The sequence below is a fragment of the Gossypium hirsutum genome, chromosome D05 (assembly GCF_007990345.1).
Source record: "Gossypium hirsutum isolate 1008001.06 chromosome D05, Gossypium_hirsutum_v2.1, whole genome shotgun sequence".
NCBI classification, from domain to species: domain Eukaryota; kingdom Viridiplantae; phylum Streptophyta; class Magnoliopsida; order Malvales; family Malvaceae; genus Gossypium; species Gossypium hirsutum.
The window spans coordinates 17,042,573-17,114,661 of record NC_053441.1 but is presented as its reverse complement, the minus strand read 5'-3'; the positions used below and the strand labels follow the sequence as shown (position 1 = coordinate 17,114,661).

Genomic DNA, 72,089 nt, shown 5'->3' with positions numbered 1-72,089 from the left:
CTAATTTAACACAGTCATAAATGGTTCAAAACTCAACTTACTCAACAATCATATTGTAACACCCCTAACCTGTATCCGTCGCCAAGTTAGGGTTAGGAGGCATTACTAAGCATAACACAGAGCAAACATTCATTAAAGTTCAATAATTTTAACAGTTACATATGATAATTAGAGCCTAAAATTAAATATGCAAATTTTAAATTTTCCCTTCTAACCATTTAAAGTAAACAAAGACATTACAAACTAGCAAATTCATAAGTAAATAAGCCATATTAGTATGGCTATTATATTCATATACACTATTACAAAATACGACCTTCAAGACATTTATCTAGTTTGTACATGCCATAGCTAGAATTTAAACATTTTAAATACTGAGACTGCAGATAGGGTGATGAACTTGCTGACGATCCTCGAGCTTGAGGCTTGATCTTTAAAACTATAAAACAGAAAGACATAAACAAATGAAGTAAGCTTTTATAGCTTAGTAAGTCTATAGTAAACCAAAAATTTAATATTAAAACATTACATAAATACCAAATAATTTCCTGATTCCATAAATATACAGTGTAACCTTCACATATCCTATTATGTAATACTTAGAATTAAATATACATACACATGAAGTGTGTATAACCGAATACTTATTTATATACATATATATTCAATAACTATCAATACCGAATATACATATGTGTTTATACAAATACATGTAAATGTCAATCTAATATAATAGAACACTTCTTTACCTGTCAAATTACATATCACTAAACTCATAGAAACTTAATAATAATTATATATACGAAATGCATATATATATATATATGCTTAACAAATATAAAGACTGAGTGGGTACATGTATTTATTATAAACATATAACTAAAGGTATATGTGAACTTACCCTGTACATATACTTGAATATAAATATGGATACATTAATCACATTAATCACATTTCATAACCCATCACACGTATTTGTATATTAATCATAATTTTTTTTTTACCTAACTCATACTTAAACATGATAAGCCGAATGCTTTCTTAATCAACAATTACTTGCAAACAATAACTATACATATTTAAGTTCCCATATACGCAATAGTATATTTCCTCAATTTCTTATGCCAAATACACATACATTAACATGTATATATATAACTTCCAATTACATTAACAAATGCATAGATATATACATAAATTTGTCAACTACTTATGCCAAATAAAAACATAAACTCCTTCAAATACTTAAGTCTGCACAACTCACACATTTTTAAACAAGTTCACCGGCAACTAGCCTGTTAGGTTTTAAAAAAAATCTGATTCAATTCACCAGCAATTAGCCTACTAGACTTAAAGTCCGAATTATTTCACCGGCCTTAAACCTGCTAGACTTTAAGTCTGAATTATATCACCGGCCTTAAGCCTGCTAGACTTTAAGTCTGAATTATATCACCGGCATTAAACCTGCTAGACTTTAAGTCTGAAAATTTCAATTTCACATATACAAAATATTTCCTCAAATAATTCTTTATAACAAACACATGTTCATTGTAGTTCATGTCCAATCAAATAAAAGTTTATAAATCATGTCTTCATTCAATTCAAACACTTATAAATTTATAAACACACATATATATTTATATATTATTACTTAACTAAATTCAATACAAGAACTTAACATATATTTATATATACATATACACCTATTCGAAAATAACTTTTACATGTATATTCGTACATATGCAGTACTACCCATATATATATATATATATATTTAACATTCACACCTCGAAATATGTTCAAGACTTATTCAAACATATATACATATATGTTTCAACTCATATATATATACTTATTCGAAATTATCTATGCAAATGCAATATACATACATTTAATCAAACTCAAAGATTATACATGAATGTACATATATATTCGAATTTTGTGTTTACATTTATAATCCTCATACATCAAATATTTTCAATAACATAAACATATAGAGATATATTTAATATTCAAACAATGTATATATATTTATTTATATACCATTCGTACTTACATTTAATTTAAAGACTTTATAGGCATATATTCATATATTCGAATATGGTATAAACATATATATCATTTATATTTCAAACTTATTCAATCAAATTATTTTTAATTATAGCTCAACGAAAATACAATAGATATACATAAATATATACTGATTTAAATACGTTAAATAACTAGTAGACTTACCTCGGATAGTGAAAAATCGAAACCGGGTGATTAGTCGACGACTTTAATTTTTTCCCAATCCAACTCTGATTTCTTTGGTTCTTGATCTAAATATATTCAAAATGAGCTATTTTAAATATTATTATATTCAATTTAATCCAAAAACATATAAATGGAAAAATTATCATTTTTCCCCTGACATTTACACTTTTGCAATTTAGTCCATATTGCATAAAACACAAAATACACAAAATTTGTCTACAATATACAAGGGCCGAATATCCCTAGTGTTCATACAAGTCCACATAATTCATTTATTTCACATTTTGGTCCCTCAAAAATTTAACTTCACAAATTAGTCCTAATTACTCAATTTCACCAAAAATTCAAAGACAATACATGTTAATCTTTCACTTATCTTTCATATTTCATCATCAACTATCACAAAGCTCAAGAACTCATCAATGGCACATCACAAAATTAACACCAATTCCAAAAATTAAAACATGGGTCTTGTAGTACACAAAACAACGATCTCAAAAAATGTAAAAGTTATCAAAAACCGAACAAAGAACTAACCTTAATTTGAGCTCATCAATGGCCGAATATAGCTAGGTTTTACTCTTTTTCTCTTGTTTCAAATTTGGCAATAGAAGGAAGATGATGATGAATTTATTTTTCTTTTGTTTTAATTAACCTATATTAACATGTATTTTAATTTACTATTTTAACCTTATTTGAATAAATTATAAAACACATAATACAAGGGCAATGTTGACCATTGCCACCCACTATCTAATTTATGGGCTAATTGTTTCTTAACTCCTCCCATTTAAAAAGACAACAATAATTGGGTACTTTTAAATTTAACCCCTAAATTTTATTTTACGCGATTAAGCTCTTTTTATCAAATTGAACCCTCGAACAATTAAATTTTTATACAAAATTTTCACACATAGTAATTCACTCATTATAAATGCTAAAAATAATTTTAAAATATTTTTCTAACTCGAATTTATGGTCCCAAAACCACTTTATCCAATTAAAGTAAAAATCAGGCTATTACACATATCTTTCAATATTTCTCTCAATCTCCCATAATCACTTACCATATTTATCCCTTACAACGGCTGTCGGTAGTACTGTGTTTTCCAGTACCGCGTAAAGGGAAAGCGAAACGCCCTCTCCCCTTTGACTTTGGATAAGAGCACGACACACCGACACCCAACATGTTGCACGACGGTAAAAAACCAAATTGCCTCGGTGCTAGCACCCACGTGCTTGTTTTGGTTTCACAGTGAATAGTTTTATACGTGGAAACTCATCTTGCTTTGCTGAAGCTCAAGCCCAAGCCTTGTTGAAGGCCTATTGTATATGGATTGAAGTTTATCTTTACAAGCCCAATTTGTGAATTTTTGTTTACAATATCCATTTTCTTTGTATTGGGTTAAATTCACTAATAAATAATTAAAAAATATAAATATTTTGTATAAATGAGGTAACCAGGAGATAAGACTAGAGGTGCTCGTGGACTAGGTTCGCGCAGGGATTAAATATGATATTAACATATTTTATATTTGTCCAAGCCCAGCCCGACCCAAAATATAGGTTTAAAATTTTATATAAATTTGTCTATATTTGTAAAAGACTAACCCAATGTAATGGCCTAAATTCAAGGTTATCAGAATAGTGGTTTCGTAACCACAAATCCGAATTAAAGAGAAATTTATTGTAATATTTTTGCATGAATATTGATATGATAGGAAAATCATATGAAAATATCGATAGAAAAAAAATTACCGATTTAGTGGTTAGTTAGAAAAAGAAATTATTAAAGAAATTGGGTAAAAAAAGGTATCGAGACCTCGATCTCGTACAACTGAGTCAAAAATATTTTTATAAATATTTATGAAATGTTAGTAATGTGGTATTAAAATCTCGTTAGAAAATTTTAATGTTTTGGTAGTCGATTAAATGAAAAGGACTAAATTGGAAAATGTGTAAAAGTGGTTGGGATGATTAAATAACTTAAGTGTCTAATGAGAAAGGATTTAAAAGGCACTTAGACTCAAAATTTATTTGGGCTGGACGGCAAGGGCATGAAATCAGCAAGAAAATGGATGATTTAAGGGAAAATTTGGAATATTGCATAATTAACTAAATAAATTAGGACTAATGTAGAAATATCTAGATTTCTTGTGATTTCTCTTCATACTCATCAGCCAAAACGCCATAGGAGGGGTTATTCAAGCTGGTATTTCATAATTTTTGCAACAAGTGAGTGCTGTAATTTTATGATTAAATAGCATGAAATTGAAGCTTTAATTTGTTTATGAGATGATTTTATTAGGTAATTTTAATAGAAATTGATTTTTAGGACCTAATTGTGAAAAAGTTAGAATTAAAGTCTAGTGCTGAAATTTTGATTCCCAAAGGTTATCAAGTAGTTTAAAGTGGTAGAATAAAGTGTTAATTGAGAAAATTTAGCTCAATTGAGAGGTTAATTGAGCAGGGATGAAATTATCATTTATTAAAAGCTTAGGGGAAAAATGGTAATAACAATCTTACACTAAAGCAGTTTTAGACAGCAGCAGTAGGCTAACATTAAAAAAATCACCATAAATTGTGGAAATTGAATTAGAGGATAAAAAAAATATGAAATTAAAGCTTATTGAGTCTAGTTTCTCATAGAAAAACGGTGTAAGTAATGGAATTGTAAATCATGAGATATAATAAATTTTGTGAGAAAAGGTTAAAATGAATTCGGGTTCCCCTTTTCTGACTTTGGAAAATCATTAAAAATTAGAGAAAAATAATTAGGGGTTAAAATTTATATTTTTAAATTATTAATGAGTCCATTTTCAATAGAAACAAACGGAAACATTATCCAAATTTTTTACTAAGAGATAATTGATTTTTAGCAAAGAAAGGTCGAAGCTATCAGACAGCAGACAGGGGTAAGTTTGAAGATTTTAATGTACTTATTGGCTGAACCAAAAATTCTAAAAATTTTATGGTAGAAAGGTATTTGAGTCTAGTTTTAGAAACACCAAGCGGTTTTTAATTTTAAATTTTGTAGCTTGAGATATAAATAATTTAGTGACTACGACTCATGTAGATAACTTTGAATGAACTATAAATAGTAGTGGAATTATAGAGAATGTTACATATGAACATGAAATGAATTAAATTGATGATTAAATTTATTTATTTATATCCAAAAAATTCAAATACGAAGCTAGATCGAGAAAAGGAAAAAGTTCGGGATTAGTAGATTTTTTTATATGAACAAGTATCAAGGTAAGTTCGTGTAACCTTAATTATATTCTTAAATGCTTGAAATGTATGTTATTGATGTGAATATGATTTAAATGTTCATTGTATGAAAATTTATGAAACATTGATATGTTTGATGAAAAAGGGGAAGAAATCCCGGTTGAATGAAAGAAAAATTCGATGGATCTTTAAAAAGCAATTAACGGTAAAAAAAAATCTACTCCGGATAGGTGATCCTATCCTAATATAGCCCTTCCGAATAATGTGTAAAATGGATTTAGCTTGGACGAGTAATCCGAATTAGGGTCTAAATTTAGCCTGGACTGGTAATTTAGATCCAAGCTCATTAGAGTAAATTGTCGTTGGAGGGGATTTAGCCTGGACTGGTAATCCCGTTGTAAGGATGAGGTTCGCGGGAATGTACTCTCTGAAATGGAAATGTGCGCACATGAATATGAATTGACGGACCCAGAATAGTACGCTAAAAGTGTACCTCTAAAAATCCATCGAAATTCCGAGAAAATTCAACGGGATAAATATGAGAAATAATAAGGGTAATAGAAAACATGGAATTGATGAGCTCATCAATAATTAATCTTTGTATTGAACTCATATGATGCTATTTGATTAATGTTTTAGTTGAGTTTGTGTGTGATAGGTAAATGGTAAACTGAATGGATGTATAAATATTTATTGTATTGTATTGAAAATATTAGGTAAGTATAATTCTTGTTACATGTGCTTACCCTGTTAATTTTTTTCCCTGATTCGTAGTATTAAGAGCTCGGAGGATGGATTTGGTCGGAGAATCATCTCACTATCAACTTCAACATTTTGGTATATCAAGAAACTTTATTTTGGAATCAATAGAGTGTATAAGTTGATAAAGTAAATGTTAGTGTGAAATGAATGTAAAGTTAGCCATTGGTATGGCTATCAAATCCTGGTTTTAGTATGTGATGAGGTTATCTTATAGATATGCTTAAATCTATCTTGAAAATATGTTGAATTGGATTGGTTGATTTGGTTTGATATCGGTGTATGTTTTGGGCTTCAGAGGCCCATCTAAGGGACGTCATAATATGTTTCAATAAAAGAATAGTATTTAACTTATAATAACGAAAAAAATAATTCGAAAAACTCTGGTAATGCCTCGTACCCTATTCCGGCGACGCATATAGGTAGGGGTGTTACATTTGTTGGTATCAGAGCTACGATTTAGCCGGTTCTTGGACCGACGTAGCAAATACGAGATTAGCTATATATGTCATTTAAATTATTATTGATAATGTGATATCTCATAACCATTTAAATGTATTTTTTTAGTAAATGCCTACCGACCGAGCTCAATCCGAGGAAGCCGAGAGTTATGCTTCAGCCCTGGAAAGGGAACAAAGAGAAGTTGAAGCTACTAGTAGTAGGAGCTCTGAAACAGGGGACCAAAGTGAAGAGGCTAAAATGGCTTTCTTTCAAATGATGAATGAATGTTTTAACCAATATGTGAGAACTAACCATGTAATGCAGTAAGCTCAAGCTCCTCCTTCTCCACCGATTTCCAAAATTCTACAGGGTACAGGTACCAGATCTATCAGAAAAGAAAAAGCTCCGATTGATAAAATCAGAAAATATGGGGCAGAAGAATTCGCAGCTGCAGTTGATGATAATCCCGAATGGGCTGAGTTTTGGTTAGAAAATACTACTTGGGTCCTAGAGGAATTATCATGCACACCAGAAGAATGTCTGAAATGTGTCGTCTCACTGCTAAAAGACACAGCTTATCATTGGTGGAACACTAAAGCTTCGGTATTTCCGAAAGAATAGATTACCTGGGAGTTATTTCAGAACGAATTTAAAAAGAAATATATCAACCAGAGGTTCCTTGATCAGAAAAGAAAAGAATTTCTTGAGCTGAAACAGGGCAACAGACCGGTATCTGAGTATAAAAGAGAATTTATTTGGTTGAGTAAATATGCTCGGGAATGGGTACAATCAGAAGCCGAGAAGTGCAAGCGGTTTGAAGAGGAATTGAATGAAGATATCAAGTTAATGGTTGGAATACTTGAAATCCGGGAGTTTGCTACACTAGCTGAGCGAGCTTATAAAATAGAGGAATTGAGTAAAGAGAAGAAACAAGCTGAAAGGGAAGCTCGAGTTTTCAGCAAAAGACCGATGGGAAAATTTCAATCATCTTTTGTTACAAAAAAAATTAAAGTACTCTGATCGATCTACTTCTATGACGGAATATTTTGGAAAAGAACGAGGCTTCTAACGCACTAACCCGAGATATCTCATTTCATTTGTGACTAGTATGGGTAGTGTCGACAATCCTAAGTCGAGAAGCCAGTACTGTAATAAAACTCATTTTGGAGAATGTCGATTGAAAAGTAGGGTTTGTTACCGATGCGGTTCATTTGATCATTTCCTCAGAGATTGTCCAGAAAGGGGTGAAAAAGAAGCTGAACAGACATCGAAGCCGAGTAATCCAATTTCGAGGGGTAGACCACCTCGACTATCCGGTAATGTCAGTGGTAGCCGAGGAGCTACGAAAGATACTGTAGGCAGGCCTGAGGCAGGAGCACCTGCTATGACATATGCCATTCGTGCCAGAGAAGATGCCTCAGCACCCGATGTTATTACTGGTACATTTTCTTTACTTGACACTGATATTACTACATTAATTGATCCCGGTTCTACGCATTCATATATATGTATAAAGCTTGCATGTGTTAAAGATTTATCTACTGAACCTATTGAATTTGTGGTTAAAGTCTTGAACCCCTTGGGTCAATCTGTTTTGGTGGAAAAAATTTGTAAAAATTGTCCACTAATGGTAAGAGGTTATTGTTTCCTAGCTGATTTGATGTTACTGCCATTTGACAAATTTGATGTGATATTGGGCATGACTCAATAAGCTTTAATTCCATATTTTGTTCATCCTCTAATTCGATTTCCAAAATTTATGGTGATTTTTCAAAATTAGCTTACTGCTGCTGTCCAAAACTGTTTTAGTGTAAGATGTTTATTATCATTTTTCCCCTAAGCTTTTAATAAATGATAAATCATGCTAGGTTAGCCAGTCCATGCCCAATATCACATCAAATTCATCAAATGGTAGCAACATCAAATCAGCCAGAAAACAATAACCTCTTACTATCAGTGGACTATTTTTACAAATTTTATCCACCAAAACAGATTGACCCAGGGGATTCGAGACTTTAACCCCAAATTCAATAGGTTCAATAGATAAATCTTTAACGCATGCAAGCTTTATACATGTATATGAATGTGCAGAACCGGGATCAATTAATGCAGTAATATCAGTGTCAAGTAAAGAAAATGTACCAGTAATAACATCGAGTGCTAAGACATCTTCTCTGGCACGAATGACATATATCCTAGCAGATGCTCGTGCCTTAGGCCTGCCTGCAGTATCTTTCGTAGCTTCTCGACTACCACTGACATTATCGGATGGTCGAGGTGGTCTACCCCTCGAAATTGGATTACTCGGCTTTGATGTCTGTTCAGCTTCTTTTTCACCCCTTTCTAAACAATCTCTGAGGAAATGATCAAATGAATCGCATCGGTACCAAACCCCACTTTTCAGCCGGCATTCTCCAAAATGAGCTTTATTACAGTACTGACATCTCGGCTTAGGACTGCCGACACTACCTGTAACAGCCCGATTTTAGGTCTAGATGGAACAGTGGTTTTTGGACGACAAATCTGACGAGGAAAAAAAATGTAATGGCCTGAATTTTCAGAGGTGTCGGAACAGTGGTTCGAGATCACTAAATTCGACAAATGAGTAGAAAATATTATTAATTTAGTGAGTATAAGTTAAATGTGAAGTTAGGAAAATTTTTGAAATAGTGAATAGTGCACTAGAAATAAATATTAAAATAATTAGAATAAAAAACAGGGTATCGAGACCTCAGAGATTTTAAATCGAGCCATAAATATTTTTATAAATATTTATGGAGTATTAAAAAGTTAGTATTAAAGTTTCGTTAAGAAATTTTAAAGTTCCGATAATTAATTGAACAAAAAGGACTAAATTGTAACAAATGAAAAATTATGGAAAATGATTAAATAGCTTAAATGATAAAAGAAAGAGGGCTTCAAAGGCAAATAGACCCAAGGTCTATTTGGGCTGGACGGCAAAGGCATGAAATCAGCAACAAAGTAAGGAGAATTAAGGGCAAAATTGGAATATTGCAAAATTTACTTAATAAAGTTAGGACCAAAGTGGAATTATCTAGATTTCTCTTTATTTTTCTGCATTCTCATCAGCAAAAACACCATAGAAGGGTTTCCTTAAGCTGGTTCTTCCTATTTTTACTGCAGGTAAGTTCAATTATTGAATATTTCTTGAAATTTTGGTGTTTTTGTGACTTTTACAACTAGGCCCACTTGTTGAATTCATTAGTTTTTGATTCTATGAAAGAATTTGAAAGTTGCTATGAATATGTGCTACATGTAACACCCTTTACCCGTATCCGTCGCCGGAATAGGGTGCGAGGCATTACCAGAACACATACACTTGTAAACGTATTTAATCGTATTATAAAATTTCAACTAAATTAAAGCTTTCAAATTTTTTATTTAACATGCTTTTATAATTTTTAACAATATATCCTCTAAATATTATATTCATAATAAATAGGGCCTACGAGACCCAATTTATATTCATGCAATTCACAAAGTCTTAACAATTCAATGCTTCATTTCATTTTCATCCAATTCATAATTTCTCATGTTCACAATTCAAATCAATTTCTCAGTCCAATATACATTTCAATATCACCATAATTCTTTTAATTCAAGTCATATCACTAGCAATAGAAATTTCCATTTACTTCTCATACAATTCAATATCATTAAGTTCAATACTAACACGTATTTACTATTTAACTCAACGTTTATCAATTATGATTGAATATATGGCCGATTTATACACAAGTCATTCATATATTTTCCAATTTTCCTCCTCCTCCTCTCCATTCCACATTCGTAATGTATATAACACGCTAAAATAACATTAACTATATTTTCACTATTTACTTGTAAGTAAATTCAAATCTGTCTATCCGAGTCAGAGTCGCTAAATTATTTATATCTTGAGTTACAAAACTCAAAATTAAGATCCGTAAATTTTATCTGAAGCTAGACTCACATATATTCTTACCATAAATTTTTCAGAATTTTTGGTTCAGCCAATAAGTACAGTTTATTCTTTAAAGTTCCCCCGTTTCACTGTTTGACAGTTCCGACCCTTCTTCATTAAAAATTAATTATCTCATTGCACAAAATTTGGATGATGTTTCCGTTTGTTTATTATGAAAATAGAATCATTAAGAATTCTAAGCTTATAAATTATAATTCATAATTATTTTTTTACAAATTTTAATGATTTTCCAAAGTCAGAACAGGGGAACCCGAATTCATTCTGACCTTGTCTCACAAAACCTATTATATCTCATGAATTAAAATTCTATTTCTTACACCGTTTCTTTTATGAAAAACTAGACTCAATAAGCTTTAATTTCATATTTTATTCATCCTCTAATTCAATTTCTACAATTTATGGTGATTTTTCAAAGTTAACCTACTGCAGCTGTCCAAACTTTTTTAGTGCATAATGTTAATTACCATTTTTCCCTAAGCTTTCAATAAATGATAATTTCATCCCTGCTCAATTAACCTCTCAATTGAGCTGATTTTTCTCAATTAACACTAGAATTAGAATTTTAGCACTAGACTTTAATTCCAAACTTTTTCACAATTAGGTCCTACAAATCAATTTCTATCGAAATTACCTAATAAAATCATCTCACAAACAAATTAAAGCTTCCATTTCATGCTATTTCATCATAAACTTACAACACATATTCATAGCAACTTTCAATTTCGTTCATAAAATCAAAAACTAATGAACTCAACAAGTGGACCTAGTTGTAAAAGTCACAAAAACACAAAAATTTCAAGAAATAATCAAGAATTGAACTTACATGATCCAAATATATGAAAAAACCAGCTTGGAGGGACCCTTCAATGGCGTTTTTTGCTGAGAAATATGAATAATTGCCTAGAAACTCTTTTAGTTAAGATTTTTATTTGTTAACTTTTACAAAATTTCCAATTTTGCCCTTATTACATCACTTTTCCAGATTTTTCTTCTCTTATGCCGTCTCAACTATTCCATATTGGCACATTTATTCCTCAAGTCCCTCCTTATTTACCACTTAAGCTATTTAATCACTTTTAACAAATTTTACATTATTTTCAGTTTAGTCCTTTTTAATTAATTGACCACTCAAACGTTAGAATTTTCTAACGAAAATTTAATACCAACTCAATGACACGCTATAAATATTTCTAAAAATATTTATGGAAATATTTATGGCTCGATTTATGAGTTTGAAGTTTCAATACCTCATTTTCGATTCTAATTATTTTAATATTTATTCCTAGTACACTATTCACTATTTGAAAAATTTTCCTATCTTCACATTTAATTTAACTTATACTCACTAAATTAATAATATTTTCTACTCATTTGTCAGATTTAGTGATCTCGAATCACCATTCCGACACCACTGAAAATTCAGGCCATTACAATTTCATTTTTCCTCGTTGGATTTGTGGTCTCAAAATCACTGTTCAGACTAGACCCAAAATCGGGCTGCTACACTAGAAGTATATGATGATTTAGCATGGAATTAGAGCTTTAAATTGTTCATGTGCTGATTTTATTGAAAGAATTGAATAGAAAGTGAATGTTTGGGACCTAATAGTAAAAGAGTTTGAAGATAGAGTTATATGTGAAAATTCTGAATTTCAATAGTTGTGAAACAACTTATAATGTCTAGGTAAAGTATTAATTGAGAAATTTAGATTAATTGAGGGGTTAATTGAGAAAGGACCGAATTGTATAAACTGTGAAATTTGGGGCAAAATGGAAATCAACATTTTGCACTAAAGCAGTTTTGGACAGCAGCAGTAGTATAACTTTGAAAAATCACCAAAAATTGTGGAAATTGAATTAGACAGTGAATAAAACATTAAATTAAAGCTTATTGAGTCTAGTTTCTCATAAAAGAAACGGTGTAAGCAATTGAATTATAAATCATGAGATATAATAAATTTTGTGAGACAATGTCAGAATGATTTAGGGTTCCCTGTTCTAACTTTGGAAAATCATAAAAAATTGAATAAAAATAATTATGAGTTATAATTTATATGCTTAGAATCCTTATTAAGTCTATTTTCAAAGGAAATAAACAGAAACATCATCCAAATTCTGTACAATTAGATAATTCATTTTTAGTGAAGAGTGGTTAGAACTGTCAGACAGCAAAATAGGGGAAACTTTAAAGAATAAACTGTACTATTTGACTGAACAAAAAATTCTGAAAATTTTATGGTAAGAAGGTATGTGAGTCTAGTTTCAAGGAAAATTAACGGATCTTAATTTGGAGCTCTGTAGCTCCAGATAAAAATAATTTAGTGACTCTGACTCGGATAAACAGCTTTGAATATACATGTGAGTGAATAGTGAAATTATAGCTAATGTTGTTTAAGTGTGTTATACACATTAAGGATGTGGAATGGAGAGGAGGAGGAGGAAAATTGGGAAATATATGAATGATTTATGTATAATTGGTCATATGCTTGATTATAATTGATAAACGATGAAATAGAAATGATGCTTATATTTGTGCATTATTGGTCATGGTTTAAGCTCATGTGTGAAAATAAAGTTTCATAGTATGTGTGTATGGTATATTCGGTATATGATTTGGCATGAAATAATGTCATGAATGGTTTATGCTATATGTGTATTTGGCTAACATATTTGGTGTATATGCTTAGGCTTTGGCCAAGTAGTGGCTAGATTATGTCACGTTAAGTTTATAAGTTATGCATTGAAATGGTTTATCGTGTGGTTAGTTCCAAAAAGAGTTATGTTTAAATACACTAGCTTGCAACTATGGTTGAATGATATGCTTATATCTTGTGTGATGTGCATAGAAACAAGTGTGGAAAGATAATGAAATAGTAAGTTCATATGGCTGAAATTTAATGGTTAAATGTTAATTTCATGAATTATATAATGTATGATGAAATGTATTTAGTGTTGAAATGAGAGTAAAATAAAAATGCGAAAATCGAACAAATGATCAAATTAAGTGGAACGCCGGATTTGAGTACTTCTGATCAAGAGATAAAGTGATAAGTGGTAGCTTTAGCTACACTTATCTGATCAAGTGACAAAGTGATAAGTGCTACACTTATCTGATCAAGAGACAAAGTGATAAGTGGTAGCTTTAGCTACACTTATCTGATCAAGTGACAAAGTGATAAGTGTTAGCCTTAGCTACACTTATCTGATCAAGTGACAAAGTGATAAGTGTTAGCCTTAGCTACACTTATCTGATCAAGTGACAAAATGATAAGTGGTAGCCTTAGCTACACTTATCTGATCAAGTGACAAAGTGATCAGTGGTAGCCTTATCTACACTTATCTGATCAGGGACAAGTGATAAGTGATCATACGTAAGACCATAGTTATACTATGACAAAGTCAAAGTGAAGTACTCAATTTTCCTTAACCGTTCCCTAATTTGATTAAGGATGGTAAGTGACAAATGGGCCCAAATGAATTAAAGTAAATGGATAAGTGGTAGTGTATTTATACCAGGATGATGTTGTTATTTAAGCTAAAGTGATATTTTCATTGCAAAATTGAGAATTTCATAAATGTGTTATTGAATGGTATAATCGATAAACGTTGAGTTAAATGGTAAATACGTATTAGTGTTGAACTTAATGTCATTGAATTGTACGTGAATTAAATGGAAATTGCTAGTGAATTGATTTAAATTGTGAGCATGAGAAGTTGCGAATTGAATGAAATGGAAATGAAACATTGAATTGTATGAGTATGTATCGGGTCTCGTAGGCCCTAATTATTATGATTATAATATTTTGAGGATATATTGTGAAAAGTTATAGAAGCATGTTAATTATTTTGAAAGTTTTAATTTAGATGAAATTTTATAACTTGGTTAAATACGTTTACAAGTGTATGTGTTTTGGTAATGCCTCGTACCCTATTCTGGTGTTGGATACGGGTAAGGGGTGTTACAGTACCCATATAGTCACAAACGGAATGAGAGATCTCGGGTTAGTGCGTTGAAAGTCCCGTTCTTTTCTAAAATAGCTTGTCATAGAAATAGATCGATCAGAGTACTTCTTTAATTTCTTTGTAACAAAAGATGACTGAAATTTTCCCATCGGTCTTTTGCTGAAAACCCGAGCTTCCCTTTCACCTTATTTCTTCGCTTTACTCAATTCCTCTATTTTATAAGCTCGCTCAGCCAGTGTAGCAAACTCCCAGATTTCAAGTATTCCAATCAGTAACTTGATATCTTTATTCAGTCCCTCTTTAAACCGCTTGCACATTTCAGCTTTTGATTATACCCATTCCCGAGCATATTTACTCAACCGAACAAATTCTCTTTCGTACTCAGATATCGATCTATTTCCCTATTTCAACTTAAAAAATTCTTTTCTTTTCTAATCAAGAAACCTCTGGCTGATATATTTCTTTTTAAATTCGTTCTGAAAGAACTCCCAAGTAATCTCTTCTTTCAGAACTACCAAAGCTTTAGTGTTCCACCAATGATAAGCTATGTCTTTTAGCAGTGAAATGACACATTTCAAACATTCTTCTGGTGTGCATGATAATTCCTCCAAAATCCGAGTAGTATTTTCTAAACAAAACTCAGCCCGTTCGGGATCATCATCAATTGCAGCTCTGAATTCTTTTGCCCCATATTTTCTGATTTTATCAACCGGAGCTTTCCCTTTTCTGATAGATTCTGTACCTGTACCCTGTGGAATCTCGAAAACCGGTGGAAAAAGAGGAGCTTGAGCTTGCTGCATTACAGGATTAGTTCTCACATATTGATTAAACTATTCATTCATCATTTGAAAGAAAGCCATTTTAGCCTCTTCACTTTGGTCCCCTGTCTCGGACCTTCTACTACTAGTAGCTTCAACTTCTCTTTGTTCCCTTTCTAGGGCTGGAGCATGACTCCCGGCTTCCTCAGATTGAGCTCGATTAGTAGACATTTACTAAAAAAAACACATTTAAATGGTCAGGAGATATCATACTATCAATAATAATTTAAATGACGTATATAGCTAATCCCGTATTTGCTACATCAGCCCAAGAACCGGCTAAACCGTAGCTCGGATACCAACAAATGTAACACCCCCTACCTATATTCGTCACTGGAATAGGGTATGAGGCATTACCAGAGTTTTTCGAATTAATTTTTCTGTTATTACGAGTTAAATACTATTCTTTTATTGAAACATATTATGACGTCCCTTAGATGGGCCTCCGAAGCCCAAAACATACACTGATATCAAACCAAATCAACCAATCCAATTCAACATATTTTCAAGATAGATTTAGGCATATCCATAAGATAACCTCATCACATACCAAAACCAGGATTTGATAGCCATACCAATGGCTAACTTTACATTCATTTAACATTAACATTAACATTTACTTTATCAACTTATACACGTCATTGATTCCAAAATAAAGTTTCTTAACATACCAAAATGTTGAAGCTGGTAGTGTGATGTGTCTCCGACCGAATCCGACCTCCGAGCTCTTAATACTACAAATCAGGGAAAAAGGAAGCAAGGTAAGCACGTTATGCTTAGTAAGCTCATGTAACAAGAATTATACTTACCTAATATTTTAAATACAATACAATAAATTTTCATACATCCATTCAATTTACCATTTACTTATCACACACAAACTTAACCAAAACATTAATCAAATAGCATCATATGAATTCAATACAAAGATTAATGATTGATGAGCTCATCAATTCCATGTTTTCTATTACCCTTATTATTTCTCATATTTATCCCGTTAAATTTCTCGAAATTTCGATGGATTTTCAAAGGTACAATTTTAGCATACTATTCTGGGTCCGTCAATTCATATTCATGTGCGCACATTTCCATTTCAGAGAGCACACTCCCGCGAACCTCATCCTTACAACAGGATTACCAGTCCAGGCCAAATCCTCTGCAACGACAATTTACTCTAATGAGTTTGGATATGAATTACCAGTCCAGACTAAATTCAGACCCTAATTCAGATTACCCGTCCAGGCTAGATCTTTTTTTTACTGTCAATTTCTTTTTTAAAGATCAATCGAATTTTCCTTTCATTCAATCAGGATTTCTTCCCCTTTTTATCAAATATATCAATGTTTCATAAATTTTCATACAATTAACATTTAAATTATATTCACATCAATAACATACATTTCAAGCATTTAAGAATATAATTCAGGTTACACGAACTTACCTTAATACTTGTTCGTATATAAAAATCTACTAATCCCGAACTTTTTCCTTTCCTAGATCTAGCTTCATATTTGAATTTTCTGGATCTAAATAAATAAACTTAATCATCAATTTAATACATTTCATGTTCATATGTAACATTCTCTATAATTTCAATATTATTTATAGTTCATTCAAAGTTGTCTACTTGAGTCGTAGTCACTAAATTATTTATATCTCAAGCTACAGAATTACAAATTAAAAAAGGTTTGGTGTTTCTGAAACTAGACTCAAATACCTTTCTACCATAAAATTTTCAGAATTTTTGGTTTAGCCAATAAGTACAGTAAAATTTTAAAACTTACCCCTGTTCTGCTGTCTGACAGCTTCGACCTTTCTTTGCCAAAAATTAATTATCTCTTACTAAAAAATTTGGATGATGTTTCCATTTGTTTATATTGAAAATAGACTCATTAATAATTTAAACATGTAAATTTTAACCCCTAATTATTTTTCTCCAATTTTTAATGATTTTCCAAAGTCAGAACAGGGGAACCCGAATTCATTCTGACCTTATCTCACAAAATTTATTATATCTTATGATTTACTATTTCATTACTTACACTGCTTCTTTTATGAAAAACTAGACTCAATAATCTTTAATTTCATATTTTATTCATCCTCTAATTCGATTTCTATAATTTATGGTGATTTTTTAAAGCTAGTCTACTGCTGCTGTCCAAAACTATTTTAGTGTAAGATGCTTATTACCATTTTTCCCCTAAGCTTTTAATGAATGATAATTTCGTCCCTACTTAATTAATCTCTCAATTCAGCTGATTTTTCTCAATTAACACTTTATTCTATCACTTTAAACTACTTTATAACCTTTGGGACTCAGAATTTTAGCACTAGACTTTAATTCCAACTTTTTCACAATTAGGTCCTAAAAATAAATTTATATTGAAATTACCTAATAAAATCATCTCATAAACAAATTAAAGCTTCAATCTCATGCTATTTCATCATAAACTTACAGTACTCAACCATGGTGACTTTCAATTTCATCCATGAAATCAAAAACTAATGAATTTAATAGTAGAACCTAGTTGTAAAAGTATTAAAAAACAAAAATTACAAGAAAAAGGCAAGGATTAACTCACTTGGTGCAAAAATTATGAAATACCAGCTTAAAGAACCCCTCCTATGGCGTTTTGGCTGATGAGAATGAAGAGAAATCACAAGAAATCTAGATATTTCTACATTAGTCTTAATTTACTTAGTTAATTATGCAATATTCCAATTTTACCCTTAAATCATCCATTTTCTTGCTGATTTCATGCCCTTGCCGTCCATCCCAAATAAATTTTGGGTCTAATTGCCTTTTAAATCCTTTCTCATTAGACACTTAAGCTATTTAATCATCCCAGTCACTTTTACACTTTTCCAATTTAGTCATTTTCATTTAATTGACTACCCAAACATTAAAATTTTCTAACAAAATTTTAAACCACATTACTATCATTTCATAAATATTTATAAAAATATTTCTGACTCAGTTTTACGATATCGAGGTCTCGATACCTTGTTTTTACCCAATTTCTTCAATAATTTCTTTTTCTAACTAACCACTAAATCGATAATTTTTTTCTATCGATATTTTCATACGATTTTCCTATCATATCAATATTCATGCAAAAATATTAAAATAAATTTATCTTTAATTCAGATTTGTGGTTACGAAACCACTGTTCCGATAATCTTGAATTTAGGCCATTACAGGTATATCAAGAAACTTTATTTTGGAATCAATGGCGTGTATAAGTTGATAAAGTAAATGTTAATGTGGAATGAATGTAAAGTTAGCCATTGGTAGGGCTATCAAATCCTAGTTTTGGTATGTGACGAGGTTATGTTATGGATATGCGTAAATCTATCTTGAAAATATGTTGAATTTGATTGATTGATTTGGTTTGATATCGGTGTATGTTTTGGGCTTCGAAGGCCCATCTAAGGGACGTCATAATATGTTTCAATAAAAGAATAATATTTAACTCGTAATAACGGAAAAATTAATTCGAAAAACTCCGGTAATGCCTCATACCCTATTCCGGCAACGAATATAGGTAGGGGTGTTACACCCAAGCCCATTTTAAATCCGCTCATATTATTTTTTTAAAAATATTTATTTTATTTTTATATTTAATATTTTTTATTTATTGAAAATTTTTATAGTCATTTTAAAATTATTTTAATGTTTATGTTAGAGCAGTATTATATATTTAGTATATGTTTAATTTTTTTAATGTGTTTTAAATTACATAATATATAAAAATAACATAATATAAAATATTATAAACTTAAAAATGGATCGAGTTGGGTCGGGTCAAGCTTGCCAGGCTTTGGCCTTGAATGTTCAAGCCCGACTCATATTTTAAACAGTCTTAATTTTTTTGTTATTTTTTGGGCCTAATATTTTTATCCAAATCCTTCTAAATTTTAAACACGCCTTAAAATTTGAACGGATAGCCCGACCCATGAACAAGTCTAGATAAAACCCAACCAAATTATCTAACAGCCATCAGCAGCGGCACCTTCCCTGTCTTGCTCAATCAATGCTGCCACCACAGTAGGTGGGTTTTGGAAGAAGCGCAGCGCAACTTGTCTGTCCCTCGCTAGCTTTTTCATAACATCTTCGGCCATATTTGCTTTACGAGGAACGTGCCATTGTATACAATGATATATTATTAGATTATAATAAATTCATATTGTGGGTATAACTTGAAAGTAATTATTAAACAGATTTATAAGGTTGAAATAATTATTTAACACAATGCTAAAAGGGTAAGGTTGAATGATGAAAGGTCATGTAATTTTGGGCTTCAACTCTTTTTCTTTAATTCCTGTAGCTTTTAGATTTTATATATATAATATAAAAAAGTAAAAATCTGTTGACATTAATAAATTTTCATTAGTTTCAGGAAATTTGGAAACAAATAAAATCACGACACATGTCGTCAAAAACAGTTAAAATTCTTAGTCATTATCCCAAATTTTGTATCAATGATAAATCCAAGTCTTGAGAAAGATATTATTTTCCCCTTGCATTTGTGATGAAATGATGAAGCAGTAGGCAGCAGCACCACAATTGTCCAATGCAAAAATTTACGTCCAAAAGTTGAAGAAATGGGCCACAAAAATCCAGATAACTAAACTCCCACGTGGGATTCTCCAATCCACATTTTCAGCCCCGAATTCCCTCTACCCCACAATTTTATCCACTCCTTCATGGCACATATACCACTGGTTTTTTTCTTCCCTAGCTTAAGCTTTTCCAGAATACATTTCAACATATCAAATGCCTTCTAAAAACAAATATCGGAGCTACTTGTAAGCAAGTATTTTCCTTCTCTTCAACAATGGGGAACTCAAACTAGTACTCTCAGTTTTAGTTTCTTCTTATTCTTTTCGTTTACGCAAAACTTCAAACAGCTTCTGGTCTTACCTCAATGGCTCTCCCTCAGCTAATCCCTTCTCACTCTTCTTCTTCACTCACTCACCAGCCTTCCATAAACCCTAACGCAGCCAATCCATACCCCATGTTGAAGTCCTTTTTGAAGCCATCTTCTCTCTCTCAATCTCGCAGGTTTCACAGGCTCAGCTCTCTTCGAGCTTCGGCCTCTTCCTTCCCCGATAATCACCAAACCGATCCTTCTAAACCAGACGACGTCGTAGAGCTCCCTATATTTCCTCTCCCCTTGGTTCTCTTCCCCGGCGCTATCCTCCCTCTCCAGATTTTCGAGTTCCGTTACCGCATTATGATGCACACGCTCCTCCACACCGACCTCCGCTTTGGCGTCATTTACTCCGACTCCGTCACTGGCACCACCGATGTCGGCTGCGTCGGTGAGATCGTCAAACATGAGCGTCTCGTCGACGACCGCTTCTTCCTCATATGTAAAGGCCAGGAACGGTTCCGTATCACCAACGTCGTCCGTACGAAGCCTTATCTTGTCGCAGAAGTCAATTGGCTCGAAGACCGACCCTCCGGGGACGAAGATTTGGAAGGATTGGCCAGCGAAGTGGAGACTTACATGAAAGACGTGATTCGGTTATCGAATCGTCTTAACGGGAAACCGGAAAAGGAAACGCTGGATTTGAGGAGGAATCTGTTTCCGACCCCGTTTTCCTTCTTCGTGGGGAGCACATTCGAAGGGGCGCCGAGAGAGCAACAGGCTTTACTGGAGTTGGAAGACACTGCCACCAGGTTAAAAAGAGAGAAGGAAACTTTAAGGAACACCCTTAATTACTTGTCGGCCGCCTCGGCCGTGAAAGACGTGTTTCCCTCTTCGTGATGAGGACTTTAATCAAGCGAAAAATTTCAGTGAATATATAGATATTTTGATGCGTAATTCGTTATACACGAACTGTAAATTACGGATATGGAATCTCTGCTTGTTTTTTCAATTAGCTATTGCTCCTTGTTAGCCACTTGAATGAATTATTGATATTAACATGGTTGAAGCATGCAGTTAGACTTTATCGCTGCAATTTCAGTCTTATTTCAATGAAACGTATAAACCAACACCAATTGAACCGTGCAGTTGCAGCAACACCAACTAGTTAAGCAAGGTAGCCGGCATTGCCAGACCAATTATCTTCAATGTATTGATTCCTTTTAAAATAAAAATAAAAAGCTCCCCTTCTTTTTCACGTAAAATTGCGCCTTTACATCCATAGAATAAACAGACTATTATATCTACCGTCGGCGCCTACATCCATCGGTTAAAAGTGGATATTCTACTTAGAAATTTCCAGCGTTATGAAAAGGAAAATCCAATGAAAAATGTGTTACTAATACAACTCCGAATATATTCTATAGAATCCAATTGTCAACAAAGGATCACCACCTGCTGATCTTCCTAAAAGCGAGATTCGTATCAGATGATTCCATTATTGTGGCATTTCCAACACGCTGCAAGCATAAAAATGCCCGTTAGTATGGAATAATCAAACACGCGCACACACACACACACACAAAAAAAAAAACACCCCTCTGCAACCATAAAAGAGCCCTTCAAGTATCATTTTGACATTACAAATCAAATGACTTTTTTTCAAACCATGCTTCAATTACTTGAGATAGAAATGAAAAACTTGTTACCAACCTTGAGACATTGATTGTTCTTTGTATCACAGATTGGATAATTATGAGGGCAGCAATGGCGATTGTCTTTGCAACACACGGCTGAATCCAACCCGCAACACTTCCACAAAAAGCATATTCCGAATATGCGATGCGTACAACAACAGGTTTCCCCAGCCGAACAGTAAGTGAAGAAATCACACTTAGTTGGCCCCGGAGGAGGTGAAGGAGGTGGATTTGGGCTAGTCTTTATCGGATAGGAAGCCAACATGTTAATGCCACAAATCCCTTCAGATTTGCCAGTGTTACGTATCATATGAATATAGCCATTCATTCCCCACCTCGTACCCCATGAGTTCTTCACAATCCAATAATCCACTCCATTTTCTGAACCATAACCTACTATCAGCACCGCATGATCCAAGGAAGTTGAGCATGGACCAGTGAATATCCCCTGTCACATAAATAATCACTAATCATAACTATAACAGATCAACAAAAGTATATTTTGAAAACTATCAGAAGTTAAAAACTTAAAACCAACCTTGGAGTACAATTGAAATGCTCTCTCGCTCCCACATATACCTACACTCACAGGTTGAGTTGCCACCGCTTGCAACAGTTTCTTCTCATTATTCATAGGCACATCAGTGTAATCATCAATTGTTACCACATGTCGTTTCAGCTGTAACAAATTACCACATATATCAAAACTGAGGTTATTGAACAAACACGAAACTTTTTGACAAGAGTAAAAGATTTAAGGAATTGAAAAACCATTACTTTTTCTTTGTTGCAAGTATGTTCCCGACCTTGATAAGGATAGTCTTCTTCAGTGTCTATTCCGTGGTTATTGATGACAAACTGAAATGCATAATCCATCAACCCACCCTCACAGCCAGTATTGTAAGTTTTGTCACAATCAACCAATTCTTGTTCAGAGAGGCTGATAAGAGATCCAGTGACAATTTTATTTACACCTTCTATAGCTCCGGTTGCCGAGAATGACCAACAAGCACCTAAACAAGAACAATAATAAGATTTGTTTCCATCTAAATTACATTAAAAACAAGTTTAAGCCACAACTTGTGACTTAAAAGATTGCTCTGTAACATTGCCATGTATGACTTATGATGTTGGAATAAACCTATTCATAATCATAATACATATCTGAACCAAACTCTAAGAACCATAAAACAGAAGAGTGAAAACAGGAAACAAAAGGAAGAGAAATCAAATGAGTGGTTTCTTTTCAATTGCACATAACATAATCAATTCAAATTAAGCAGGAAGAGTAAATGAGATATATTTACATAAACTTGAGAGAATTTTTCGCATTACAATGGATGTATTAAAATTAATCCAATAAAATCTAAGTATTTAAAAGGGAAACTGCAAAAGTCTAGAAAGAACTAAGAATCATTCAAAACCAGAGGGATCATCGCTTATCTAAGTTCCCAAATAATCATACAGCAGTCTATTAAGACAAATGGAATGTTCAATTTTCTGGTAATTATAACATAGGCCAAATAAGCTATGTGATCTAGATGAAGCTTAAATCAGTGCTTGTTAATCACCCAAAAAAGGAAAATAAAAAATTGAGCATACCACAACTCCCTTGATCTTTGACCTGAGTCACGGCGCCTTTCTCCCTCCAATCCAATGAAGCCGGGATGTCCCGAACAAGGCGCGGCTCTCGAAGGGTGGAGCGCCTAAACTGAATGGCAGCACCGGAGAGACCCAAGCGGGAGGCCTTGAACTCGTGGTGAGTGAGATCAGCAAAGGCATTGAGAGCCAAAGAATAAGAAGAATTGGTCATAGCATTGTGTTGAGTAACAAAGGCATAGTTGTCTTCAAAGACTTTAAGCCTGTAAGATTTTTCTTCCTCGGATGAGTAACTTTTTCCATGTTGATGGCACCAAGTTTCAAATATCTTGGAGATATGGGAGGGAGAAGCAGCAGCAGAAGAAAGGTCAAAGAAAAGAAGAAAAGATAGCAGAAAGGAAGCCAAAAGAGGTTCCATTATTTTTTTGTTTGAGAAAAAGAAGGGGGGTGATCTGGGTCTTTTAAATGGTCTATATCCTTTTAGCTGACTGAAGTTGCCTAGAAATATGGGCAACCAAAGAGAAATTGAAAACATGGCTTTCTTACAATGGGTAAGTAAATTGTCCGAAACGATCACACCCTCCTTTATCATCTTCGCCTTGTCGGAAAAAAAAAAGTAAAATCGGATGACTAGGTTAAAAATGAATTCCCAAAGCTTCGGGCTTGTGTTTTGTCGGTTTCTTCTTGGTTTTTTCCTTTAATTTCAACTACGTCGTGTATTTATTGGTCCAAATTGAAACAAGTGACGGGCTATAGAGTAAGCTGCGTAAGACCAATCTTTGCCTGAAATCTGAATCAGGTATTAAGCTCCTTAAAGCCCGTTCCTAAGTTTTGATGGTACCAAATTGAAAAATGATATATTAAAAATTAACAGCAAATTCTCATTTTGCTTTTGAGAAAAATAAGGATTTACACTTTGAACTTTTTTTGGATGTAGCCTTCATTTTGGGTGCATCTGGATGTTCATGCCCTTATTGAAGTGTGCATCTTCTCGTGAAGCAGCGTTTAAATCAATTATATTTAGTAGTAATGTTTTCTTAGTACTTAGCATAACTAATATATTTTTCGGGGATGATTGGGTTGGGTGTTATAAAATTCCTAATCATTCTTCGATTTAGCCCAGTTGCTTGTTTGCTAAAACTCATGGCCCTGCAAACCAGTAAGCTTTGAACAAAAGCTGAAAAATAAGAAAAAATTTATGTTGAGAGTGGGATTTGAACCCACGCCCTTTCGGACCAGAACCTTAATCTGGCGCCTTAGACCAACTCGGCCATCTCAACATATTGAACAATTGCTTCCATTTTTATTTAATATAATTACTAATTTTGTTCTTTGGCTTCAAATGGAAGTCCGCCCGCGAAGTTGGTCTTGGTGGGCTGCTTTTGCATGCAATAACTCTATGAAAAAATGGATAGAAAGTGCAATTCTTCATTAATCGCGTCAAGGAAGATGCTAGACTTCTTAGTTCTTACCATATGTGACTGGAATGCTCCACTTTTAGCTTGCTTTACTTGGAAAGATTGTATTGATAGCAACGCTGGCTTTTGCATTTTTCTCATTTCCCATATTTTGAAAAATACTTTCCTTTTTTCTGAAAAAGAAAATTGGTTTTTGAAAGCGTAAATTATTATCTAATAAAATATTTACTTAAATTTATAAAAAAAATGTTTTTAATATTGAATATATATTCTAAATAGTACAATAGAGTTTTAGATAAGTTAAACCAATTTAGAAGTATTTTCATAATAAGAGTGAAACGTAAATTGAGTTTGAACGACGACTAAAAAAGTGAAAGAGAGATAGTAACCCGGGAATTTCTGACAAAAGAGTAACAAGACACGAGAAAGGAGCAGGGCTTTCTAGTCTAGATACAAGATGAAATAGGATGAAGACAACCGAGTTGTAACCCTGAGTTCATATTCATATTCCGACTCGGGAATGATTCAGTGTACGAAGGGATCTTTGTGGGAAAAAGTTATGGTAGCATGGGCCCCACTTGATTGATGCATGAATGCATTGCAAAGCCATTGTTGAACCTGGTTTCACAGTTCACACTGACTGCCAAAGCCCCCACCACTTCAATGTACCTGGGAGCCCCCACGTATCAAATCCCCCTTTCTAGTTTGTCATTTGTCATGTGTTCCTCTTCGGAACCCTCCCCCATGTTCTTATCTTCAACCGATCACCCAAACACGCCGTTCTCCATTTCCCTACATTGACCATTATCCATCCCCCCTTTTTTTGTTTTTTTTATTCTCCTTCCTCTTTGCCACCTGAGCTTGTGTACAGACAAGAGTCTAGGCCAAGTGTGTCTAGGAGAAATGACAGTGAGCTTTGCTGTCGACACGAGCAAACAGGGTCTCCATGCCAAGTTTCATCCCAAATCCATCTTAAGACACGTTTCGGTCAAGCTTAATTACACCCGTTGGAGCTCTTATCTCCCTTTACTGTCATATAAATACCATCATTCACCCTCCCTTTCAGACAATGTGCTTATCAAATCACTTTCCTCATTTTTATTTTGCTTCCCCTTTGGTTCTCTCTTGGAATAATGTCAACATCAGTGATGGGTGGGTTTGGAGAGCGAAAACAAATAAGGAGGCCTGCTCAAGCTAGCTCGAGAAAAGGGTGCATGAGAGGCAAGGGAGGTCCAGAGAATGCTATCTGCACTTACAAAGGTGTCAGGCAGAGAACTTGGGGCAAATGGGTGGCTGAAATTCGTGAACCCAACCGTGGTGCTCGTCTTTGGCTTGGAACTTTTGACACCTCTCATGAAGCTGCAATGGCTTATGATGCTGCCGCTCGCAAACTCTACGGCTCTGAAGCCAAGCTCAACTTACCAGAGTTATGTGTCGGCCCTCGGTATCCACCACCTTCAACCAATACTCAGGCTGCTGCAATGGGGAACCAACCTCAAAACCTGAATAATTCAGGTACGTGTTCATCAAATAGCCCAATAATTATCAGGACCAATGATGTACAACCTGTGTACAACAATGACTCGGTCATATCTTTCGATTCTTTCCCCAACGAGAACATTGATTCTCAAGGGAACCCGGCGGAGAACAATGCAAAATTTGGACAAAATGAAGATGGAATTGATGGGTTTTGGGAAAATATGTGTGTGAACTTGCCCGTCTTAGATGAATCGATTTGGGCTGAAGCTGCTATCTCATTAGATTTTCCAGTGATGGATGATCCTGGCAGTTTCGCAAGCAGCCTTGTGGATGTAACTGGCTGGGACGCCTTGCAAACCCCCTGGTGCATGTAAACCAAAGCTAGATGTTACCTTACGTGGAAATCTGAAACTATACATACTTAGGGATAGGGTGCATATATAAGTGTGTATATAGATATTATAAATGTTGTGTCCTTACCGTCTACACTCTACAGTCTATACTCATACAGTAATAGCCATGAATACATCATGGGTTTTTCTGGGTTTGTCCTGGCTTAAGGGGTTTGTTTTGTTTTTTGTTTTTTTTTACGTTTTTGTTCTGTAAGTGTATATATATATATATAAGTCACGTGCTGTTCTAGCCGGCTTCTGTGTCGAAGCGTATAACGTTTGTATAAAATCAACATGTGCAATATATGTCTTGTCATAGAATAATTTCTAAGACTACTTAGTGGAAAATATATAGAAAAAAAATGTCACATTATTATTGTCCACCATTAGTAGTAAGTACTTCTTCTATATCATTGCTTGATTTCGGTCATCAATGGAAGGGCCAAACTTAATCAACTCAAGTTTGTATAAATCAGCGTTCGTCATCCTTAAGTACTATTTGCAGATGTTGAAGAATTCACTACGTTTTCAATAAAAATTAAGGTGAAAAAGAAAAAACCAAGAATCCATGGTTGGTAAGAAACGTCTGCGACTGCGCACTTTAATATTGATGAAACCTTTGTTGTCTTCCATTTTCTCTTGTCAGCAAGCGCAGTTTTTTTCATGCACATAACATCCGTTTTTATTTTTCCTGGTATACGTGCAAAGAAAAGATATTTCTTAATTTGGTTTTTTATGTTTTTCCAACAAAATGACAAATTTAAATTGTGTTCACACACTTGTTTTCTGCTGACAATTTATGTTCACACTGATCTTAAAATCCAAGATATATTTTTCTTTCATGACGGACAGAGGCACGTTACAGTTTAACTACTACTATATTGTAAGAACTAGTTTGGATGAATGATTTATTAGTATTGAGCTACAAAGGATTTCCCTAAGGGATTCCAGTAACTGTTGTGAAACCAGAAAGAATCAGCTTCGACAGCATATCCATCTTGATTTCGGTGCCAACTGAAATAGGCATGTGTCCTGTTCTTGATATCGAATATACCATGACCAAAACTAGCCTCCCTATAGGCTGAGAAGCTGGGCTGTGGTTCCACCATGCTGCTTAATCCAGACACAGAATGCTCAGTCAATATCATAGTAGGATCATATAATAAAAGCATTAATATCTACAAATTAATAAGCATTAATATTTACCCTATAGCGGGTCCATCATGATTTCCTCCATCTCCAATGGTAATGTAGACTGGTGCAGACTGGTGCAGACTGGTCATCAACAGGAGTACACATTCCATTCACAATATTATATGCAATATTTGATATACGCTTCTGCAACCCGAAACAATGGGAGTCAAATGGAAGCATTGAGGTACTAAGCTAAGCACAAAACAGAGCTTGGAAGGGGAAAAAACCGCCTTGGATTAAAAAATGGATGGTACTAACGGATCGCTCATAGGCATGAACATGGCCTGAAAATACAACATCCACTTTGTACTTGACAAACCATGACTCACACCACTCTCATGGTTTCTCCTTCCATGAAATGATGCCAGTTACTAGTATAAATTGGGCAGTGCATAAGAACAATCAACCATGGGGTCGTGCTTCTATCCACTTTAGGTAGCTCATCTCTTAGCCATTTGTATTGAGGAGTGGATTTTCCTGTCGATATCAAAATTGGAAATCAGCTGTACAAGAAACAAAAATGTCTGTAACCATTGTTGTCTTCCATATATACTTACCGTATGCTGAATAAGACGATAAAACAATTAGGTAAGCTGAGCCTCTCTTGATCGAATACCATAATGGAGATGTACTATGCGATGATGCATATGGGACATAATAACGGTGCATATATGGCTTAAAGGGTGTAGTTTCTTCCTGCAACATAACGACGTTTTAGGACATTCTGCTCGTGTGCATAGGCAACAGAACAGGGAAGCAGATTACAGTCAAATGGTTGTGGAATCGGTAAAAGGTAATAGATGGAAGAAGAATAATATGCAGTTCCAGTAAGTGCAAGAAGAGTTAAACGACATACAAGTTGAGGAGCAAAATCAAGTTCATGATTCCCTGCAGTCCAAATCCAAGGCTGATAAGCAGCATTCCTCTCTAGGAATCTTCCCCATGTATCCCACCGAGTATTATCATGGAACGGATAGTCATTTGAGTATGAGAGGTCCCCTAAAAACAAGACTGTTTTCCCTTTCTTTGGATTTGATTCATAATGTGTGAGTGTAACATTTGAATCATGTGTTTGACCAAGATCCCCTGTTCCAAAGTGCTCAATTAGGATTCAGATCAAAATAATCCATGCAATACTCTGTAATCAATTTATGAGAGTATAATCAGACAAATCAGAGGCGACAAAGACCAAAAGTTAATAAGACGGTGACATAGATGTTACCTATCAGACCAAAAGTGTAAGGAACAGCAGGGCCAGTTCTTGGAGGAGTCTTAAACCAGAATCGTCTGATAGTATATCCTATTCCTATCTCATACATGTATTTGGTGTTATACTGCAGAATGTGAAATGAAGCTCTAATTATACCCAGATATTTCTCTTAAACTTGGCTTATGGTCATATTAACTAATAAATAAACTAAATTAAGCTTCTTAAGATGAAAAACCTGACTAAAAAGAGAAAAAGAATACCTCCAGGTTCTTGATGGCGCAGTGATGGATGTACCCTGAAGTGTAATTGAAGAACTTATAGCTGACAAAAATCCCCTCGGCACGATTCTTATGCTTACTATTTTCAGACCAGTAGAGAACTGTGTCAGAGCCAGGTTCATCAGGAGTTATCCAAGAGATGATCACTCCCCTCCCATCAGTATCCCTTGTGTTATATGGACCTATCATGATTCAGAAAACCAGCTATCTAAGGTTTAAAACAACCCATTAAAATATTGGAAGAAGTTTAGTAAGAGAAATAAGCGTTACCTGTTGAGGTGCGTTATAACCAGGAGGAACTTGGAAAACATCACTGTCAAGGGGCATATCTGGAGAATACTCTTTCCTTAGAAAGTTACCAGTTATTCCTCCATTGCACAACTCAGATGCACTCAATACCAAACAGAGGAGACAAATGGCACAAGGGTCAAAGACTTTCAGCAAGGCCATCTTTGTAGAATCTCTTCAACACACCTACTGAAACTGACTCTTGGTTTCTAGTTCATGTATATTTTGACTGTTTGGTAAAATTCCCTTCACTAGTGTCTATTTTTAGAATATGCTTTCAATAGAATGAATAACTTCTATAAGAATACAATACATAAAACTGAGGAAATTGTAAAATGGATCTGCCACACCTCAAAAAAGTAAGAATTAAATAATATTCTTATCTTCTTTATTATTCTCGGAGGTTTGGGTTATGAGATAAAAATTTAACCATGATTAAAGAGTTGTCTAAGTGGTTTCATGATATGAACCACAGTCGACTGCCGCTAATTAGAGGAAGGTCTGCTCATTAAACCTTATGCCCACCCATTTTTATATTCAGACATGAGTGAGTTTATTAATTTAATACCAAAATATGATCTGATTATTCTTTAAAAAATGATAAAATGGTAGTGATAAGCCGAAAGTAACCAATGGAATAACTGATGGAGGGTTGAACTACAACCTCCTGCAGTTATGTGCAGACAATCATTGAACACATATGTCTGCAATATTTCAATCTAGTTGCTTTCTGTATTTGTCCCCTCGCTTTTTTCCTTTTAAATCTTTAATTTCATTTAAATATGTTAAACTTTAGCTTTGATCTACATAACTTTATGGTCAAATTCTGCTATTAAACCCTATACTTTGTGTAAATTGTAAATTTAGTACCTCTCCTTTAATTTGATCAATTTTAGTCCTTGTACTTTTTGATTTTTAAAATTTTAGTCCTAACCAATAGTAACAGTAAACTTTGTTTGGTTAAATTATGTTATTAGTCTTGTATTATGTGTAAAGTTATAGATTTAGTTCATGTTTACTAATTGGATCATTCTTAGTAGCTTTACTTTTTTTAATTTCAAAATTTTAATCTTGATACAAACGATAATGGTTAAATCTATTAACTACTTTTTTTTATAAGTAATATGTGAAATAACAAACAGACATAACATTATGCATGTAATATATGTTTGACACATTAAATTTTAAAAATAAACCGAACAGAGAAACAAAAAGGACAAAAATAGATGAACGGATAGTTTCTGTTCTATTTTGACAGGAACAAAGCATCAATTATGACAAGATTAAGTACCATAATCTAACTAACATATAAAAGCACCAATGTCAAATCTATAAATAGTGAATTATAAATAATTGTTTTTTTTATTTTATTATTCAAACTGTCGTTAATCAATAACAAATTATTAATATGATACATTAACTAATTAAACGACAAGTGACATTTTTTTTTTACTTTTAACTAAAAGTTGGAGATTAAAAAAACTCGGCTAACATATAATTTCCCTAATGAGTCTAAAGAAAAGCAATCATGGGACCCTCCCTCACTTCATTAATAGAGATCTCCCTCACATTTCCAAACCCACATGCATTATCTTTATAATAAAACTTTACCCCCCGCCCCCAATAGTATAGAGATTCTACAATGTTTTGGCTGTTTCCAGAGTTTTTACAAAGATCGAGTCTAGTATAGAATTCCTGGGGCTCCATTTTCCATGTCGCAAGGCAACCACCACGTGCTTGGTTAATGGTTATTCCAGTTTTAGCCATTTATTCCCAATACCTTACATTTACTGGAAGTAAAACTTGTAAGTTTTGCAATGAATAAAAACACCTTGACAGATATAATTGGGCTGTCTAGCTAAAGTGACACAATGTAAAATCATATGGTGGCAGTGGCTACAGATAATTCTTCTGAATCTGAAACGCTCCAATATCTATTGTTCAACCATAGGGAATCCGCTTCCACAGCATAACCGTCTTGATTTCGATGCCAACCAAAGTAAGCATGAGTCCTGTTCTTAATTTCCAGTATTCCATGACCAAAACTGGCTTCACGATACGCCGAGTAGTTCGGCTGTGGCTCTGTCATCCTGTTCAATAACACCAACACTGATAAATGATCACAACAGAGAGAATTTTGATTCAAGGAGAGATGGATCTTAAAACGAGATTGCTTACTCTGTCACCAATCCTTCCAGATTTCCTCCATCTCCAATGGTCAAGTACACCGGAGCAGATGGATCCTTTATGGGAGTGCACAATCCATTAACAATGTTATACGCAATATTCGATATGCGTTCCTGCAGTCAGTGTTACACAAATTATCATATCAAAGCGATGTGAGTATCAAATTAGGGAGAAACATACTGCATTGTAAGGCCAAAGGACCATTATGTAACTGCAATAACTCGCAAAGTTATTTTTCCAAGAAAAATTCTAGAACAGAGGATGTGAACTTACGGATCTCTCATATGCATGGACGTGTCCAGCGAATACAACATCAACCTTGTACTCCACAAACCATGGCTCAAACATTACTCTCATGGACTCCCCTTCCATATAATGATGTACATAACTGTTGTAAAAAGGAGAATGCATAAGAACAATGAGCCATGGTGTTTCTGTCCGGTTCACTTTTGGAAGCTCCCTTTCAAGCCATTTGTACTGAGGTGTGGATGTCCCTGCAATAGGCATTTTCAGTAGATAATTGATATATTTCCAGATATCTTCATCAGCTACATGCATACAAACAGTTCAAACTTAAAAGGCAGCTAACTACAACTTCTTGGTTCTTTTACATGAGGCAGAAAACAATGAACCAAGTTTTCCTCATGAAGCTTTTTTTTCCACTAATGTAATAAGATGAATCACCCTAAGTTCTAGTGAAAAGTCCACTAAAATGGAATCCCATATGCTCATCATTTAATTATGTGTTATAGACTGCTATTGCCTGTTTGACAACACACAAATAAGTTAAATAGTAAAATTAATACCATAAGCTGAGTAGGAAGACAAGACAATGATATATGTTGAAGCTCTCTTGATGGAGTACCAAAGAGGAGATGTACTCCCTGATGCTGTATAGGGTACATGATAACGGTGTGTGTAGGGCTTGAAAGGTATAGCTTCCCTCTGAAACAAAACCGCAATTGCTTAATTAATACGCTTATGCTAATTACGGTTCTGATATAAGGCAAGCATTAATTGAAAGTTAAAAGGAAAAAAAATTTAGTTAACTAGTTTAATGCATCGACTCATAAGAAAATGACAAGGGAGAAAGCAGGAAGTTGCCTACTATTGCGGGAACAACATCAATTTCGTGATTTCCAGCAGTCCATATCCAAGGTTGATATGCCGCATTTCGCTCAATAAACCGTCCCCATGTATCCCATCTTGCGTTGTCATGAAATGGATAGGCATCCGCATAGGAGAGGTCTCCCAGGAACAATAGTGTCTGTCCTTTTGCAGGGTTTAACTCATAGTGGGTGAGCGTGCTGTTTGAATCATGAGTTTGCCCGAGATCACCTACTCAAATGCTCAACGTTGTAAGACCAGGATACACATGGAGCATCCCACATGATAAATTTTGAAATGTAAAAATCACATCAACAAGTTACTTTATGGCTTAAATCCTCCGTACAAAGTCATTAACAATACCTATGAGACCAAAAGTGTATGGTACGTCAGGGCCAATTGCAGGGGGAGTTACAAACCAGAATCGTCTCGATGAATTCCCGATCCCAACCTCATAGTAATACTTGGTATCAAACTACAAACCTAACTGAAATTAGGCCGACCAGAAGCAGAATCTATTATATTTTCATGTCATAGATTTCAAACAAAGCAGAGGAAGTACAAACCTCCAAATCCCTGATGGTGCAATGGTGAATGAAACCAGAAGTGTAATTGAAGTACTTGTAAGTAAGAACAATGCCTTGTGCACTGTTTTTGAGTTCACTGTTTTCAGCCCAGTAAAAGACTGAATTTGAACCAGGTTCATCCGGAGTTACCCAAGAGACGATCACAGCATTCCCCAGATGGTCCCCTTGTGTTATATGAACCTTCAGTTGTATCATCAAACAATATTAACCCAACTAAATCAATTGGAAGAAAGGCTTCACAGTTTTGAAATAGATTCCTAAAACTGATTATTTAGAAACGGAAAAAGGTTCTTCAAGAAACTTCAGCTGCCTATCACAAATTAACCATTTAACAAGCAGAAAATTTATATGAACAGGAAATAGATAAAAAAAGAAAAAAGAGAAAACATACCTGTTGGGGAGCATTGTAGCCGGGAGGCACCCGGAACACATCGCTGTCCAGTGGCATATCACGAGACAAGTCACTATTCCTTACGAAACTGCTGGTTCTTCCTCCATTGCAAACCTCAGCTATACTAGAAATAAAGCTAATCGCAAAAACCAACTGAAAACTAAAACAGTTCCACCTCGCAGCAACCATCTTTAAATCCCAAACCAGTGTGTCACCAGCAACTCCAAAAGCACTCGCGGTGGAAACTAGAAGGATCTCCCACAATTATATTAAGAAGAAAATGGCGAAGGGAATATTCAGAGGTTGATGCCTTTTAAATAGTACTTGTCATTTATTTTCCCATGGACCGCCTTTCAAGCGTATAACAATTGCACAGCTTTTGTTTTTTATAACTCGAAAGACTGACCGACAGTTGATATGTTTTTTCTTTGTTTCTAAGACCGGTAGTTGATTTGTGAATAGTTTCTTACAAGATATAAATGGTTACAACGCTTGCAGAGATGACACAGCTTGTTTTGCCTCCACTTCTTCGGTCAGTTTTGTAATTAAAAAAAAGGTTTGGTTTGGTAGGCGGAGCCATCCAATTAAAATCCTTCAAAAAGGAATATCCATTCCTTGGGTCCGAATATATTGATCATTGCGTTAGAATTTGAAACGAACATACCACAAAATCTATCACAATGAACCCATATAGAGCCCAATTTCAGTTGGGAGCATATGCAAGACGCTCGAGCCTAGTCAGGATGGTGGCCTGATTCCCATGGTTAAGAACCCAGATTAGGCCTAGAGCCTAAATTAGTTGGCCCGTATTGGATCTGCTAGTGTTGGCCATGTAATCTCAAAGATGTCCTGTTGTCTCAGGGAATTAGCTTGCTGACGTTATCAACCTCAGACGACACAGCCTAGGTCCGCTGCCATGCATAAAATAAAAGTCGAAGATAAGAGTGAATTTTAATTTATTCTTTCATTCGTATCTCTAACCTCTACTTGCAGAACAAAAAGAAGAGAAATTTTACGTGTTATATTTTTATGGAAAGGACTTTCGAAGAGTAAATCCTAAGAACAAGGAAGAAAGTAGCTGTAAGTTTAAAATCTTGTGTTTTGCATAAAATTAGTGTAGTTTGAACCATTTCAATAGCTTAGAAAATTTCAACTACTAAACAAAAGGTTTACTCTCTCTATAATGGTATGGTATGTCTGACATTCATTTTGATTATGTAAATTAAATTTTAAAGTTTATAGTTTTAAGTAGTCAAATTTTTAAGGCACTGGAAACTTATCTTTTGATTTTTTTTTTTTTGGATTCTCAGTTTTTGTTGACCGTATCAACATATATTTGCATTTAAATTCATTTTTATTTATTCAATCGATGGATAAAGATGGGCAACTATAAATTATTTTCAATATATTCCATAATTATTGCCACTAATTTTGTAATCTATCAAAAAGAAAGAGATGAAATATATATACATAGGAACTAAAAATTAAATTTTGCATGATCGTGATGGATTATACACCGCAAAGCATGACTTAAATAAAACAATTACTTTTGTGCTTTCTTTTAATTTTTTGATTTTTAAATTTTAGTATGCAAATATTCTAAACATTTTAATTTCTTAGATTTTCGAACTTCGTAGTTATATACATTATCCAAAATTTTGAAAACTCTTCGTTTATTTTTTTATCTAAAACCTTGTTTTCAAATTACTTCTCATTTAATTCCGTAATTTTAATCTATGCATCCATAAAGTTTTATCTTATGCCTCTATTTCGCTTTACAAGTACATAATTTAAAAGCGTTGAGTAAACTAGATTTTCTTTTATGATAATTTGGTTCGGTTTATTTTTAATTTTTTATTATAATTTTGAGTTTTAAATTTATGGATTTTATTTCAATAAAATGATATCTATTTTACTGCGTCTGGCTATTATTTTGTTAAGTTTCATATTATTTTTCATAAATATTTTTTAAAAAGTTAAATTTTAAAATAATTAGAAATTAATTAATTTTTTTGATAATTTTTATGTTTGATTTACAGTTCACACTTAAGGTTTATGGTCGCCCCTCTCAATAATATTATCCCTAAATGAACTTACGTTTCTTTTTAGACTGTATTAATGTGAGTTTAAGGTTTAAGATTTAGGACAAATATATAAAAATTATTAATAACTCTTATGTAGTTTTTTTTTCAAAAATATTCTTTTACATAATATTTTAAATTATTTTTACTATTTTAAATAAAAAATATCTATGATAAAAAATAAAATTATTTTTAAATTTTATAAAAATAAAATCAGAGGTGAAGCCAAAATATATTTTTAGGGGTCGAAATTAAATTGTAATTTTACGATATTAAAAATGTAATTTCACTATTTTAATATTTTATATCTTTACAAATTTTTAAAAATAAATTAAATTAAATTTTTATCAGTTTTAAAGGGCTAAAGTATAATTTTAGCTTTACTAATTTAAATTTTTAAAAGTTTCAAATATGAAAAAAATTTCATTGAGCCCTACCAACCCGGCTGAACAAAATTCGACACTAATTTTAAACTTATGAAGCAAAACCTTTTAAATAACATCTTTTTGATGGATTTTTTAATTTTCAGATTTTTTTTTCTCATCTGTAAGGGATGAAAAAGATTATCAAAAAAAAAAAAACAAGGGGAAATTTTAATTTTGAAATAAGGGTTTTATAAGAAAAAAAACCAGTACACCGAAAAGAAGAGTGACAATTATGGCATTAAAAAAAATAAGATTATCAAAAATTACAAAAAATATATATACAAATGTGTACCTAATTATGTCTACGTTTCTATTTTGGTCATTCAACTTTTAAAAAAAATCAATTTTAAGCACTAACATTTGAATTCATTACTATTTTGGTCACCAATTGCTAAATTGATAACTAAAAACTTTTTTTTAACTGGTATAATAACACATTTGGTCATTAATACTTACATTTTTTATCAATTTGATCCTAGTTCTAAATAATTTAATAAATTTAACTCTTCATATTTTGATACTTAAACTTTCTAACCAAAGCTTTCAACTTTTAAAATACAGGCATTCAATATCTATTAATTGTTTTACTTTTCTCAAATAATTAAAAATAAATAGAACAAATAATATTCTCTTAATCAGTTTATAAAGATATATATATTATCAATGTAACAAAAGAAAACTGAATTAATTTTTTTCATATTTTTTCTTATGAAAAATGAAATGTTCATAATTTTTTCCAATTTCAATGACCAACTTCAAAGACTATTTCTATGTACCTTAAAGGAAATATCATATTTATCAAGAAAACAATACAAATAAGAAGGCTAAACAGTGCAAAATCAAGCAATTTTCACTGAACAAAAATGCAAAATTTGAACATTTTACTTCAAAAATATGCAAACCAAGATAGAAAACACAAAGTTGAAAAAATTAGTCCACTTTATGGGTAGACTTGATCATGGATTGGGTCACCTAGCCTTACCTAATGTTTCGCCTGAAAAGTGAGAGGGTTTGGGCAAACATATAGGCTAGGAAAATGAGTTTGGGCAAAAAATTAAGGCTCGTTTTCTAAACAAGTTAGGCTTCGAGTAAGCTTTTTTTTGCCCGGCCTATTGCTTTTTGTTGCTTTTTTACTATTTTTGTTACTGTTTTGGTGTTGTTTCACTATTATATTGCTACTATTTTGTTGTTATTATTAGGATAATGTATAACTATTGTTTTATTGTTAATTTTGTTATCAGTTTAGAGGTATTTGCTTGCTAAGTTGCACATATCTTAGTATTTTAAATATAAATAATTTTTTAAATTTATTTTCAATTTGTTGAGAAATATTTAGTTTAATGTTTTTAGTGTATTTGATTTATTATATTTTTTAAAATTTGTTTTTAAATAATAATATAAAAAAATTAATACGGGCGGGTCGGGCTCGAGTTTTAGCATTTTTATCCAAGTTGGACTTGGGTAAAATTTTAGGCTCATTTTTTCGAGCTAACCTGAGCCCGTGCCTATAAAACAAACCTAAAATTCTATTGAGACCCGACCCGGCCCGGCCCGGCCCGGCCTATAAATACATCTATTTATGAGTCGTTTTATCATAAGCTTCAAAACTTTATACTATTTTCACATCATAAACAAATAAACAAACAAATAAGCAAAAAAAATTCAATATTATCAAGCTTTTAAAATTTAATTTCTAGGTTCAACAAATAAACTCATGATTAAAGCTAGTTACCAACTATATTTATTAGTCATATGAAATAGCAAAATACTTTTTGATTGGAAAATAATATATCATAATTACATGCCTAAAAGTTCAAACTCAAGCATATAAAATAAATATCATGAAATTCTTGCACCAAAAAAAATGATGATGAAAAAATAAGCTTAAGTGATTGTAGTCTGGTTCCTAGCAATTAAGTATCTATTTGTCAAAATCCTCCCAAAAATGAGAATTTAAGGATATGAAAACAAAAAAATATAATACTTTTAGCAAAGAGAAAAAAAGAACGCACATTGACATAGAAAGTTTATTGATAAAGATGACATTTAATTTAAAAAATAATTATGTACTAAATTGGATTATTTCGATCATAAATAAAACAATTAATAGATGTTACATGCCGCTGCTTTAAAAGTTGAGAGCTTTGGTTAGAAAATTTGAGTACTAAATTGATAGAATTTGTAAATATGAATGATTAAATTTATTGAATTATTTAGAATTAGGATCAATTGATAGAATATATAAATATTAAGGATTAAATGTGTTATTATACAATTTAGAATAAGGTTTTCAATTATCAATTTAATATTAATAAGTATCGATAAGCATGGATGCAATCTTAGGGTCCCATCACACCGTATATAGATAATGATTTTTAGCTGATAATTATCTGAAATAAAACCATATAATTATACCATAGAGAAAGCATATGAGAGTTTCAGGCTCCCATAAGCCACACAAGTTTCACAGTGCTCTTCATCATCACCCCTTCAAAAACGCTTCTCATTTAACCCTCTCAGCTACTTGGAGAAAAAGCCATTTGACTAATTAAAAATGAGGGAAAGAAGAAAGAAATTAAAGAAAATCATACACACAAACTTTCGGATATAGCTAGTGGCGTAGTGCTTCCCATTCGTTTATCCTTCCTTTGCTGCTATAATTGTTCTTTTTGTCTCCAGGTAGCCAGCATTGTGGTTAAAAGTCTTGGGGGGGGGGTCTTCTAGTTAAACATTTTCAGTTGAAGGAGGGAGAAGTGGCTTCGTGAGGGAGGCCTTGATATGGCTTGAGGTTCTGATGTTGCTGTGCTCCGGAGTGGACTGAATTGCACCCTTTTCTTGAGCTGCAAACTTTCTCTCTTGACTTTTTCCCCATAGCACTAGGTACAATCCTACTATGATCAACACTGCACCGATTATCCTGTGTTTAACGAAATTGCCAAGTTAATCACAAGATTAATGTAATGCTAGATATTTTGATCCTAGCGAGGAACATACGGGGACCAACTTTATTGGATAGATAGTTGATGAGTTTTCAACCAAGGAGCAGAGAGATAATGTAGGGATGAAAAGGACTCACTTACCCTCCCAAATAGAATTCTTCCCCTAAAGCAATGGAAGCCATAATGGCGACAACAAGAGTCTGAACTGGTTGATAAACAGCAACGAAGACTGGGCCCCCTCTGTCAATGCACCAAATCTGTACAGCGAATGCGATCCCGGATGCCACCACTCCCTGCATTTTTTCCACACAAAATGTTTTGGTCTTATTTCATTTTCAATAACCCACCACGCAGATCCACCCCCCGCATTATTGTGTAAACCACTTTTTCTAATTGCTACGGCTTTATCAACTACAATGAGAAGAAATCTAATCGAATAAAATTAAGGGTTGTATCCCATGAACTTGGACTCAAATATTGCACTATAAGCAATTATTTGTGCAGGTTCAAATGGTACGAATTTAGGCTCTTATTTTCTGATGTTAGACATTCCCCACGATTAGTGCATAGCCTACCCCTTTGGGTCTTAACATAAGTAGGCGTTTTCATGAAGAAAAAGACAGTATATCAACTTTCTAGAAAATTAATAAACACTAAATCTACTGAAATAATATATAAAAATATAGTTATAAAAACTTTAAGTAAGAAATAAATGAGAATTTGTTTGAAATTACAAAATTGAGTTATTTATTTTGGATTTAAATTATTTTATAGAATTTATATACATATTTAAATAAATTTCTTTTAATTATTTTCTTATAGATTTATCAAAAACCTTTTTACATTTGCTTTTATAAAATCCACAACACATTACAAAAGAAGATGCAGAAGGATTCACGTTTTTGCTTTTAGTAAAAAAGCAAATGTGTGGCAAGAATATCAATAAAGAATTCCTGCCAAATATCTTTTCTCTCACCGGCCATTTAAAATGTTTTTGACATGCTTAATGAATTAATAAGAAGAAAGTTTTGGATTGTTCAGATATTTATTTGCTAGACAATCAAGTTTGATGTTCAATTAAGAAAATATTGGTTTGGTTTGTGGATTTCTACCCACCAGTGTTATTGAATGAATGATTTCATATACACTGCAATTAATTAATTTACTTGAGCCTATATAAAGTTGTGCTCAAAGGATACTTTCCCTTTAGAAAAAAGAAGAAAAATATGTCAATGGTTTTTGACTGATGAAATACTGACCGCGTAGAGAATAGTGAAGAGTTCTCCGCCAGAGTGGAACATCCAAGCTTGAGGATCTCTCTCAGCAAAGGCCGCAATGACGAGGAATTGAATGAGACCAAAGAAACATGTGTAGGACGTCACGGAGAGTCTAGCTGGGTACTTCTTCAGGACCGGTGCCTGCAACACCAGCCAACCAGACCAGGATAGGCAATGACCAATCAGATAGAGACAACCAAGGGTCCAGTTCTTTCCCTCTGCATCTCCCAATGAAACGAACGTCGGGGTGGGTCTATTCAGAGGTGGAGTTGGGCTGTATATCGTTGGACCTTTGTATAGAGTTATCACTGATGCTCCAGCCACACACAAGATTGTTCCTGCAACCTTCGATATCCCATCTTTTCGATTTAGCCGAACTTTCTCTATCCTGGAAATACAATAGCATGCAAATGAAGACACTCAGACTCACATTTCATACGTAAATTAATGTATACAGTAAAAGAGGAAATGTGTGCTAATTACCGTAGTATGGCTGCCATTAGGAAGGTAATGGCTGGGACGGAGTTTTGGATTGCTGATGCAAAGGTTGGTGATGTGTTATCTAAGCCCAGCAAGTAGAAACCTTGATTTGCTGTTATTCTGTCTCGTTAACAAGATTGAAACAGGAACCAGTTAGTTTTTTTATTTCAACTTTATATTTTAGAGTCTTAGAGGGACCAATATCATGCGTACCCAACAAGAGCGAGGAGGAAGAACTGTAAAAGAAAATTTAGAGTAATGGGAGGTCTCTCCTTCCTGTATAAAGAAGAAAATGCTTGAGAAAAAACAAGTTAGGGTTTAGTACTACATCAAGGGTTTTCAAAATCAAAGAGTAATGGGGTGGTTATGTTTTGTATGATTTACTTCTCAAGAAAATATGCAAAGGGAAGGAGCAGAAGCAACGCAATGATATTCCTATAAACTGGGAATACAAGTTTGCTAATTCCCATGTTTAGGGCAGCCCTGGAGACCACATGGAACCCTGCGTAGCCAAACTGCAAGGCTAACATGGCCATATGCAGCTGTAGCTTTTCAGGAACCGAACACAACATCCTGTTAGCAGAGGCTGAACCACCAGAATCAGACATTGGAGCAAAAACTTAGATAAAAAACAAGCTAAAGAAATGGCTTTTACAAGAGATTAAGCTAAAGCTGAGGATGCGAAGATAGGGAATGAAACGGTGGTATAAATATAGGGAGAAAGATAAAATAAAGGAGATTCGAATGTGGATGGTGTGTGACCCACAATGTCCTTAGAAAGACGTTATGTCAACTGTTAATAACCCTTGGAATGTTTTTGGCTGTCTCCCACATTCTCCGAGACAACTTCAAACGCACCATGACATGAACAGAAAAGAAAAGGAAAGAAAACAGAAAAGTGAAAAAGAAAACGGATGGTTATTTACTACACTGTTATCTAAGAGGTTTTGTTTTGGCTCCATGCCATTAATGACGATAATTGCAGATGATGGAGAGAGTGAGCCGCCATTGATAGATAGGCGCAGTTGCACGCACGAGGGGGAAGGTGGGTACCCTACCCCATGCCCCTTCAACCCCACCTCACATGTATAATACTAAGCTTTATATTTTTCATTATTTTAATACATACAATTATTCCTTTGCTTGGTTTTTTGACATTTCAATAAATCAATTCCTCCTCGCCGTACAGGAACGGAGATACTGCATATTTTCCTCTGTATCAACATCTACCAGTCAATAAATTAACAAATTCTTGTCGGAAAGATCCCACCTGCTTACCCATAATCGTCTAAGTAAAACAATTGTTGAACCAAGCTGCAAACGGCTTATTTTGTGTTAAAAGGTACAACACAATCAAGATTGATCCAATTGAATTCGTTTCCTAATTCCTTTGCTCTCCCAAAAGGAAAAAGGGATAATTCAACAATCGATCTAGTTTCATTTGACAGTCAATTAATTTACTGGTAAAAGACGATTTGGTACTCTCTTTTTTTCGGCTTTCTAGAGCATGGACCAATACTGCATATAGTATTCAAAAAGTAATTGCCACCTGCAGGAATCCATCTTTAATTTAACAATATGTATAGCTTTTCTTTCTCCAGTACTGTACTAAAAATGAAAAAAATGTTTAATGTAATTACCTTAATAAATTTAATAAAGGGATTGTAACAGCCTAATTTTCAGTAGTATCGGAAACAGTGATTCGAGATCACTAAATCCGACTAGTGAGTTTTAAAATTTAAATAATAAATACATATGAGTCAAGTGTGATTATAGAAGAATTTTGGATTAGTGAATTTTGTGATTTAAAAAGAAATTAATATGTAAATTGGGTCTAAAACGAGGTATCAAAATCTCAAACTCATAAACCGAGCCATAAATATTTCTATATTTATAGAGTGTTTGGTATTAAAGTTTCGTTAGAAAATTCTAACGTTTGGATGGTCAATTAATTAAAAAAGACTAAATTGAGAACAATGCAAAATTTGTTAAATTATGATTAAATAGCTTAAGTGACTAATAAGGAGAGATTTAAAAGGCAATTAGGCCCAAATTATATGAGTTGGACGGTTTGGGCAAGAAAACATGGAGAAACAAAGGCAAAATTGGAAATTTTGCAAATTAAACATATAAAACAAAGACAAAATTGAAAAATCTAGAAATTTCTTCATAATTCATCAGCAAAAATGCCATAGGAGGTCTGAAACAAGCTGGTTTCTCATATTTTTATACCATGTGAGTCCAATTCTTGCTTTTTCTTTGAAGTTTTTATGTTTTATGACTTTTACAACTAGGTCCAACTATTGAATTCATTAGTTTTTGATTCCATGGGTGATTTTGTAAGTTACCATGAAGAAGTGCTGGAAGTTTATGATGAATTATCATAGATTTTAAGCTTTAATTTCATTATATTATGATTTTATTAAGTGATTTTAGGAGAAAATGATTTTTAGGACCTAGTTGTGAAAAAGCTAGGAATTGGAGTTTTGTACTAAAATTCTGAATACCAAAGGCTATATAATAGCCTAAAATGATTACATAAAGTGTTATTTGAGGAATAATTAGTTTAATTAAAGTGTTAATTGAGTAGGGTCTAAATCGTAAAAACTATAATTTTTGAAGTAAAAGTGTAATTTTGAAAATCGAAGGGCATAAATTGCGAAGTGAATTAGTATTGAATTAGATGCTAATGAATGAAAAATTTTATATTATAGATCGGAAATCCGAAGCTAAACGCGGAAAAGAGAAAATATCAAACTAGTCCCTAAACTTTTACAACTCCTATAAATTAGCCTAGGTAAGTTCATACGGTTGAACTTTTATGATTAATTGTTAATGTGGGAATGATTTAATGTATTAATTCGTGTATTGTTGTTGAATTATGATTATTGTAAAAATGTGAAAATCAAATTGTAAGTTCAAATTAAGGGATACGCAGGATTGAGTACATACGTTCAGTAACCAGTGATGAATTAATGAATAAGTCCATGGTGGATCCATGGCAAAGTGTGGAATGCAGGTATGGTAATTCAGTAAAGAAAATCATACTGAGTTGTAGAACGTAAGTATGGTATTTCAGTAACGAAAACCATACTAAGTTGTGAAAAGTAGGTATGGTATTTTAGTGAAGAAAACCATACTGAGTTATAGCATTGTAAAGGATTCAAACAAATCGTGGCACCGGGCAAATGATGTACTCAAATCCGTAAGACAATCCTTAATTTAACAAGTATTTGTAAGTGCAATTGAAGCTAAATGTTGGAATATAAGTTGATATCTAATATTGAGCTCGACTGAGTAAATTCATTGTTTGAGATTGTGGTTGGCAGGAAATGTTGTACTATACTTGTTTATTATAATTGTTAGTGAAATTTTGGTGAGATTTTATTATGAGCCTATGAACTTACTAAGCTTTCTGTAAGCTTACTTGTGTGTGTTTGTTGCTTCTTGTAGATTGATGTGAATATATGCTCGGAGGATCAGATCTACATCAAGGATCACACTATCCAATTTACTCCGGTAGATTTTGTTAAACAACCTTTTAATTTATATGGCATGTATAGGGGTTGAAGTAATAAAGTAATAGTATGAATGATTAAGTATGCAAAGTAAATCCGAATGTGATGGTTGAGATAGATATTGAAATATATATGTTTTAGCTTGAAATGTTTGATTGTGTTTAAACCCGGTAATGCCTCGTACTCTGTTCCAGCGTCGGACACGAGTAAGAGGTGTTATAGGGATGATCTTTAACTTTTTATTATATTAAAGATATTTGATCACCCAATACCAGGAACCTAATGAAGTGTTTCCACTAAGGCTGCCACTCCCAAGGTTTGCTCAATAGTCAATTTGTGGGCCGTGTTCTATCTCAACTCTCCCTTGCTTTAACAGACATGTTGGCCCCCCTCAATTGAGACCACCATCATGCTAATTTTCAAAAGAAGAGGCCCTGCCTGGAAGAAGAAAAAGAATGTTATTAGCCTTTTTTCATCATTAAAAAGTGTTTGCAGCTGACAGCAAATGCTTGAGCCTGTACTACTATTTTTTTAATAGGGATAACCGGTGAGTGTGGTGTAAGAAGGACCGGGTGTGGGTGGGTGGGTGGGTGGGTGGGTCTTATCTGAACCGGTCGGACACCGGCCTGACCAATCCAGTTGTGATCTTACTTGCATATGCCGAAGCTTCATTCTCGCTTTGGGGTCGCATATTAAGTACAGGACTGACAGCTAGAATAGATTTTGTTTGCACGGGAGAATCTTCAATGCCAGACTCTGGTCGAGGACTGAGTCGACTCCTCCTCCTTCCAAAATCCATGTATAGTACTAGTATTATTATTTCCTTCATGACAATTGGCCATATGTTTTAATTTAATTTTTTTTTAAAGAAAGTATCTGTCATTAGTGTATCATGGAATACATCAAAAATTGAAAAATAAGTGGATATCCCAATAGTCTAAAATTAATGGTAGGGCATATAAATTTTTTATTTTATTTTATCACGGTTGGGAATATAAAATTATGTAATTTTTTTACCTATATATAAATAGGAAATAGTATGTAAATAGTGAATTTTTTCCATGAGAATACATGTTTTGATAAGTGTTGTTTTGATGTAATCGTAATTTATTGTTATTTTCTATAAAAAATAATACATATGATAACTTTTTTTGATTATTTTAATAAATTAATTTAAATTAATGTTTAAAAATAAAAAGCTATTAAAAGTAACTAGATTAGTGTTGATGTTTTAAATTTTGAAGTAATAAAACAAGTTTTTGTTTTAAGTAATGTTGATACGAGGTATACAGTGACACAAACAAACATGTCCATAAAGGACGCATGACACGATAGACTTTGCTTAAATAGACTGAAGAAAAATAAGTTTTATTTAGTCTTTAATCATATATATGCACCAAACTACTGACATTTATAGATGATATATAGATGAGTTTGTACTTATTCATTCAAACTAATTTTAAGTGTTTAAAATTATTTTTAGTAGCTGAGATTTTTTTTAAAAATTACAATGTTATCAATTACTTCGATCAAAATCAATTATTATAAGCATTAAACATAATAATTAATTTAACAATTAATTAAGATCGTAATAAATATTTTAAAAAAATTCATGTATTTACATGAAACATGTAAGTTTTAAGTTTTCAAGACCTTAATCTTATCATTAAACTAACTAAAACTTAATTGAAAAAATTACTAATTTTTCATTAACACGATGAATAACAATTAAAATTTCATTCTTTTTCAAATCATGTAAAAATATATAGTTATCATAATTATAATATATATAATTATCGTAATAATAACATTTGCTAAGCTCTTACCATGATATGTTATAGGATTAATTAAATGTACGAGATAATCCTTTTTGTTAAAAAAAATAAATGATATTAATAAGTGTTAGGTGCAATAGTAATAGTAAAGTACATTGTATTTTTAAAATTAAAGATTATTTTGTTGAGAGGAATGGCTACGAACACTAAACATAAACATAAATTATAAAAAAAATCTTACAAGGTGACAACAAATATAACACATTTTTGTCAAATTTACTTAAATAATTCAAATTTCATAAAGAATTTGAGAAGTCGGAAATAGTAATGGGAATCGATTAAGTTTGAAAACTTGAAATGCCATGAAATTATTCTTTTCATGATGTTGAGCACTTTCCGGACAAGGTGAAGTCCCTTTGTTAATTTGTTTTCCATGGTCATGTCAGGTCTCCCATTAATCTGCATGGGCACTTCTGCTTTCTTCACATTGCTTGCTCATTCTGAAGTCCTATTCGTATTTAGTTTTTTTATCTATTTCACTTGGCTACATTCAGAAAAGTACTAACACCCCCCCCTTTTATTTAAGTAGGGATGACAATAAAGTAAATTGGGTGTGAATATTATTAAATTTACTATCATTCTATAATTGATGTGTTTTATTCAATTATCCGTCCTACTCTACTATCAATATATAATCTTAAAAATCACTATCACTTACATGGATGTTAGATGCATGCATTATCACCCCGCCCCACCCCACCCCACCCTACCTCACTTCATTCTGCTTCGATTCAATTTAATTTTTTTATTTATCTTTAAATTTTTCAATTTTTTAAAATCAAGTAAATATTTAAACATACTTCTTAACAAAATTTAAGCATAAAATATATAATTTTTATATTATATTTTTACCTTTTTAATAGTTCATATGTACAAGGATAAAATAATAATTTTATATAATAGAGCAGGTCAGAGCGGAGTAAGCAATTACTATAACCGCTCCATACCTACTATCTAAAAAAAAAAAATTCACCCCACCCCAACTTGTCTCGCATCCACTTTTCAAACAAAAAAAATCTACTCTATTCGGAGCGGGTCAATCTAAAATCTATCGTACAGTTCGAGTTTTATCATCGGTTAAAAGAATAATTGGTACTTAGCTGAGTAGCTGACCGATCCCTTTTGATCTCCTTTCATTGTTAAGTCGTATTCATTTGAGTTATTATTGAATGAATCTAACTATAAATTGCAGTTAATTTATATTCCCAAAGTCTTAAGGTTGATTTTGTAGATTGAATAAAAGTTCTAAGTGGGCCTTTTCTGCTTTAGTAATTCGCTGCAACATGCATCTGCAAGTGACTAGGACGTGGGTCAGTACCCGGCACGCTTAAAAAGTGAGAATATTTATCCCCGGAAAACGAACACCAATTGCATTAAAAGCTTTTGAGACTTGAGACCATCCATGTCTATACTCATTGGCCTGGTTCATCATATGAAAAGCTAGCCTAGGTTGAGTAATCTTGGTAACCATACTCCAATTAAATCAAGACTCATACAAGTTTTCTTTTTTATGTTGAGAATAATTGTTCCTGCTTCTCAAACAAACTTCCAAGACTATAAATCAAGAGAATTTAGTAGGTATATCTCTGAGGATCTGCAAAGCTTGGAAGTTTGCATTAAGCCTTCACTTTGTTTTGAACTTTTTTTTTTATACTTTTGGAGATAAAAAAAAAAAAACAACCACCACCCAATAAATCCCAAAAATATTCCAGCTTTAATGAATTTGAGATTTGAGATTTTAGAAGTCAAAAAAAAAAAGAAAACTTCAAACCCCACCTTTGGAAACATCCCTATATCTTTTTAAGTTGTTTGCCTCCTAGCAATAGTGTGATTCTTTTTATTGCTTTTTACTACTTGGCGCTTTTGGCACATAAAGTGATTCCACCCACAGCGATACTGTGGACGAGCTATGACAGAGATATTTGGTTAAACTATAGGCAAAGCTTTTACACTTGCTTTTGTTGAAGGCATCCCAATATGATAAGATAGGGTTCATCTAATTTTACTAATTGCGTCTGCTCTACTCGGAGCTTATTGAAAACTTGATCATATCCCAAATATCCCATTAGTCATTAATTAGGCATGCATTGTTGATTGCTTTTCCTACTTTTTGACTGACCATTTTTTCTTCATCATTGCGCATTTAATCATCAAAATCGACTGCCTCGCTATATGGTAGTTAAGATCATTTTATAGGGATGTTAATTTAATACTAGATATAGCAATTATACATGATCTTGTATATATGCGTCAACATCAGTTTAGTTATAATAAACTTCAAAAGTTATATATATATATGGTTAAACAGTAAACATAGATGCCCTATTTATTGAATTTGAATAAGTTAAAATTTTTATCAATCATACTATTGATTTAGTAGTAAATTTGTGTGGGTTTCAAGTTGTTTAGCATAAGTTCTAGGGTTCAATTTCTGTGTTTAGAAATTCTTTTCCCCTTCTCCCACAGTAATGTATTACGATTTCATATTTTATAACTATTTTTTAATTGATTGTGAGGGTACATTAGATGCCCTATGTTAACATTCATGATTAGGGTTTGAACCTTATACAATACTCATATCTTTTTTCAAAAACTGCCAGAAACAAATATAGACTTTATCAATTCTTAAAAGTGTTTTTAAAAATACATAAATTTTAAATCTTTAATCTCTCTACCACATCGGATAAACAACTTGTCAAGATTTTGTGAAAACAAAAACTCTATGGATCCCTACCAAATGTCCGAAAGTGTTTTCTTTGTAGTATCGTTCTCAATTCTCATCCAATATGGCTATCCTATATAGAATCAAGTTCATCTCGCACCCAGGTTCTACCTCCCCTAGCCTAGGTATGTGTATATATAGCAATTAATGGAACATTTTCAAGGCTGTTATCGATAGCTCTCAAGAGTATAACTCTGCTTGTTCCCTTGTTTGTGCAATAAGTCTGCAATTTCATGATTACAGGTGTGAGAGAAAAGTGGTGGGAAATTTTTATACTCATTTGGGAAAATGGATACCAAAGCAAAAGCGTAAAAAAAAAAAAATGGGCATGGCTATTGCGGGCTATCAACCGGTGAAGTCGTTCATTGCTCGGAAAGCACAAATTTGACTAATATGCATTACCATCGTGAGTCACACTTTTTTTCTAAACGGGAATAGGTAACTTGAATTTATAATTTTATGTTTACGCAGAATAATTACAAATATATTTTTTCAATGAAATCAACTTTTAATTTTTTTAAAAAAATATGTAAATTCTTCATGTAAATTTTCTTTAAAATTAGGGTAAATTATGAAACAATTATATTTTAATATTTTATAAACAAAAAAAAGTAATTTATACTATATTTTTATTTTTTAAATACAACAAATTGAGAACAGAAATTATCTGACAATAATTATTTAATTATATTATTTATTTTAAAAAAAATTATATAAAGAAATAATTCAATATAAATTTATTATTACGTGCAAAAAATTCTTTCATCCCACGGGCAAGTTATTAAAATCTGAAACATTTATTAATATCATATTATGATTACAAATTTAATTTATTTTTATATTTTAGACATAGACGTTGCAATTTTTTAATATTAATTTATATTTAAAAATAATAATTTAATAATACACATATTTAACTCGTGCATTATATGGAAATACAAACTAGTTATTGCATTAATCAAATTTGAATTTTACGTAAATATTATTATTTGGTTCATGATTTATATTATTCATACTACACAATTTCATTTAGTTTTAAATAAAAAATTCATATTAAAATTACACATTTTACAATAAAATTCTATTAATTTTGAAAATGCTTCTGACTTTCAAATTAAAAAAATAAACAAATTAATGTAACATATTAAAATAAATACACACGATGAACTTGTGAATTGTATGGGTATATAAATTAGTTCAATATATACAGAAGAAAAAGGGTAGAATTGGTTGAGAATTATTTTCTTCTTCGTTTCTCTATTTTTCTTAAAACTTATTTACAATTACTGGTGTTTTGAGGAATTATCACAAATAAAGATGTTATTCTCTTTTCCTTGTTGTTTCTTCTATTAAACTTGTAGAAGTAAGAAAAATTGGACCATGACAAACCTGAAAGAACGAGTTGAGGTCACCAGCTTTTGGAGGCAAAACAAAGCCGAACGTGTCTTCGTTTTTAAGCTTGTAAATGAACGGCAAGGGTTCAGTTTGAAGCTTAATGGGCTTAGGCTCCGTTCTCCAGTCCATCTGAGATGGACTTTTGCAAGAAAAAGTCCTTTTTCTTTAAAATCAATGAAGAACAAACACTATTTCAGAATAATTTTCAGCTTAAAAAAAGTGCTTTTTGGCATATGGAGAAGTTGAAAATTTTAACTTTTCTTCAGCCAAAAGTGCTTTTGGCTGATAATTTCCATTTTTAACCTGTATTCTCCCCAGAAAACGTTCTTTCCTCTGGTTCTTTGGCTATACCCATTTTTTTTCACATTTCCTCTTTCAAAGTTCTTTCTTCTGGTTCCTTGTTCCTCTTCCGCCGGTGAGTTTCTTTTCTTCTTCTCTTTAATTATTCATTATGCTTTAGTTTTTAGTTGTTTTCTGATTGTTTGATTTTTTACAGAAATTTTATAGAAATTAATTGACTGATTTTACAGAAATTCTTTCTCCTTAAAATTAATTGTTTGATTTCGTTTCAGGAGGAAATATTTGTTACTATGGCCTGTTATCATCTTTTCCCTACTTGTTTTTCTTTCACAAGTTGCATATCTTGTTATATGGGCTGTTGGAGGCTATAAACAGAGTGTAGGAGATGCTTGGTGGCTCAAGCTAATTGGTTTTATGATGTGAGGATATATTCAGTCTCTGCATATTTTGACAGTTTGTCCCTTTGGCTATGCTTTTGCAGAATCCAATCTTGGAGATCTCCCACTGTGATCTATTTTTTGGTTATACAACTTCTAGTGCTAGTAGTTGCATTGCTTGATATACATGGGAACAGATTCAGTCTTGTTCCGTGGCGGTATACTTGTTGGGGTCATTTCTTAACATTTGTTGAACAATTAGGTTTGTAAGTATTTCCTTATTTTTCTAATTATTTTTTATGTAGTGATATTGTTGCACTATGTACTCTCCCCACCCAAAACAGGATCCATTTAGCAATCCTATATGCATGTTTTAGGATTAACTCATTGCATGCAGAGGATATGAACTAGAGCTGATTTTCTTCACTTTGTTAAATGAATTAAATCAAGTTCAACACTCTTCCCCCAATTGTCCCTCTTCTAAAGGAGCAGTGAAGCCTTATTATTCTCTTCTCATTTTGTGTCAATGATAGCACATGTTTTACCAGTGGAATATTTCTCTTGTGTTCTTTGGGGTTTTGTGGATTGGAGGTGAAATTATTGATCTCTGTAGCCTACTTAAAGCTTATAAGTTAGCTACTAGAACTTCTAAAGCATTATTTTGCCTCATATTCAATTTAGAGTTCTTGTCAATCTAGTCAAGGGTTTTCATGTGGTAACAGAACAAACGAGTTTTCTCTGCGAACAAATGTTGTGTTTCATGCAGTATTGAGTTGTATCCTTGCCAACTTAGTAATATCCAATGTATGCACAGACTGCATTAATAACATATAATGTGTATACCTGGTAGTTTGTTATTTCGCTGGTTAGCCAACTGAAATGATCGCGTTGCTTATCTGCATTGCAGTCAGCTTTATAAATTTTATATATAAATTTCAATTCACATTAAGTGTATGTCGTTGACAATAAGTTGGTACTTTTGTTGGCCTCGGACACTATAGAAAAATAAAGAAAAGTTAAAACTATCTTAAACATTTCCTTTTTAATCTTTATTCAGCTTCAGCTTCTGAACTTAGTATTTTAATTGAGTTTTTTGAATTTACTTGTTACCTCAGATAGTCATGTTTAAATTGAAACTAATATATAATTTTTTCCATTGTTTATTTCATGAAAGGTTCCCATCTTAAAGTTGCTTCCTGTTTGCTTCTACCTGCTATTCAGCTGGTTGTGGGAATTAGCCATCCCTCGTGGATTTCTCTGCCATTTTTCATTGGAAGTTGTATTGGGCTAGTGGATTGGTCTTTGGCTAGCAATTTTCTAGGACTATTCAGGTGATTGCTTCTTGACTCTTTGTACATTGTTCTATTTCGTTTTCTTTGTCAATGAATTTGATTTTATCATTGGTTAATGTTTTTAGTAGCTTTTGTTCAATTTCTTTTTTGTCAAGGTTGTAGAAGGCTTTCCAGTTTTATGCAGGCTTCAGCATTTTCATGCTTTATGTGTATCAACTCCCTATAGAGTTGAGTTCTCAAGTATGTTACAGTGGATAGTTGATTTTGTTGATCTATTCAAAATATGTTCAACATCTGAGTGGACTAAAATTTGCTCTTCTGTTTCTCTTGTACTTTTTTACATCATGGTATGTACTAGTTTTATTACTATAGGTCTGATTCTGTTTAAAGATTTTAGCTGAACCTTTAAATGAAATGCAATACACTCTTCCCTCTTCCTAGAATCTTATATTATGAAATTGACTTCATTTGAGTCTTTCCTGTGTTTGACATTTGTCCATCTAATAGTATTTTTCCCATATTACTAATTTAAGATGGTTTGAAGTGTTTTCTTTCTATAAGAAAATTTTCTTGGACAGATATGAAGTATTTAGTTGCAAACTAGACTTTGGAGATTGATGACATTTTTGCCATTCTGGATGCAATTTTTATTCAATTTGCTCAATGAAATTGCAGTTGAAAATTTGAGAGCTTCCTAGTTGGAAACCACATATTTATATAATATATGTTCTTAATAGTTTTGAACAAGTTAAATTAATTATAAAGAAATAATATAATTGAGAACAAGATTAGAGCAACTCTATGTATATGCTTAGTACATGTCTATTGTGAATTTATATTTGGTATATAAATATTATCCATTTTTAAAACTTTAATCCAAATATATGTAATATTTTAATTTGTTAGGTTTATGTTTTCTATGTTATGTTAATACCTAATATGAGTTATATATTCAAATACATTTTAAAATAAAGTAATACAAATGTGTTAAAAGCATTAATTAAAAATAAAAATAATTTTTATAATAACACAATTGTGTCAATATCTAATTACAAATACTTAATTATTATATTTAAATATTTAAATATAATTTATATATTCTAATTAAATTTAATAAATAATTAATATTAATTACTTAGAAATATTTAAAATTAATATTATTATTAAAACATTAAAAATAAGTTATAATAAATTGTTTTTTATATTTTTGCTAAAATATCATAATATTAACTAATTTGAACATTATTTAAATACATATTTGTTACTTTACAATATATCATGTCTAAAATGGACATTTTATTCTTCAAAAGCACTTTTTGACAACAATACCAAACACTCAAATTTTTCAAAAGCACTTTTCCACAGCACTTTTCAAAAGCACTTTTCAAAAGCAATGAAGAACTGGCCCTTAGTAGCTTTCCCCTCATCTCGTATCTTGGTTTTATCAACTACTGAATCTTATAATTTTAAATAAATTATTATTATATATAAGTTGAAGATGATTTAAACAAAAAAAATATAAGTTGAAGAGTTAAAATAAATAAAAAAATGAATGAATGAACAGAATGCAAGTTAATAAATGTTAGATGCTGATTAAATGTTAAAGTTACATATTTTATGTAATTAAATTGGTTAATTTATGAGAATGCACCACTAATTTTTCCATGTTTATGTTGAATTTTGTGCAGGGGTGCAATTTGGGGCTAAATAGAAGAAAAAGGAAACAATTGGGCTAGATTGAAGAAAGAAGCAAAGAATGAGGACCAAAGTAGAATTGTTCCAAGATTGATTAGCTGAAATTTTTGTTGACTTAGTGGGAGATTATGTTGGGATTTTTTATATCATGGAATATTTTTCCTTGATTTTCTATGGCTAGTTGGCTTTTAATTTAGCAAATGCCCCGACGTAAATCTGGTCATGAGAGCAACAATTTGCAGTAAACCCAGTCTCTGAGGGATTGACCCTACTCCCTATACTGCTTAAATTGTAAATTAGGCGTAGGTTTATATTGGTGGATTCGACACCCATCAGTTTTGGCAGCGTTGCCGGGGACTGGCAACACTTATAATTGTTTAAATCATCTTCATGACCAGATCTTCATTTGGAGATCTCGAATACAACCCAAAGATCGAGAAATCAGCACGAGTACGACGAAAATAGACAGAAGCTCTTAAACGTGCAAGTAAAATAGAAGTTGAGCTAGGACAAAGGATTCTAAAATCCGACGTCGAAAGGTTGAGCCAAGCAATTCGTGCAGAGGCAATTCGACGTGGGAAACAAGTCGAAATGGTTGAACCTGAGACCGAACCACTTTTTGAAACAAAAGAAGCAGAAGTCGATGAACTAGAAAGGATGGCAAATCGAACCATTTGTCAACTAGCCGCTGCTTCCAACGAGCAAACACCGTTATGCATCAACTATCCAGCCGGAGAAACCCCGTTCGAGTTGAAATCAGGCCTGATTCACCTTTTGCCCACTTTTCGAGGCTTGAAGAACAAAAATCCACACACTCACTTGAGAGAATTCCACATGGTCTACTCAAGCATGAAACCTCAGGGAGTAACCGAAGATGAAATTAAATTTCGGGCCTTTCCTTTTTCTTTAGTTGATACAACAAGAGAATGGTTATTTTACTTACCTCCCAGTTCTATTACAACGTGGGATGACTTTTCTCGTGTTTTTCTTGACAGATTTTTCCCACCATCACGAACAGCTGAACTTAGGAGAGACATAATGGGAATTCGCCAAATGGAGAGTGAATCGCTCTACGACTATTGGGAGCGATACAAAAAACTGTGTGCAAGTTGTCCTCAACACGGTTTGACCGAGCAATCACTTCTTCAGTATTTCTAGGAGGGTTTGCTCCCTATGGAAATGAAAATGATTGACGCAGCTAGTGGGGGGCGCTTGTTAATATGACTCCTCAAAGGGCAAGAGAACTGATATCCATCATGGCGGCAAATTCTCAACAGTATCGGCCGAATTCAGAACCCACAAGACGGGTTAATGGGGTAAATGATTCATCCTTAGAAGATAAATTGGATAAGCTTACTAATATTGTTCAATCTATGCTTACAGAAAAGAAGAATCTGACCCAACTGTGTGGAATTTGTACTACATCTGAACATCCAACGGATTTGTGCCCAATCCTTAACGAAAATTTAACGGCACATGTTGACGCTGTCGGAGGCTTTCCGGGACCTCTGCAAAGACGTTATGATCCTTTCTCTAACACCTACAATCCTGGGTGGAAGGATCATCTCAACTTGAATTACGAAGTTAATCCTCGATATAATCCATCGTACCAACCAAAACCTCCGCAACCGCCACCCAAGCCGAGCACATCTCTAGAAGCTATTATGGAGAGACTTGCCGTCGATGCTGCAAAATACCAACAAAGGACAGACGCATCAATACAAGAGTTAACTAATCAGGTTAGTAAACTCTCGATGGCAGTTAATCATTTGGAATCTCAAGGTAAATTACCCTCTCAGACGGAGCCGAATCCTCGGCAGAATGCAAGTGCAATAACTCTTCGTAGTGGAAAGATTCTGGAAACAGTTCCTGACAAAAGTCATAGGCAAGACAAGGAATGGGAAAAGCAGATCTTTAATCCAAAAGCCGGACTGGAATCAGAAATTCAGAAACCAGTCATGATGCCTGTAACACCCCTAACCCGTGTCCGTCGTCAGACTAGGGTTACGAGGTATTACCAAACAATACACAGTTTAGATTGGACATTCTTTACAATTCAAACGCCTAGTAATGTATTCTCCTTTATAAAATTTTCTGAAATAAATTAATAAACCAACCTCTTATTCATACAAGTCAAAAGCATCTATTTGAATAATATGTCTAACCACACAAATCATGCTTTATCGAGCATTCTCTTATACGAATTATAATTCAATATCTAACCATTTCAATTACGTTTGCTAATTCAAAACTTTCAATCCAAGCAATCAAATATCAAAACCGATTTGTACATGATTCATAATTATAAAAATTCAATTACCAAATCATAGTATTTTAAACATTATAACCTTATGTACATTTTACTAAATCAAACTTAACTATTTTCGAAGTCAAATGCCAAGCCATAAAATATCTAATTTGCAAGCTAAATAACATATCTAACATGTTATATTCAATCACACACATGAACCACATACCTAATTCGCATGCGAATTATCATGCCTATATTTCATATACACAACCAATTAATATTTTCAATAATCAATCCTCCAATTTAACTTCCATATCAATTAGATCATATACATTCTTTGTCATTCAAAACCGAGCCTAAATAGTCAATTACCATAGCCAAACATATAACTACTTATATATAACACATTTTATAACCATTCATTGAATCAACGATTTGACCTTTTTAAAAAGAACTACAAGCAAACATTAAATAGGCATAGGTATTCATATCTCAAATGTCCAACAACTTAAATAAACAACCTTTTGGTTATCAAATTTAACTCAATAAATCATAACATTTCCATCACTCAATCTATAAGCTAAACATATTATCTCATATCTTAACATCAAAACAATATGTCATTTATAGCTATTCAAATGACCCTTTTACCAAACCATATTATTACCACTTTCATGCTACCAAAATGAGTTAATTAATAAGCCAAATATATATACCCTACTTACCACTCCTCATTACTAAATCGTATAACCAACATCACAACATATTTACCATAAATCATACCTCTCAATTAAGCTTATAACATGACCAAATATAGTTACTAACATTTGCATCATGAACAAGCCATTTTCGCATGGCTATATACTTATACAAATTTCAAAACCAAATACATCAAAACTAGCCTATACATGCCACATAACTAAATCTTAAAGTATTTATTTACCGAAACAAATACTGGATAGTGTGATGAGATCTCCCACGGCTTCAAACCCGAACAAGTCACCGAAACTCTATAACATAGGAAAAACACACAGAGTAAGCTTTGAAAGCTTAGTAAGCTCAATTCTTAATAAACTTAATATAACATATAAATTTATTACAATGCCATAAGCATACAATGCTATCTCAAACGTCAAAACACAAATTATCTCAAGTTTATATCATGATATCATACCAAATCATCACCATTTAATAATATACTTACTTACTCACTAACTTTAACTTTTACAAGTTTATTCATTTCGATTCTTATATAACATTCAAGTCTTATTTTCATGTAACCAATTAAGCACATTATGAGAAATAATATATTTAATCACATATCTTTTTCATATGATTCACATATCATCACTTATATCCAAATTCATCTTTCATTCATATAATATCTGACAATTCACATATGTCACTTATTAAATCATATCTTATTCATATGTTCTTGCTCCATATGTACATATTCACAATCCATATGCATACACATTACATAACATTCTTTGCACATATATACTTACCTTTCAATACCAAATATTGTATCTATTTCAACGTACCTGAATCAGAATGTCATTCATTTATTCACTTATTTTTCGGGATGCTCGTTAAACCATTTGGAATTAATAACGATACTCGGATAGATAGAAATATCGTACAATGCCAACGTCCCAGACGTGGCCTTACATGTAATCTTATATCAATTCCACTGTCCTAGACAGGGTCTTACACGAATCAAATATGATGCCAATGTCCCAGACATGGTCTTACACGTAAACACAAGTCGATGCCAACGTCCCAGACGTGGTCTTACATGTAAACACAAGTCGATGCCAACATCCCAGACGAGGTCTTACACGAAATCATATCTCAGAATCCTATGTCATGACATATGTATCCTATACCATTCCTAGGGTTCGTACGAAACTTTTCTGACGTCTTCATGTTATCTAAACTTTCTCGTATTCATATATTCTGCTTCTCAAACAATTCAATATCAAATTTCATAATTTAATAACACTTCCACTCCAATTATCTACTAATCATACATTAATTTATTCCATAATGTCATATTCCATAAACCTCCATTCAATTAAATTAACTTATACCTTCATAAACTTCCATTCATTTAATTAACAATTACATTAGGGATATATATATATTAAGGCATCAAGTAGCAACTAGATTAATTAAAACAATTTATAAAGTTCGAGTTTGGGGACTACGAACTTACCTCGTTTGCAGAAATGACAAATTAATTTAACTAACCCGATACTTTGATTTTTCCTCGATCTAGATCCGAATTCCGCTTTTTTTCCAATCTAATAAATATCAAAATTAACTTACTTATTCAACATTTTATTCAATTTCATCTAAGAACACATAATTTGGGTATTTTGAATTTTAGCCCCAAACATTTCACATTTTCATAATTTAGTCCCTAATTCAAAATAACACAAAAATACACAAAATCTCATCAAACCCATGTTCGACCGAATTTACCTTAAATCCCTAGCAGCCCATTAATTTCATTTACTTCACATTTTGACCTCTCAATTTACAAATTTCTCAATTTAGTCTTTAATACACATTTTTATCAAAAATCACTTAATTAAATATAATAGTCTATCAACAAAAATTTATATTTCATCATCAAACAACAAAAACATTAAGATATATCAATGTAAAATCTCAAATTCTTCATTAAATCCAAAAATTAAGGCATGGGTCTACTAGTATTTGAAGCAACGATCTCAAAAACGTAAAAATTATTGAAAACCGAGCAAAAACCACTCACCAATTAATCTTCAAAGCTTGGCTGAATATAGCGTCATCCATGGCTATTTTTTCAAGCATTTTCGGTGGTGGATGAATTAATGAAGATGATATTTTGGCTTTATTATAATTATTATGACATTTATTAACCATTTACCAATTTAACGTTAAAAATAATTCAAAATTTCATTTATGTCAAACCATTAACATCCACTAACATAGAAATGGTATATTTACCACATAAGGACTTTAAATTTAAGGTTCTATAGCTATTTAATACCTTTAGTTAATAGAACATAAATTTTACACTTTACGCGATTTAGTCATTTTTACCGAATTAAGCCTTTAAACGGTAAAATTTCTTAATGAAATTTCCACACAATAATTCTATCATACTGCAAACCATAATAAAATATTAAAATAAATATTTTAACTTTAGATTGTGGTCCCAAAACTACTGTTCCAACTGGGGTCTATACCAGACTGTTACAATGCCACCTTCTTTTCTAGGGAGGCTCGCAAAGGATAAGAAAGATAATGAGGAAAAAGAAATCCTCGAAACATTCAGGAAGGTGGAGGTAAAAATCCCTTTGCTCGACGCTATCAAACAAACCCCTCATTATGCAAAGTTCCTCAAAGAATTGTGTACTAGCAAGAGAAGGTTAATAGGTAACGAAAGAGTAAATGTAGGAGAAAATGTCTCCGCAATACTGCAAAAGAAAGTTCCTCCCAAATACAAGGACCAATGTATGTTTGCTATTTCCTGTGAGATAGGTAATGTAGGTATTAAGAAAGCCATGTGTGATTTAGGAGCTTCCATTAATGTTATGCCTTATCCTATTTATAAGTCGATTAACATGGGTCATTTGAAAGAGACAGGAGTAATAATCCAGTTGGCGGACAGGTCAGTCGTCTATCCCGAAGGGTTGCTTGAAGACGTCCTTGCTAAAGTTAATGAATTAGTTTTCCTTGTAGATTTCTACATTATTAATATAGAAGACGATAACTCGACTAATTCGTCTGACATTTTGCTTGGAAAGCCGTTTCTAAGTACCGCAAGCGCAAAAATTGACGTTCGAAGCGGAACACTGACAATGGAGTTTAACGACGAAATCGTGAAATTCAATGTCTACGAAGCTATGGGTCATCCTAACTCACTATCAAATATTTCTAACATTGATATTATAGATTGTTTAACTCAATCCTATTCTGAATATCATGACTTTGATGAGTTGGAAACTATCCTTTACAGAAGCATTGACATGGATGTTTTAAGTCATCTCGAGGAATTATCAATTATAGAAGATCCGTTGCGAGAAATTGTCAAACACTTGGAGACGCAACCATCATTGACGAATCGAGGTAACCAATTTGAACTATTACCTTCCCAAACTAAAATGTTGCCTTCGATTTTGCAGCCACCAACCTTTGAGCTTAAAGCATTACCAGACCACCTTAAGTATGTCTTTTTGGGAGAGAAAGACACCTTACCGGTAATACTATGAAACCTACGGTTATGGACCCGAATCTATTAGTATGGAACATTTTCTTTTTCAAGTGAAATCCTCTAGTATATGAAAGAGTGAAAAAGTGCTTTCGTTGTTGTGGAATAAGAAGCCTTCGTATCTTAATACATGTATTTAATTTATTCGGGGCTATTAGAGTAGGATCCACATTTTGGGGAATATGAGTCGAAGCAATAACAAGAATATTTCTAGTGGAACATCTTTCACAATCCTTGGAGAGATAGTTCACTAATAGACCGAGGGATAAGTAATTCGCCTCATTCACATCCAGATCATGAATGTTTGGAATCCATATTATGCAATGAGACATTGCTTTTGCTAGTTTGAATTGAAGGGTGATATAAAATCGGTCTATTTTCGACATCATATCCATAGTTAACGCATTCATCACAGTTAGAAGCTCCAGTTCCGTATCAAGGTCACGATCAATAGAGTCACTATCATCAATAGCGTCACTAGCATCAATATCGTCACTATCATCAATATCGATATCATCAATAAGAAAACCTTTAAGCTTGTTATCCAGGAACTTGTTCAGAAATACTGTAATGAAAGGAACATAGGAGTTTGTCGCTAGGTATTTGAACAAATAGGATCGTCCGGTTCTTATAGAACCTATCACTAAAATACCCCTAGAGGGAGATGGGGCTAAGCAGAGCGAAAAGGGTTTTCCACGAGACAGGAAATTAAAACTATTATCCCCACACGAAGTTTGTGAATAAGTGATTGTCTGATAATGAGTAAGGAATATCCGCCTTTCTGCTAAACCAGTTGTATTTAACTCATAATTCATTAGATACTTTTTATGAATGTCAACGAAGTATCGTAAATAAATTGGTCCCGGTTGTTCAATCATTTGATAACCAGAGTCATTCTTTGATAAATGATCACTATGAGTCAGACTCAATAGAATTTGATCAATCCTTTTTTCTGTCGTTAAGGTGGAGAGCTGAACCAAGAATTCTCTTTCTTTATCATCAATCGAATCATTGTTCGTGACCCAGGATTCTATTTTCTCATCAATTCAAAGACGAGGAGGAAAGTCTAGTTCGAGTTCTGAGGGATTATAAGGAGGCTATTGGTTGGACAATAGCCGACATAAAAGGGCTAAGTCCATCCACTTGTATGCATAGAATTTCCATCGAAGATAACACGAAACCCAAGAGAGATGCAGAAAGGCGTCTTAATCCACCCATGATGGAAGTAGTAAAGAAGGAGATCCAGAAACTGTTGGATGTTGGAATGATATACCCCATCTCCGACAGTGATTGGGTTAGCCCGGTTCATATCATGACCAAGAAAACTGGCATGACAGTGGTGAAAAACTCGTCAGGAGAGCTAGTTCCTACCCGAGTCTAGAATGGATGGAGGGTTTGCATCGATTACAGAAAGTTGAATGCAGCTACCCGGAAAGACCATTTCTCACTTCCCTTCATCGATCAAATGTTCTAGTGATTAGCTGGTAAGACCCATTATTGTTATCTCGATGGATATTCAGGATTTTTCCAAATTTCGGTGGCACCTGAGGATCAAGACAAAACAACTTTCACGTGCCCCTTTGGAACGTTTGCGTATAGACAAATGTCATTTGGACTCTGTAATGCTCCGGCCATTTTTCAGAGATGTATGGTGAGCATATTCTCCGATTATGTCGAGAAAATCATTGAAGTCTTCATGGATGACTTCACGGTGTACGGTAACTCTTTTAACGAATGTCTCGATAATCTTGCTAAGATATTACAAAGATGCCTAGAATTTAATCTTGTTTTAAATTATGAAAAATGTCACTTCATGGTTGACAAAGGATTAATTTTAGGTCATATAGTTTCCTCGAAAGGAATTGAGGTCGATAAGGTGAAAACAGATATTATCAACTCATTACCTTACCCCACATCTGTGAGAGAAGTTCGTTCTTTTCTTGGCCATGCAGGATTTTACAGACGATTCATGAAAGACTTCTCGAAAATCGCTCAACCGCTTTGCAGTCTGTTACAAAAGGATAAAGAATTTGAATTTGACCAGACTTGTAAAGACGCATTTGACGTGCTGAAGCAGAAATTGGTCTCTGCTCCCATAATGCAACCCCAAATTGGAACTTCCCATTCGAAATCATATGTGATGTAAGTGATCGAAGTGTGGGAGCTGTTCTTGGCCAAAGAATAGGGAAAGAGCCTCATGTTCTCTATTATGCTTCGAAGACTTTGGATGCTGCCCAAAGCAATTACACAACCACTGAGAAAGAATTATTAGCTGTTGTGTTTGCTTTAGATAAATTTAGATCTTACTTGTTGGGAACTAAAGTGATTATCTTTTCTGATCATACAGCTTTGAAATATCTAATAGGGAAGAAAGAGGCAAAACCTCGACTAATTAGGTGGATTCTGCTCCTACAAGAGTTCGATTTTGAAATTCGGGATAAAAAGGGATGCGAAAACTTAGTACCTGACCATCTGAGTCGATTATCGATTCCAGTAGATGACACACCTTTGAAAGACAACTTCCTAGATGAAAACCTGTTTTCAGCAAAAGTGATTCATCCTTTGTACGCAGACATAGTAAATTATCTTGATACAGGTACTGTTCTTTCAGAATTACCAAGGTCTAGAAAAGATAAGATAAAGAAATACGCTCGGTATTACATTTGGTATGACCCTTACCTTTGGAAGCATTACTCTGATCAGGTAATTCGAGGGTGTGTAGCAGAAATAGAGGTACAGTCTATCTTAAATTATTGTCATTCTTATGCATGTGGAGGTCACTTTGGACCTAAATGCACCGCACATAAAATTCTCGAGTGTGGTCTATTTTTGCCAAATATATTTTATGATGCCTTTTTATTCTGCAAAACCTGTGAAAGATGCCAAAAGGTTGGCAATCTTAGCCGTCGAAATGAGATTCCCCTTACTCCTATTCATATTTGCAAAATTTTTTATGTGTGGGGTATCGATTTTATGGGTCCTTTCATCTCTTCTTTCAGTAATTTTTATATACTATTAGCTGTTGATTACGTTTCTAAGTGGATAGAAGCAAAAGCCACTCGCAATGATAATGCTAAAACTGTGGTTGACTTTCTTAAAAGTGCTATCTTTTCCAAGTATGACACTCCACGAGCATTAATTAGTGACAGAGGAACTCGTTTTTGCAATAAGATCGTAAGTGCACTTATGGAGAAATATTGAGTGACTCAACGAATGCCACTGCTTACCATCCACAAACAAACGGGCAAGCCGAAGTGTCAAACCGTGAAATCAAGTCCATCTTGGAGAAGACTGTTAAACCTAATAGAAAGGATTGGAGCTTGACACTAAATGACGCACTTTGGGCTTATAGGACAGCTTACAATAGACCAATAGGCTTGTTACCTTATCGACTCGTTTTTGGTAAACCGTGCCATCTCCCAGTCGAATTAGAGCACAATGCATTTTGGGCAGTTAAACAATGTAATATGGAGATGGAGACTGCAGGAAGGGCTCGAAAGTTGGACATTCAGGAACTCGAGGAAATTAGAAACGATGCATATGAAAATGCTCGAGTTTATAAAGACAAGGCGAAGGCGTTCCACGATAAGATGATCACTAGGAAGCAGTTTTCAATAGGACAGAAAGTTCTCCTATACGACTCCACCTTAAAAATTTTCGCTGGTAAACTTCGATCCAAATGGATAGGTCTATTTACTATTACTAATTTATTCTCAAATGGTGCAGTGGAAATTCAAAGCAAAGAAACCCGGAAGTGTTTTAAGGTGAATGGTCAACGACTGAAACACTTCTACGAGAATTTTAAGGACCCAGAATTTGAATAACAGGTCGTCTAGTTAGCGACGTTAAACAAAGCGCTGTTGGGAGGCAACCCAAATTTTTCTCTTTATGCAAATAAAATTTTTGGTAAAACGGAAAATGAAAATGCATGTCCAGGATCGATTCTGTCTAAGGAAAGACTTGGTACTTAAGAATGTCCATTGTGACTCACCTCTCTTTCCTGGGAACTTACCTGGCGCATTTTTCGCGACTATTTTACTAAATCTCGTAATCCTGGTTTTTTTTAAATAATTTATTTCTTGAGTTTATAGCTTAGCCAATAAATTTGTAAAAAGAACATTTTAATTTTAATTTTCATATTATTATTATTATTATTATTATTTATTTTTACTATTTTATTTTATTTTTATTTTTATTTTATTTTTGCAGGGAAACATTCCTAGAAAAAATTAAATTTCAAATGACAACCCACAAAATTCTTTTTATTTTAGCCAAAGCCCACTCTACCTACCCACCATCTAACCAATCCAATACCTAAGCTAACCCATTAACCAAAACCCAAACCCATCATACCTACCAAATTCAAACCCAAAATTAAGCCCAAAAATGCCCCAACCACCCTTTAAAAAAAACAACAAAAACCAAAAATAAAGCCCAATTTAACACCACCAACCGTACATCACTTTTCAAAATTTTAAAAAAAAAACAACACCCATCAAATCATATCTTTTCACCTAGGAAACTACAACTCTACTACCCTATTTTAAATTCACCACTTTTCTCCCCAACCGTCCACTCTTCCAAAAATCTTTCACCCATCAAATCCTAAAAATTTCACCTATCACATCCTATTTTTGACCTAGGAAAACCTAACCCCCTTACCCCCATTTGACCGGCCAAAGACAGAAAGATTAAAATTCTTTCTTTCTTTTACTTCCCTTTCTTTTTCACCTTCAACACCATAACTCATCCCTCCAGTAAAACCATTTCACCACCCCACTATGCTCCGCACACGCGAACGCGCGGCGCATGAACCGCCGTCCATAATAAATCGATGACGAAACTGGTTCACCGCTCCACCTTTTGTCACCATCGACTCCGACGAGTCTCCTCCATCTCTGCCGCCGCAACTGCATCGTCCTAGAAGAAACCGTAGCCCAACTCCGATCGCCGTAGTCTACCCGCCCCATGAGCCGCCCGTTTCAGCCGACCTTCTTTCAAACAGCCCGGTCGAACCACCAAACTCATCCGACAGTCAAGACCGCACATCTCCTCGACCAAACGTCTATGCACATCAAACAACACAACCGGGCCCTTCGAGAAGAACTCCGCGATCCCCGAACGATTTGGCCAGTTCATCAACTCCAACGGCGGACGATGCCGAAAATTACGAAGATGAAACGAATCACCATGACACTGACTTTTGCCTATGAGAGCGCGGCCAGTTTTGACAAGAAAGAGGATTCATGCCCCGGAGAATAGATCCAACGGGAATCTAACGTTCACGAGTCTGGCACACCAAGCATAATTTGAACAAATTCAACATCGCCCTCTTCCGGTATGTAAGCACGTAGACCTATTCTCATTATATTCTTTAGAAATTGAAGAATCTGTTAATCAATATTTTGATGCTATTGGGTGGACTGATTTTGCTGCCATTGATGAGCTTGCATATTATGAGTTGGTTTTTGAATTTTATTCCACATTTTACTTCAACCGCTCTACTAACACTGTGGACACGCCTCGTGCTGTCAATTTTCGCTTGCTAGGTGAACATTATAATCTGTCTATTTCTGAGTTTAATGTTGCTTTGGGATATGTTAGTGAGGACTATTTAGCAACTGATGACTATTATGACTCATTTCTCAACATACCACCTGACTTTGATGCTAATAAAGCTTTAGCATTGTTAACTGAAATAAGACAGATTTCGTACGATCCGAAACGTTGCAAGGACATAGGAATTCATAGTCCTGCACTTCGATATATACACTGATTCCTTGCTTTCAATTTTTCGGGACGTAATGATTTGTCTACCTCTTTAACTAGGACTGAATTATTTTTTCTATGGTGCATGCATTTGAGAAAGAAGGTAAATTTAGGATATTGGTTTGCTATACAGTTTCAGCATGTTTTGCGGTCGAATCAGCCACTAATTTTGGGTACTTATATCACACGTTTGGCCTCCAATTTGAATCCATCAGCTATCAATGCGTAAAAAATGGAATCTTTAGATATGTACTACTTGGATTCTATGGGGTTACTTGCCGGTACCCCTTCTTCTTTTTATTTTGTTCCTTTTGGTACGAGAACGGATCGGTCGAATAGAGTGTTCCGACGTAGACACCAGTACGGAACAGAGACCCCAACTTCTGTCAAATCTCGATTGACCCGAATCGAGGAAGGACTCGAATCTTTGCACACTTTAGTGACAGACGTTCTCACACACGTACTAGACCACCCTCCACGACGTTGAAATACATGGGGAGTTTCTTTTTTTTCTCTTTCTCCTACTTATCTTTACTTTTATTCTTTAAATTACATTGGGACAATGTAAAATAAGTAGGGGAAGGAAATATAAATTGATTCTAATTTGCTTATCTGTTGTCGCTGTTTTTGCATGTTTTTCATGAAAGGTAAAATTTTTCTTTTGATAAATTGGGATGGTACACTTATGGTTTGACCCATTTAGCTATTTAGTTCTTTACACATAAACTTTTCAATAACTTAGACTTAGTGGGTAAGAAATTTTCAGGAATTATGAGTTTGCTTGATTGCCTGCTTTATACCACATGTCGATTTTTTGCCTTTCATCTTTGAATAAATAAATAAGAGAGAGAAGAAAAAAATTACTCATCTGATACGAATGTTAAGAGTGAAAAATTGGGGTTGTACATCGGACCGAGTAACCGGAATGTGGTGCTTGGGTTGTCATTACATCTCGCGTAAAAAGGTTTGTGTGACTGTCTAATTTCTTTACACTCACTCCGCTAACAAGCTATCACGAGTAGGGCGAAATAACCCGCTTAGAGACATCCGAATTGAGTAACCAGAACATGGTGCTTGGGTTGTCATTATGTCTCGCGTAAAAAAATTCGAGAATGTGCTAAGTACAAAAATAAATAAATAATAAAATAAAATGTAGGGTAAGTCTATCTCTAATAAATTCTGAAATATATTTACTTACTTCTTAGGCTAGGTTATTTGAGATGTTAATGGGCTAGGATTAAATTGTTGAATTGTGCAAACCATGGGGGTCAAGTCCTATTTTGGAGAAAATTTTTTCTTTTGTAGATACATACAAAATGCTCGATGACTAGCATAAGCTAAGTAGGGGGATTTGATTAAATGGTAAAGTTACATATTTTATGTAATTAAATTGGTTAATTTATGAGAGTGCACCACTAATTTTTCCATGTTTATGTTGAATTTTGTGCAGGGGTGCAATTTGGGGTTAAATAGAAGAAAAAGAAAACAATTGGGCTAGATTGAAGAAAGAAACAAAGAAGGAGGACCAAGGCAGAATTGTTCCAAGATTAATTAGCTGAAATTTTTGTTGACTTAGTGAGAGATTATGTTGGGATTTTTTATATCATGGAATATTTTTCCTTGATTTTCTATGGCTAGTTGGCTCTTAATTTAGCAAAGCCACTAGTATAAATATAGGGCTACATTGTTTATTTATTCATCAATTCATAAATCAAGCTTTCATCTTTGAATACATTTTCTCTTTTCTACTCATGAATTTATTTGTTGTTTTTAGTTTACTTTACTTTCAATTCATTAATTTCCAACTTGTTACCACTTAAACCATTTACAATTTCTTTTTCAAACTTCCTTTTCATTTCCAGTAGCTAACCATCCCACTTTAATACACTACCAAAATTCCAGCCTCCATACTTAATCACGCCACCCATTTTTACCTTATTTAATTTATCCAACTCCAATATGCCCCAAACCTTAGTTAACTAAATTCATTTTCAGCTTTAGGTCGGAATTAGCCTCGTCAAAATCTTTGAGTTACGAACCCGAGCAATTTAACTCCTAAATTCCAGTACTTATTATTTCTCCGGATTAAGAGTATGATTTTGTCAACTCACAAAGTCAGATCAACACTAAGTCAAAAAAGACGTCGTTTGATTTAGTGTGGTTAGACGTACAGTTGGAATTCCAAAAGGATCGATTGTCTAATCGATTTTCTGTGAACACATTGGTGTGCCAAGTGGAGATTGTTGTTTGGTTCCGTCAAGGGAAGTAGTAACCGGATTTAAATATCCCACGCGGTTGAAGGCATTGGTTCGAGCTAGGCTCTTCTAGAACTCAAAGCTGCCGGAGTTCTAAATCACGAACGTTTCGTTGGTTGTTCGATCGGTAAGGGTTAGTTATTGGACGTTCCATAACTAATTTACACAAGGAAGAGTTGGTGTCCGAGGCCTCCTTGGTAGCTATAACTAGCTTATTGGAAAAGAGGAGTTTATCTAATTTCAAGGATCGATTCAAAGACGAGAAAAACTCGTGCCTAAAGCTGAACTTAGTTTAATTCATTTTTCTTCAGATTTATTTAACAGCTTTTTACTATTTTATTTTTAGCCTTTACTTTTTACGCATTTTATTTATTTATTTCAGGTTTCAAATTTTATCCCCCCGAACTTCTTGGGCACGACAAATGCCCCGACGTAAATCTAGTCAAGAGAGCAACAATTTGCAGTAAACTCAGTCTCTGAGAGATCGACCCTACTCCCTATACTGCTTAAATTGCAAATTAGGCGTAGGTTATATTGGTGGATTCGACACCCATCAGATGCCAATAAAATACCATTACTTTTGGGTTAGTGGGTTTACTTATTTTTTTCTCTATAGGTTATGTATTAATGTAGAATTCATTATAACATGTGAATCAAACCTTAAAATACAATTTTATTAATCTAAATCAAAAGTTATCAATTTTAAAAAGTAAATTATAATTTTATCTATTAATTTTGAGGTTGAGGTTTTGATCATTGTCCATAAGAATGTAGCGTATTTTATGGCCAATTATTTATCTCTTTGTAGAGCACTTATAATGAAAGAATTAATCGCTGTTATCGAAAATGAACATCCAAATTTCGATAAAAAAATATAATTTCATTATATATCAATTTAAGGGTCTGTTTGATTGGCAGTAAAATATTTTCCAAAAAATGATTTCTGGAAAATGTTTTACTTTTCTGTAAAATGATTTCCTGAAAAATATTTTCTGGTGTTTGATTGAATCTGTGTAAAATATTTTCTGCTGTTTGACAGATTTCCTGAAAATATTTTCCGGAAAAGTTGTTTTTACATATATTAATAAATATTAATAAATTTTTATATTTTAAATTATTTTTACATATATTGCAATAATTTATTTATAGTAATACTCAATTATTAAGCTACAATATTAATCGTTATAAATTGAAAAAAACTAATATCAAATAAATTATTTGTAATTGTGTTAAAAAAACAAGTATTGAATAATTATAAATTGCTTCGGAACCACAATGAGTACTAGAAATAATATTATCCAAATACATAATTAGTAGTACACCACATAGTAACAACATTATCCAAGTGCATAATATTACACCACATAAAAGTATCAATATCTTCAACCCTGAGAAAATTTTTGAAGCCAAATTTTTCTATGCTTCTTACTTTTAACTAAAAAAGCTTTGGCCTCGGATTCATGACTCACTAGATAATCAAACACAAAACACAAGAAGTCATCATCAAATCCTTCTTCCTCCATCGACATCACTTGTTCGTAAAGTTGTGATGTCTTATCGGCAGTAAATTGTTCCAAAGCATTAGAAATTTTGCCAAGTTGTTCACCCACAAATTTAATTTGTTCATCAACGAAACTTTCTTGACCACTTTTTCTTTTACGTTTGGATGTGCCAGATGAAGATACATTTGTTCTTACCTCTTCAGTGTCTTCATTGTCGTAGTCTACAGGCATTGAATCTTCATTACCATTACCTAAATCTATGTCGACAAATGTTCTGGCAAAACTCTCTGTTGTCATATCTTTGCCAACAACCAAAGCCATTTCATCATAATGATCAATACTCTTATTCAAAAATAGTTCATACTTCTTGTGTGCCTGTTGGATATTATACACAATTAGAATAACAAGTAAAAAACAATTGAACTATACTTAACATATATATACATATATTACCATCACTGCTGCATCATATGTCGCTCTATCACATGTGATCATTTTCAGGTTATCATCCCATCCAAAACCACTTTCACCTCGAATTTTGCATATAATCTGCCACTGGTTTTTTACTGTCCTCAAATGATTTTCCACATGCTTCGCATCGCATTGGACTTGGAATCTTTCAGAAATGGCGTCGACAACTCGATTAATAGAAACTACTTTGAAAGTATTAGGAGACTTATTTCCTTTTCGAGCCTCCTCTGCTAGAATTTCAAGGAAAACATGTCCCATCGGTTTTGTCCACCTGAATTGCTTGGAGGTTCCTTCTTTGTTGTCCTTACCCATTCTACATTAAATAATTATCATTGTCAATAATTTCAATATCCAACAAGCTTAAAACATAATAATAAATTCAATATCCAATAAGGTTAAAACATAATCAATATCTAACAAATTCAAGACATATATCAAAATCCAACAATCTAAAATTTCAATATCATTATCGAACCAACATTTACAAAAAAAAGCAATTTTTATACTAAAACATACATAACATAGAAACAATAACCCTAAGCCCTAAATCTACCTAATATTTCTAGCCTTATAATCAGGCCACATAGTTTGTGCAATCTCATCTCTCTTAGCAGACCATTCTCTCGCTTATTGTCTTTCTTCTCGCTCCGTGAGAGTTTGTATTATCGAATCAGACTCAAATGCCTCGTATAATCCTTGATTAAGTAAATCACTAAGATCAACTCCCATTATATGATTATGAATGATACAATAAGCCAAAACTATATCTACTTGAGTTTGAAAATTCAAAAATGGTTCAGCATCTAATACATGAAACCGTTTCTTCAAAATCCCAAAAACACGCTCAACAGTGATCCGTAATAATGAATGGCGAAGATTAAAGAGTTCCTTTGCATTTTCAGGCCCTTCAGCAGCAAACCCTTTTAAATGATATAGGACACCACGATATGGGGTAATACATCCAATCCGGATGCCATATCCAGCATCAGCAAGATAATATTTACCTACAATTTTACAATACATAATTAATACTAGTAAACTATGAGCTTACTAGAACTATTTATGATAAATATTACCTTCCGGG

General features: G+C 33.3%; 6 protein-coding genes, 2 long non-coding RNA genes, 1 other non-coding gene and 1 pseudogene across 10 annotated transcripts; 4 read left to right on the top strand and 6 right to left on the bottom strand.

Annotated features, from left to right (window-relative positions):
• Positions 1-153: 153 nt before the first annotated feature.
• LOC107903171 (uncharacterized) lies at positions 154-2,874 on the bottom strand. The gene is made up of 3 exons (XR_001685717.2): positions 2,794-2,874; positions 2,236-2,321; positions 154-439 (listed from the first exon to the last, which is right to left on the bottom strand). It is a non-coding gene; the product is annotated as an uncharacterized lncRNA (long non-coding RNA).
• Positions 2,875-19,833: 16,959 nt separating this feature from the next.
• On the top strand, positions 19,834-21,402 carry LOC107905476 (lon protease 2). The gene has a single exon (XM_016832136.2). It carries the CDS (start codon positions 20,385-20,387, stop codon positions 21,228-21,230), a length of 846 nt encoding a protein of 281 aa, XP_016687625.1. The 5' UTR covers positions 19,834-20,384; the 3' UTR covers positions 21,231-21,402.
• A 157-nt stretch (positions 21,403-21,559) lies between these two features.
• LOC107902646 (low-temperature-induced cysteine proteinase) lies at positions 21,560-24,307 on the bottom strand. The gene is made up of 5 exons (XM_041094058.1): positions 23,630-24,307; positions 22,805-23,040; positions 22,566-22,706; positions 22,044-22,475; positions 21,560-21,850 (listed from the first exon to the last, which is right to left on the bottom strand). The coding sequence occupies exons 1-5, from the start codon at positions 24,216-24,218 to the stop codon at positions 21,779-21,781; spliced, it is 1,470 nt and encodes a 489-aa protein (XP_040949992.1). The 5' UTR covers positions 24,219-24,307; the 3' UTR covers positions 21,560-21,778.
• Positions 24,308-24,825: 518 nt separating this feature from the next.
• On the bottom strand, positions 24,826-24,906 carry TRNAL-AAG (transfer RNA leucine (anticodon AAG)). The gene has a single exon. It is a non-coding gene; the product is annotated as a tRNA-Leu (tRNA).
• Positions 24,907-26,043: 1,137 nt separating this feature from the next.
• LOC107905478 (dehydration-responsive element-binding protein 2D) lies at positions 26,044-27,248 on the top strand. Its single transcript, XM_016832137.2, has one exon. The coding sequence runs from the start codon at positions 26,178-26,180 to the stop codon at positions 26,895-26,897; it is 720 nt and encodes a 239-aa protein (XP_016687626.1). The 5' UTR covers positions 26,044-26,177; the 3' UTR covers positions 26,898-27,248.
• Positions 27,249-27,729: 481 nt separating this feature from the next.
• On the bottom strand, positions 27,730-30,380 carry LOC121217781 (purple acid phosphatase-like; annotated as a pseudogene).
• An 848-nt stretch (positions 30,381-31,228) lies between these two features.
• Positions 31,229-34,417, bottom strand: LOC107905479 (purple acid phosphatase 2-like). The gene is made up of 8 exons (NM_001399830.1): positions 34,158-34,417; positions 33,746-33,946; positions 33,543-33,654; positions 33,181-33,410; positions 32,879-33,017; positions 32,346-32,566; positions 32,064-32,185; positions 31,229-31,975 (listed from the first exon to the last, which is right to left on the bottom strand). Exons 1-8 carry the CDS (start codon positions 34,344-34,346, stop codon positions 31,765-31,767), a joined length of 1,425 nt encoding a protein of 474 aa, NP_001386759.1. The 5' UTR covers positions 34,347-34,417; the 3' UTR covers positions 31,229-31,764.
• A 4,632-nt stretch (positions 34,418-39,049) lies between these two features.
• Positions 39,050-42,246, bottom strand: LOC107905480 (protein WALLS ARE THIN 1). Its single transcript, XM_041094057.1, has 6 exons — positions 41,744-42,246; positions 41,573-41,635; positions 41,363-41,479; positions 40,862-41,267; positions 39,744-39,895; positions 39,050-39,580 (listed from the first exon to the last, which is right to left on the bottom strand). Exons 1-6 carry the CDS (start codon positions 41,965-41,967, stop codon positions 39,388-39,390), a joined length of 1,155 nt encoding a protein of 384 aa, XP_040949991.1. The 5' UTR covers positions 41,968-42,246; the 3' UTR covers positions 39,050-39,387.
• A 13,467-nt stretch (positions 42,247-55,713) lies between these two features.
• LOC107941579 (uncharacterized) lies at positions 55,714-64,209 on the top strand. Its single transcript, XM_041092664.1, has 6 exons — positions 55,714-56,460; positions 59,987-60,963; positions 62,035-62,302; positions 62,651-62,726; positions 63,086-63,711; positions 64,126-64,209. Exons 1-6 carry the CDS (start codon positions 55,714-55,716, stop codon positions 64,207-64,209), a joined length of 2,778 nt encoding a protein of 925 aa, XP_040948598.1.
• A 1,091-nt stretch (positions 64,210-65,300) lies between these two features.
• Positions 65,301-68,406, top strand: LOC107905482 (uncharacterized). Of its 2 annotated transcripts, none has more exons than XR_001686543.2 (2): positions 65,301-66,346; positions 68,228-68,406. It is a non-coding gene; the product is annotated as an uncharacterized lncRNA (long non-coding RNA). The 2 variants fall into 2 exon arrangements; XR_005913990.1 differs by having other exon boundaries at positions 66,911-68,406.
• The last annotated feature ends 3,683 nt before the right edge of the window (positions 68,407-72,089 follow it).

What these genes read in the sequence shown, in the direction of transcription:
- LOC107905476 (XM_016832136.2), top strand. Translation starts at nt 20,385, where the DNA reads ATGGCTCTCCCTCAGCTAATCCCTTCTCACTCTTCTTCTTCACTCACT.
- LOC107902646 (XM_041094058.1), bottom strand. Translation starts at nt 24,218, where the DNA reads ATGATAAAGGAGGGTGTGATCGTTTCGGACAATTTACTTACCCATTGT. An exon ending in CAAAGATCAAGGGAGTTGTG is followed by an intron (nt 23,041 to 23,629) that starts GTATGCTCAATT and finishes GTTCTTGTTTAG; the next exon opens with GTGCTTGTTGGTCATTCTCG. An exon ending in AGAACAATCAATGTCTCAAG is followed by an intron (nt 21,851 to 22,043) that starts GTTGGTAACAAG and finishes TTATGCTTGCAG; the next exon opens with CGTGTTGGAAATGCCACAAT.
- LOC107905478 (XM_016832137.2), top strand. Translation starts at nt 26,178, where the DNA reads ATGTCAACATCAGTGATGGGTGGGTTTGGAGAGCGAAAACAAATAAGG.
- LOC107905479 (NM_001399830.1), bottom strand. Translation starts at nt 34,346, where the DNA reads ATGGTTGCTGCGAGGTGGAACTGTTTTAGTTTTCAGTTGGTTTTTGCG. An exon ending in GTCTTCCTACTCAGCTTATG is followed by an intron (nt 32,567 to 32,878) that starts GTATTAATTTTA and finishes TGCCTATTGCAG; the next exon opens with GGACATCCACACCTCAGTAC. An exon ending in CTGGAAGGATTGGTGACAGA is followed by an intron (nt 31,976 to 32,063) that starts GTAAGCAATCTC and finishes GTTATTGAACAG; the next exon opens with GATGACAGAGCCACAGCCGA.
- LOC107905480 (XM_041094057.1), bottom strand. Translation starts at nt 41,967, where the DNA reads ATGTCTGATTCTGGTGGTTCAGCCTCTGCTAACAGGATGTTGTGTTCG. An exon ending in TTCCTCCTCGCTCTTGTTGG is followed by an intron (nt 41,480 to 41,572) that starts GTACGCATGATA and finishes TTAACGAGACAG; the next exon opens with AATAACAGCAAATCAAGGTT. An exon ending in TCTTCACTATTCTCTACGCG is followed by an intron (nt 39,896 to 40,861) that starts GTCAGTATTTCA and finishes GAAAAAATGCAG; the next exon opens with GGAGTGGTGGCATCCGGGAT.
- LOC107941579 (XM_041092664.1), top strand. Translation starts at nt 55,714, where the DNA reads ATGACTCCTCAAAGGGCAAGAGAACTGATATCCATCATGGCGGCAAAT. An exon ending in AGAAACCAGTCATGATGCCT is followed by an intron (nt 56,461 to 59,986) that starts GTAACACCCCTA and finishes GGTCTATACCAG; the next exon opens with ACTGTTACAATGCCACCTTC. An exon ending in GGAAGCATTACTCTGATCAG is followed by an intron (nt 63,712 to 64,125) that starts GTAATTCGAGGG and finishes ATCTTTTCCAAG; the next exon opens with TATGACACTCCACGAGCATT.